General features: G+C 49.5%; 2 non-coding genes across 2 annotated transcripts; both read right to left on the reverse strand.

Annotated features, from left to right (window-relative positions):
* Positions 1-20116: 20116 nt before the first annotated feature.
* On the reverse strand, positions 20117-20257 carry LOC144171250 (U4 spliceosomal RNA). The gene has a single exon (XR_013322919.1). It is a non-coding gene; the product is annotated as a U4 spliceosomal RNA (small nuclear RNA).
* A 34908-nt stretch (positions 20258-55165) lies between these two features.
* On the reverse strand, positions 55166-55306 carry LOC144171253 (U4 spliceosomal RNA). Its single transcript, XR_013322923.1, has one exon. It is a non-coding gene; the product is annotated as a U4 spliceosomal RNA (small nuclear RNA).
* Positions 55307-72089: the final 16783 nt, after the last annotated feature.

Below are 72089 nucleotides of genomic sequence, written 5' to 3' on the forward strand. Positions count from 1 at the left end.
ATCGATTGTTGTACGCAGAACGAATTACCAAATCCCATTGCAAGTCAACAGCTAATAAAAAAAATGTTAAATGATTTTTTTGCTTAATTTATCCATTTCAACAGATGCAGGTATGAATGTGGCACTTTTGGAGCTATAATAGCGGCGTTGGTGTCAATCTTATAGCGTTTTTCACATAGTTATCTTCTTCGTAGAAGTATAAAAGATAATGTTATGCATGTTATCTATCTCGATCTTTGAACTGCATAACCATCTCGTGAAGTGTTACACTCATATTTCAAGCTTTGAGAAGTTATCACAGTGGAAAGTTCTGAGTTCCAACGTGCGCCTCAGACATTCAAAAACGAAACTTCATGTCACCATGCAGAGGGACGAGACAAAAGCTTTAATCGAATGAACGAGCCTGCCAAAGGCGCCACAGTGGTCTTAGAAGAGAAGTGCCGGGAAAGACGACAAAAAAAGAAAATGCGGGGAAACAAATGTTTTCAAGTTAAACTGCTCTATTATTTTATTCATTTCGGCAAGCCTTGCAGTGAAGTACTGGGAGAGCTCAACTGCCAACTCATGTAGCCTTGCCAATTTGGTTCCTCCGGGAAAGACATTTCACAGGCTTTGAAAATTTTAAATCTAAATTTTCGGGCTTACTTTTCCATCAACACATCTACGTGTGAAACTTGAAGCGGCATACAACCGAACCAATCAACTTCGTATCGTGAAACGCGAGATTTGAGCCATGAGGCCACAAGTAAAGCTTCCCTCCTCCCTTTCCCTCCCACCTACCCCTTTATGGCATTGAAAGTTCGGTAAGACATTTCTTTTTAGTTTATATTGACATGGTTTGTGAGCGCTGCGAAGGAGGAACAGCTAAGAAGATTTTCAGAATCTTATGTCCACCCGGCGCCAAAACTTTAGGCTGTTTAATGACGCTGACAGTACTTAACTTGTCACTAGAATGTACGTGAGGGGAAAACCGACTTAAAAGAATACAAGCAAAAAAAATTATTGCCCTTCCACTCTGTGAAGAAGGATGACCTGCGAAGCTGGACGCAGTCCACGGAGTGCACGAAACAAAACACATTTGTTTGTTTTGATTGAGCATAATTCCTAGTCAATTAGCGGAAGGAAACTTCGAAGGACCCGAGTAATTCTATCGGACAAACATGGAGCTGTCCGTATCCTTCCCGCTTCGTAGGCATCTTACTATTGTGTAACACACCGACCCAATTCGCTCGGCCACTGGACAGGTTGCATTGGGCCGTTTGACTCCCGCATTTAAACCTCCCGCCAGCACAACGGACATGTCATCAGTGAGGGCATGAATCCTATAACTGCGCGTGCACGCCCCCCTCCTTTCCCTCCACTGCCAACCCGTGCACGCATAAACCGGCACCCGGTTATGTGCGCGTGCATACAGGGGAAAGACACCGTCGAAGATATCGCTCTGAAAGCCCTTTAAGCTGAACAAGGCTCATACCGGCGTTCCAAGCGGGCAAATTGCTACTCATCCGGGAGGTATTCGCACCTGCTCGAAGAGCTGGAACTTGAGGCGGCAACGGCGGCAGCAGCGGCTTCCCATTGTTCCTGCGCCCATTCGCGCTTCTTTTCGAGCCGACGCTTCTTCGATTTCCGCTCTCCTTCCTCGAAGCGAATGACATGCGTCCGTTCCTTTGCGAGTTAAAGCCTGGAAGGCTTCGAGCTTTATTCTAGCGGACAAACATGGGGCTATCCGTTTCCCTCCCCCATCGTAGGCACCTTACTGTCTGTGTAACACACCAACACGGACAAACCGCTCGATTACGAAGGACAGCTTACAGGTTCCATGGAGCCATGAGACTTCCACGTTTAAAGCCCCACAACAGGCATGTAATCGGTAGCGGCATGCAGCCCAGCTGTGGCTACATGCCCCCTCATTCTACCCCCAACCCGTGCACGGATAAACCGGCAACCGGTGATGGGCGCGTGCTTAGGCGAATATACACCGGCGAAGATGTCGCTTGGAAAGTCTTTTAAGCTCAAGCAGAATTATAACCTCACGCCGGCGTTCCAACCGGGCAAGTTACTCTTCAACCGGGAGGGATTCGCAACTACACGGCGAAGTGGAATTGAAGCAGCAATGGCGGCGGCGGCCTTCCATCGTTTTTACGCCCATTTGCGTTTCTGTTTATTTTCCGCAATCATCTAATAACGGCATTACCGCATTAATCAGCCGATTGAGCGGCTTTTGAAAGATACATCGGTGGGGGCGAGGGGGAAATCATGCACCCCTCCGTCTAACGATGACGATAGCTTAACGCAAAGCTTTCTCGTGATTGATTCTTTGGTTGGCCAATTCCACACTGCAAACATGTGGTATACTCTGGAGGTGCGCACCACTTTCCTACAATACCCACAACAACTATCGAGTGTGTACTCCGTACGCCTAACGCTTGGGTTTGAGGTGTACGGCGCGAATCGGTACGTGCTGCTTGGCGTTTAGTGAACGATTTCTAACAGGGAAGCTGTTGAGCCAATCGCTTGCGTATATATGGTGTCAACAGTTTTAAAAATACAAAGAAAATGCGGAGCGCTCGTGCACGCATGCCTCGGGCGCACGTTCGTCAAGGCCAATATTTGCAAAAAGTATGTATGTATAAATCTTTATTTAAGAAAAGGGGTGGCCAGTGGCCTAAGAAGGAGGGGGGTGTTTGGAAGAAGGTGCAGGGCTCCTCCAGGCCCTAAATTCTTCGGCTACGCCTGACTCTTTGGCGAGGCTCCCAAAGGGAAAACAATCTCTCCTTGCAAGGAGAGATTGTTTGGAGAGATTGCAAGGAGAGAGACAATCCTAGTCATGCCATGGCATGACTAGGATTCATGGGCGTAGTCCACTCTTCGTATGATGGCACCCGTTGGGCGTGTCGGGCTCGGAGTTCACAGAGGCCCCCACAGTCCCTCAGGAGGTGTAGAATGTCCTGCTTGACTGTGCAGTCCTTGCAGTACGGGCAGGGGTACGGTGGGTCGATGAGAGCGGTGGAGCCGTTGCGTCTGTCTGGATTACTACGTGCCTCCACTTTAACGTAGGAGCGCCACTTGTGCAGCACATTCTCGGTAAGGGCGGCCCCTGTTCGGGCATTGTATTTCAGAACTTGAGACCCTCTGGGTAAGCCCTTTGGAAGAAGGTGCTCATTTTGGGGACTCATGTCTCTCAGGTTTGTCTTCCTTCGTTTTCTCTCTTGTTTGACGAGGCTGGCCGGGTCACCGTCAATCAGTGGTGGCACCGGGTGCTCGGGAAGCGAGTGGATTGTAGAGTTTTGCGCGCTCACCATCGCGTGAACAACCTCGTTTCCGAGTTTACCAGCGTGCCCCGGCACCCAGTCGATGCGTACCTGGATGTTGTGGTTGTCTTTTAGGGCTCTGCACTCCTTCTTAATAAGGTGGCACACTGAACCACCGATGCTTGGATATTTGTAGGCCTGTGACCTTCTGTATGACCCAAAGGGCGTGGCCACTCCAAGGGTGGCCTCCCGTATCTCCTCATTCCAAGCGGCATCTGTGTACACAGTAGTTGCCTGAAGCTCGGGGTCGTTGGTGTTGCGTGCACGAGCCTCCCGTTCCTTCGTGTGGCGCTCTTTGTTGCGTCTTCGTTTCAGTGGTTTTGGCCGAGTAACGAGCGTGTCCTCCCACGGTGGTGTCATAAGCGGTAGTGGGAGTAGCTCGGGACGGACCCATTCATCAGCAAGGCGCCTGCCAGCATTCGTTAAGGTTCACCTTGAGGCATTGCTGTCTCTTCTCGCAGCGAGCGTGGCCGCCAAGGAAGGCAGTCGGGAGTACTTATGTAGGTCCTGAAATTTTGCGTGACGTGGGAGGCCGGTGACCACCCGAAGGGAGTCTCGGTGTAAGACCTAGCATTTGTGCCTTGGTTAGGTCAATGGCCATGGCTTTGTAGCACGCTTTAGCTGTGAGGACCATGGTGACGAGCGTTTTCAGTACTTCGGTGCCGCCGAAGCTACTGCCGATCCTCCGTACTAGGTGTAGTATCGACTTCCACGACTTTCGGAGCTGCGATAGCCATTCGTTGGGAGTGTCATTCTCGTGGAAGGAAATGCCCAGTATTCCAGTCCAGCCTTCTGTCGGTCGCGATATGGCATTTCCATTCAGGGTAAGGTGGACCTGAGCACGCTCAGCTTCTGAGCCCCGAATGACCAGACCCTGCGCCTTGGTTGGAGACACTTGCATGCCCGTTGGTCTGAGGTACTCTGAGAGTGTGTCGAGGCCTGGTTGTACACTGCTGTGGAATGGCCAAGATGGTGACATCATCGGTGTAGACAGTCGAGCCGAGACCCGGTATCTTCCTAAGTGCCCGGGCGGTCTTAGCCATCGCAATGTTGATGAGGGTAGGCGATATAATGGCTCCTTGAGGTACTCCAACTGCGGCAGCACGAAATACCTTGGGCGACACCTGTTGTTGAAGCTGCAAAATCGAACATTCAACGTCTCAAGAAAGCTCGTGCGAAGTTCTGAATACAGGGACTCGCACCTGTCTCAGCCAGAGCCTCAAGCAGGTAGTCGTGTCTGACCGTATCGAAAGCTTTCTGAAGATCGACAGCCACCAAAGGCCCGGGAACCTGGCGAAACCGCCTGTGTCTACGCTTAAAGGGACCCAGAAAAGCTTTGTGAAGGTGGCAATCAAATGCATTCAGGTGTTAGAGCACATAACGGGGCATTTTTGAGCCAAGCGTGAGCCCCATACGTCGTACGGATAATTTGTAAACAATTTTTGAAGATCACCTTTCTCAGCCGATGAGCGCGCCGACGCAGCGAGCCGACCGCGGCTGACGCAACGCGACCGCGGCTGACGCAACGGCGATCGCGGCTGACGCAACGGCGAGGCGCCCCCCTGATTCGGCCGATCGTCGGTCGCCGGCAACGTCACTGCCATTGGCTTCCGGCTGCTCTTCCTCCTTCCTGCGTGATCCCGAGGCTAGGCGGGTCTGCAGCGATTGACGCGTGCCTAGGCGCAGGAATGTAGCTAGCGGAGAACGGAAGTCGAGCGTCGCGATGTCACAAGGCTATTCCCAGTGTTTCCAGCTGCTTTGAAAGAAGCAGAGAGGGAGGAGGAATCGATCGGCAAGGGGGAAGAGGTGCACTTAATTGCTTCTGGCGCAGCTAATACTGAATGTAGATCAATAATTCCAATGGCATTGCATCGCTATGTTGGTGCTACGCGACAATAAAGGCCTTTTGTAACTTTTACAAAAGGCTTTTCTGGGTCCCTTTAAAAGCTGCCTTTATCAGGTGTATGCTGTCATAGGTGCACAGTCCCTTGCGAAACCCAGTCTGGCCAGGGTCGAAGAAATCTGGTTTCACGTATTCCAAATGATGGTTGAGTCTACTAAGCACCATTCTTTCCAGCAGTTTGCACGGAGTAGACGTGAGTAAGATGGGTCGCAAGTTGCCTAGTCTGTCAGTAGGCTTCCTTGGTTTTGGAATAGCGTAGAGTGGCGCTAGTTGTCAGGCATGAGGCAGCTTGTCCAGACCATGTTGAGCTCGTCCAGCAATTTTTCTTTTTGTCGTTCGTCCAGGTTGTGAAGCATCGCCCAGGTGATTCCGTCCTTGCCTGGTGCACTTCTTGCATTGACTGACTCGAGTGCCACTGCGAGCTCTGCAAGGGTAAACAGCGAGTCTGGGCCTTCTTCGGAAGCAACGGGCATTGGGTCCTATATAGAGTCTTCGCCCTCTTCGCTGCCGTACGTGGCTTCGGGAAAAAAGGTGGTTGCCAGGTTCTGTTCATATGTCGCCGGGTCCATGTCGAGTTTCAGGCGAAGGTTGGGACTTGTGTTCTTGGCTTTGGACTTGCTACACAAAGTACGAAATGTTTGCCACAGTCGACGTGCACCCATCTTTTCACCGAAGGACGCACAGTGGTCTTGCCACCTATCACGAGCCAGGTGTTTGGCGTAGCGCCTAGCTTCGGCTGTTTTGCGTCTTAGACGTATAAGGTCTTTATGTCTCTTTCCATTCCGAATTAAAAATTTTTTTCAGACGTTTCCGTGCTGCCCACAGGTTGGCATGATGCTTATCCGGGGTAGGAAGCTTTGGGTCGATAACCAAGGTGCGTGTGGCAAGGGCTACTGCCGTCTGTAGTACCTTAGTGACAGGCCGGTTGTCTTCGTATTGACTGAGCAGCGTCCCAGTCCACACTCCTCGTCCTTCCCCGCAAGTCGCGCTTTCGACCATTTGGGTCAGCTCAATCCAGCTAGGATAGTGGTCAGAGCCTAGAGGGTCGGGGTTTGCCCTCCACTCTCTCACCAGCGAGCGGCTAGACGTCCATGTGAGGTCTGGGGTCGTACAGCGCTGCCCTCCGTGGAGGCCGTACCGGGTAGGATTGTCGAGGTCATTGGCCAACTCCATTCTGCAGCTTGCCATCATCTCTAAAAGTGCTGTTCCCCTGCTGTTCTTATAGGTGTAACCCCAGTCTGGGTGTTGTGCGTTAAAATCACCCGATACTAGAAATCCATCCTGTGGGTGTGCTGCCTGGAGTCGGCGAATGCTGCTCAGAGGGTCGTCTCCCTTGGCGGTAGCCACCAGTGGCTGGCCTTGCGTAGTAGGAAACCGCCACAAGCGGTCGTGAGCGAGACGGGATGAGGCACCTCATTGCCACAACCTCCTGCAGCGAGTCACAAAAGGCAGACGTGTCGATACGGGTGTGGATTATGTCTTTGCGGACGAACACCATGGTGCACGCACTGCGCCTGAACATCATGTGCGTCTTGTCCCGGGAGTTTATGGTGAATGCTGGGTTGGAAATATTCCTTATATCCACGGATTCCAGGGCTTTCCCCGCGTGTTTCGTGCAGGCGCAGGAGAGCTGGGCACCCAACAGTCTGGAAAAGTTCATTCAGCTCCGAAGTGCACATTTAGAGAGCGACAATTCCACTGAAGCACGTCGGGCGTTGGTGAGTCTGGCATAGGAAGCATTGGTGGAGGAGGCGACATACCATCGGCGATCGTGTCCTGCAAGCGGCTGTTACTGGCTGAGAACTTGGCCATGCTGTTGCATCGACTGGAAATGGGCTACCATTGGCTGTAGTTGCTGCAGTAGTTGTTGCTGCTGCATTAGCAGTTGCTGTGTTTGCTGGAGCTGTAACTGCTGCTGCTGAATCTGCTCGATGAAAGGTTTCATCCATGTCGGCACTGCGCTGTCATCACTAGACGAACCATCAGATAACGACGGTTTTTTTTGATCTTCCGGCGATGAGTGCCCCCCTGCTGGCTTTCCGGATGAGTGACCAAGAGATTGAGTCGTTCGAAGCCGCCCCACATGCTCTTGTTCCTTGATTCTTGTTTGTAACTCTCGTATTAGGCGTCGTTGCGTTTTGATGCGTTCTTGGTATTCGTTTTTGGTCGCCTGAATCTTCCGTTGAAGGTCCGCCTCCGCTTGTTCACACTCAAGCTCCAGCTGCGCAAGCTCGGCAGTTAGATCGAGTGGCGACTGTGTGTTCCTCCACGCACCAATACCACCTTGCCACGCTGCGGCGTGGTGCTTGGCTGTCACAGCTTCCTGAAGTTGCTGATGTTTGTGTTTTTTACGGAGGTTCTTGGGTCCCGGTCTGCGCCTGTTGTTTGAGCACCCTTTACCTCCCGCCTCACTGCAGGAGTCGCTGCTCTCGGACGACGCAGAGATGGCGGTCGTGTAGTCAGTGACGTCGTGAGTGGAGCTGGACTTCGTGGTGGCGGTGCTACGTCCACTGAGGACCAGGATTTCGAAACAGCCTCGAGCGACTCTGATGCTCGGAGCAACACGGGGAAATCCAAACCCCGCTCACCCGAAGAGATCACTGCACGCAAAAAGAAACGAGAAGAGAGAAGGCGACTTCGGACCGCATCACAAAAGAACCCGAGGCTGGTGAAGTTGTGCAGTGCCACCTTGCCGCCTTCCACCGCCACGACATCGAGGCAGACCGCAACGGAATCGACCCAGCAGTGGCCCCCCTTACAGCACGACCAGTCAGCTGTGGACGGGGAGACCTGCCTTTCCACGCCCAGTCAGGTACTTCAGACGAGCGACTTGGGGACTGCCATGGGTGCAACCAGTATGTTAGGGGGATACATCGCCCCAGCACGAGATCCCGACCCTGATGACGTCCTATATTGGGCCACCATGGCTAAAAAAGGGGCCAAGAAAAAGCTCGGCATTACCACACCCACAAGCCCCACAACTACAGAAAAGAGAAGTGTCACGTACAAGCAGGCTCGTGTCGCGCTCGGCGAAAGCGTCATCCGCCTCGAGCCTCGTGAGCTTGCAAGTTGACGTGACAAGGATACCACCCGCGGATCTCTACAGGGGAATAAGCGGTGCCGCCCAAGACAGGCAACTGCTCCCACTTCTCAATATCAAGACATGCTGGCGGTCCAACACCATTCTGGTGAGAAGAAGCGACAAGGCGCAGGCGCTACGACTACTGCGCATGTCGGCCATTCCGCTCAACACGCGACCGACCTTGCCGGTGAAAGCATACCAAGTTCCCAACAACCAAATCTCGAGAGGGGCCATCTTCAACTGCACGCCCGACGAGTCAAATGACGCGATTATGACAGCGTTGCAGTGTGAACTTGCTGACATCCTAGCAGCCCGAGCGATGGGACACCGCGGCACGGCACTTATCACCTTTGCCGCTCCAGTGCCACTCAGAACCGTCGTATACTGGGGGCAGACTCGACGGGTGGAACAGTATCAACCAAGAGCCCTCGTAGGCCGAAGGTGCCACATGCCCGGACACAAGAACATCACGTGCCCCACCCAGCACTCCGTCTGTTCTGGATGTGGAAATGCGTCGAACACCCAAGAAGGTGAGGAATGCCCACATAGCCACACCCCCGAGAAACAGTGCTGCAAGCAGTGCAAGGCCAATGGTCACCTCGCCGTCGATCCTATATGTATACCTGCCCCAAAAACAAGGCCTATAGAGAAAACAACTGCAGCTCAAAGAACGCCAGGGGCGCAGCCGTCGCCGCCTTTCGCAGTCACGGCTATTCGACGGACAAACCAGCGGACGCCGACTCGAAATTATCCCCAGTCCATTTCTTTTCCTCTTCAAACCGAACCACTCAGTCAGTCAGTCGAATTCTCTGACCCGTTCACTACCAAGGAAAAGATCGACGTCGTACGTCAGCTTCCGATCGGCATCAAGTGTAAAGAACAAACGTGTGGAAGAGAATTCGTGCAGCCGCCAGACGATTTGCAAAAAGAAAAAAGAAATTCCAGCGTTCGCCGCGTGCCTCGAGCGCAAGCCAAGTATACCCACTTACTTGCTCTGAACGAGAAAGACAGGTCATAGCGTACGCCCATCGTTCGTTCGTCCTCGTGTCGTCGGGCGCATGCGCTCTGTACCGATAGAAGAGCAGCGACTTGAATGTCGAAGCTGCTGTAGGTGATCATTGACTCCACATTGCCCGGCCGTGGATAGTTCGCACGGCCGAGGTAGAGGCCGCGCTTCGAAAGGCTAGGCGTGCAAAGCATCCGCTAGGGACGAAAAGTGGCGCTAGCAGAGTGTCGTATGAAAACTTGATTAAAATGGCGAGCTCACATAAGGTCATTGAAATGCCATGCCGCCGACGTCAACCACGACACAACAACGATATCAACTTTGTGTCCCTTAATGATCACTTACAACAGCTTCGCCATTCAAGTCTTGGGCGCGAGTGCAAATTGCCCTGAATTTTTTTTAGTTGGTACCGGTTTGAGGTGTTAAAACTCAAGACGTGACGTTAAGCCTGACGCTCTAAACATCAAAATGGGATGTCAGGCCGAACATCTTGTGGCTAACAGCCTTACGGCACGCAGAGCAACGCCATTCTTCTTGTGACGGATTGTTTGGTTGTCGTTTTCCAAACCACTTTGACCATGTCGAGATGGAGCAGTTGGATAGACGCGTCCTTCATAACGTGAAGGACACGGGTTATATTCCTTCCACCGGAAGCGTTTTTTTTTCTTTCACTTCACCCACGATCATTCATCATCATCGTCAGAGAAAGTTGGCTTTCCTGCAGGGATTATTGGCGTCCAGCGACATCAGTGAGGGCATTAAAACTTAGTTTTAATAACAGTCGTGGAAGAGGGGTAAGCGGTGGTGGGAGGAGTCCCGGAGCGGCGTCCAGTCAATCGGCTTCACCGGAATGAAAACTGAGGAAGAGGGGGGAGGGGGTTAGACATACCGCTTCGCAGTGAGAATTCGCGCAGCTTGCACTAGTGGTGCTTAGAGTTCGTCTATGCTATATAGAGGAACTCTAGTGGTGCTAGGCTGGAGAAACAGCAGAACTAGCGGCCGCTCTCCCTTCGTTGGAGAACCAGATGTTGCCCTTGGCATGGATTTCCGAAATTGCCGCTGAAAGGCCTCCATGACTAGCAGGCCCGGATCGTTTTGACCGCAGGGTTTGACACCTCTCACAAAGTGGACCGCGTTCGGCAAGCGGCTTCGTGAACTCGGTGTGAACTGGCGAAGAGAAGAGCACGGGAGAGATCACGCCACGAACGATGGACAGGGTGTTCTCGAAGGCGGAGTTGGACAATGCCGGGCGCTAGCCACGAGGCGCACACTCACGGGCGCTCGGTGTTTTAGGGGTGAAGGCCCTTAGGGGCTCGGGCTTTCGGCGTCTCGTGTCGTCGTCGTCGTTTCATGTATAATCACGGTAGTAAAACACCGGGACATTCGTTTTCTAACACCGGGACATTCGTTTTCTAACTCCTCGCGCTAGAACGTAACGGGTACTAAGAGAACACAACCAGAAACTCATTTGCCAACGCCTAGCGGTGTTTCATCTCCGTGGGCAAAAACACGTACTAAAAGAACGCACCGGGACACTAGTTTTCCAACGTCTCGCGGTAGAAGGCTTCGTGCTACAAAGACGCGAGACTTTTACAGCAAAGCTGTCCGTGGGCGAAAACGCCAAGGTGCCAAGAATACACTTTTACACTACATGGTTCGCCCCTCCCCAGCTTTCACGTTAGTGGAGATGGCCCGGGATTTTTCCTTTTCTTTTTGCCAGCCTCTCACGCGGCGCAAGCCCACGTGCAAGCCTGGACGATTTCTTTATGGACGGCGCAACTAAGAGCCTAAACAACTCGGCGGTTAAAAGGATGACGATGAGTACAATACCTATGTAACACATGCCCATGCATTTAGGTGAGAACCAGCCTTGCAGTTCATATGTATACGTGAGAAGAAGAGCTATCGTCCCACGTGACGCTCATTTAGTGTCCCTATCGATAGAAATGGCCCAGTTGACTGAAATCGCAAGCTATTTAGACACAGCCATCAGCGAAGGTATCATTGCAAGCACGTTCGGGGCAGTATTGGGTGCCCGCTCTAAATTGTTAGTGGATGGTGGTGACATCTACAGAAAGAACAGCCGTGAATAGCGAGTGGAGAAAACAGGAAGCGAGAAATGAAGGCAGTCTTTCACACGCTTCTGAGCGATGTGGCTGGCTGTGGTGGAAGCATTGCGTGAGGTTTCGACGGGGAACAAAAGGTGTCCTCTGGTGCGAGTGATACACCCCGTTCTTTTCACCAGCTTTCATTCCGTTTCTTACAAGTGCAAGGAGAAGAGGAAGGGTGAGGGGATCGTTATAGCCCTCCTCATTACAAACTGCTATTCGCTATTCACTATCCGCTATTCACTAACCTGAAGATAGGCGCAAAGACCGAAACAGTGATCCGGCTCTTCCTTCGGAAAAAAGACTCGCACGCAGGCGCACTTGCAAACGTAAAAAATATTCAACATGTATTGCTGTTGGGTTTAGTAGAAGGGCCACTGTGGGCAGAGTAAAAAATCACAAAGACTCTTAAGACTCTTTACGTGCGTTACAGACGACACAGCCTTATGTGTTTATTTCACACTATGAGTACGTCCATGTAAATCTGCCATGAGTTTCTGGTGTCAGGGGTCATCGGCCCTGGTCAATTTCCTCGAGTGTTTGTTCGAGGATTGTGGGGGGTATGTTGTCGCTGCAGCCAATGGGAAAGTGATGAGTCACCCATGAGCATCTGACAGCCGCTGTCGTCGTCATTGGCCAACCTCGTTCAGTGGGCATGTGGGCATCTCAGCCAACGGGATTTCCAGAATACCACCTTATGCACGTCCACAACGCCGACGGTGGGTTTTTGCAGAACAGGCCATGTAAATCTATCGCCTTAAAAAAGGCAAACACATGAAGGCTTCTAGACAGCACAAAAGCAGCGGCAGCAGATTCATACAACACCTGGTCTGGTTCGTATGAACTGCACGGACAAACCACCCCACCTTCGGCATCGAAACAGCTATAGTCGTCACCAAAACACGCAGTCGTACATTCTTCCTGTGCATATTAACATGCCGTCAAGCGAAAACGCCCGTGTTCGAGATTTCGGCGCACGTTAAATATCCCCAGGTCGTCAAAATTAACCCGGAGCCGCGTGCCTCATCGCCTGTATAGCGTCGGCGCGGTAAAACCCACAATCAATCAATCAATCAATCAATCAATCAATCAATCAATCAATCAATCAATCAATCAATCAATCAATCAATCAATCAATCAATCAATCAATCAATCAATCAATCAATCAATCAATCAATCAATGAATCAATCAATGAAATTAGCATGCCGTTCACAAGGAAGTCGCTTTCATAGATTTGGACACCACATCATAGAATCTGAATCCTGCTCTACTTTTATCCCCCTTAGACAAAAATTAAGAGGAAATGCTTGAATTTAAACAGCCTATCTATATGTATAACATATGGCGAACGTAATAAACCCAAATGTCTGCGCTTTCAGTTGGCCCCACCGCACATTATGTACTCGTTTTCTAAGGCGACTTGGTGCTACTAACGTATATGTATTTGTTCCGAATATTCTTTTAATGCCGCAAGCATTTCTCGGCTAGCTACTTTAAACTGCTTAGGATGGATCATGACAGGCCCTCCTTTAACGGGAAACGTCACCGCCCCTTTTTACGGAGTGGAATATTGATCCCTATCTTGACGCGGGAATCCATCGACGAAATGGCGTCCTTCGATCCCTGAAAAAGAATGGTACACAAATCCTCGAACTGTCGAGTAGTTCGTAAGTATTCTATCCAGCACCTCCGCTACCACCGAAATTCTTTAAAGTTGGCCTCACTGCTGTACACAAAGGCATTGCTAGGAAGACATGGAAACGTGGGCGATGTATGCAGTTCTGCATTAAAGTTTGAAGGGCCCACGTACTACACGTACTACACACCTAGTTCTTTTAAGGCGGCTTCACTACTACACACAACTACATTGCTGGAAAGTTATTTAATCATGAGCAATGCAAGCAACCTATAAGTGTCAAGGCCTCTTGTATGTCTAAGAAACGTTATAAAGTGAGCTCCTCTGAAGTCGGTTTCCCTTTTACACACAAATACATTGCTAGAGCATAATTGTCACGCGTTGTGTGTTTGTGTGAGTGCTTTTTTTTTATTTCTTCCTGATTGATTCTGAAGGTGCCAATTATTTAAATTTTTACTGTTATAACAATTACATGAGTTAAATTAAACGGTTACACATTTATTTCGCATATATAAGACGTCACTCTCTTTCGCGTCACACATTGCTGGGGTACTCGCTAAAAAATGTTTACGCATGAAAACACCGTAAACTCAGTGTAATAAAATATTATCATCATGATATGATATGATATGATATAGCACTGTTGTTTTATTACACTCATGTTTTATTATCAGCGCTATAACAGCATGTATATTTGTATACCCTACGATTGACTTCACCGGGTTATAGCGCACAGCTGATTTTTTTTCGTTTCTAAGCGCTTTATCTTCTCTGGGTATCAGATAAATTCACGTGTGTAGGTTGTCCGTAGTAATATTAATATCGTTGCGCTCCACCAGTTCGGCTACGTTGGCTTGGCTAAGTAGCTTACTCCCTCCCGCTTGGCTCAGCCGAAGAAAAGGAAGAGGACGCGGGAGCTGAACTCTCTGGGACCAGAGAGAAAGAAGGAGCCGGGATTCCACTCGCGTCGTGCTCATCGGTGCTTCACTCTTCCCTGCCTTCGGAACCTGCGCTCTTGCCTAAATAAATCCTTCCCGGACGTAGCAGTATTATTAATAATAATATAGTACTATATAACTATGCATGTAGCCGCCATTATATGACGCACGTACGCACACCACCTTTTCATACCTTGCATTATGGGAAATTCTTAAGCGACAGCTTCTCTGTGTAGCTTATGTCCGTGCATGAGCATCGCAGTTTTAGGTCAGCTTCTCCACGAAGTGCGCGTGTGCGAGTGATGTCACGTTCACAAAGCTTGCAGCATTGCAACGAAGGGTGCCATCGGCAGTTGGTTGCATTTTTACGTTAGTACATCTGCGACTAGGGCCAAACGTGGCAAACTCTTGTGTCGCACTGGCCACTCCAATTCACACCCTGTGTCCTTGCCAGACCTCACCCCCCTGAAAAAGCAATTGATCAGAGGAGCTACCTTTTAGATTTCAAGCTGTGCTATCGTTATTACGGTAAATATGCTTTTATAAAATAAGTTATCTTCTTATTTCACATAATCACACGAGTTACCCGGATGGGAGCAAGTCCGTCGCAAGCGCAGTGCACGGGATTATGACTTCGGATGCCTAAAATTTTCGCCACGCCATCGGACACGATCATTCAAGCTTATTTAGAGTAAAGTGTACGCACTAGACAAAAAGAACTGAGCAAACAATAAATGCCTCGCCTCAGCACCTAGGTTGAAGCTGGCCACAGGCAAATAAGTAACAATTCAGACGCTATCCAAACAGACCCAGACAGACAATATCCAAAACAATCCAAAACACACGCATGATGTGAATATGTAAAGAAGAATAGAAACACCAGCACTACATTCATGTATTCCTCCGTCTGCCTCAACCACTCTCCATTACTGCTTGGAAAAGGAAAAAAAAAAAAAAAAAAAAGAAGAGCGGTGAAAAAACGTTGCTGGGACCTGAATCAATACAATCAGGAAGCGGAGGCGCGCAAAGTACAGCGTAACGCGCTGCTTCATAAAAACGCAATCTTCGAGCACAAGAGGGGCCAGGGAGTGAAACTGAGCCTGCTTCCTTGCGATTCGTCCGTGCATGATTCACGCCGTGGCTTCAATGCGGATTGCGTAGCTAATGCGGATCTCTTGAAAGGCGACCCCTGTTTGTGGTCGAGACGCGATGAATGGAAACGTCCCGTTCAGAGGGGCCCAGCCAGCTGGAAAAATGCGTGTTTAGATGCTCGAAAGAAACAGGCTGGCAACAGAATGCGCGTCTGCAGCCAGCCCAGAGTGTTGCCGCGCGGTCGTCGGCACTTCTCACGCAAACGAAAACGAGTCGAACGCCTCCGCCCCGCGATTATTTATGGCACCGTCCCCTCCTTGCGCGCTGCCTTCGTGCGGCTGCATCTCTCCAAAGAGCGGACGGGTCCCATTGTTTCGAGCGAAACGAAACGCATTGTTTTGTGGGACGCCCGCCCGACGCTTTTGCGTCGTCAGCGCGGTCCTCCTTGGCTGCTGGCGGATGGGAACGGTCATTGCGTCTCACTCGCTCCTTTAGTTGCTATAAGGGGAGGGGCCGGCAATTTCGTGGCAATTGGAGCCGTCGTGTTTACAATTTGGCAGTGACAAAGCCGCCCCCTTCAATGCGACTGTCGAACCGTGCACGGTGACTGCGCCTCCAGCCTGTGTGCTTCCCCTTAGTTTGTTTTCGCTTTCTTCTCTCGAGCAGCGTGAAGGTCGCGCCTTCTCGGCTGTTTGGGTGGGAAGTCCTTTCAGAAGGTGCTTTTCATTTAAAACAATGGTTTTGGCGCTCTGTGTACCTCTAAAGTGGCCACACGGAGGGTTGGGCTATGGATACCGATTCTCAAGCAGGCTGAACGCACCTGATTGGTAAATGTATACGCATTGATATTAGCAGGACCCCGTCAAGCCACCTTTGCTGGATTTTGGCCGCGTTCCTGATATCTGCATTTCTGTGAGGTGTCGAATAAACTGATTAAGCAGTTGAGCGCGCAACGAAATCAATTCCTCGGGGAACTTAAGTCTGCTTACGCGCTTTGAACGCGAAAGCCTGGCGATACTTATCAGCGACTTGTTTCCTGCTACATCGTATTTGCATAACTTTCTACGCTAGCGTTTTTTTTTTTTTTTGTCTCTTGACGCGAATTACTTTGACCAGCTTATTTTCTGCTACACCGTGCATGCGCCTCCCTCTTCGCTCTTTCCTTTCTTCGTCTTACGGCGCGAATCACGTCAGCGAGAAAACGGGCACACCCCACAGCTCTCCTAGAATCAGTGTTGTGCGCAGCTTATGTGCACTTTTTCTACCCACGTGCCATCACGTTCATGTGTCACGCAGCAGCCCTATTCTACAGACGTTCCCAATTCATAGTTTTGTGAATTTTATAAAACGGGCACATTGCCCCTCGAAACTCCCGATTCCTGACCAATCCCCCCCCCGCCCCCCTAGCCGATCCCCCAAGCCACAGAGAAAGGAAAAGCAGCAGCAACAACAGCATCAGCAGCAGCGATAAACGCTGCCAACGTGCGGAGAAAGTACAGCTTTTTTTCTTTACTGCATGGGAAAAAGAAAAAAACAGAAAGCACAGCTGGTAAACCACAGGGTTGCTGCTGTGCAGACCCGGGTTCGAATCCCATTTGATTACACATGTCTTTTTTTATTTATATACTATTTACAAAGGCGCTCATTTTTCGACCGCACAACAACAACGGTACTTTTTCGCAAAGTGGGAACTTAAAGCTTTCGCCTTAAATATTAAAGGAGTGTTGACACGAAATTTAAAAGCTGGGATAACTATGTAAAATGTTTCCTTTGTATATGGAGATATCTCCCAGCAAGTTTCAACAGTAAGCGCTCAGTAAACATATTTTAAATTCAGTTTAATCTGCTCAGAATGGGTATACCTTTTCGCAGTAGGCGTCAGCATGACGCCAGCTGCTCCTCCTGACCCCAAACTGCCGACGTGAGGGTCCCCATGACGTGGCCAACGCGCTGCCTGCGGTTGTCGCGTGCTGCTCCTGCGTGTGTATCCCGTCAAGGTTTAGGGACTGACGCCATGCTGTCCACGCCCACGGCCGGACTCTACTCTCCGGCCGTGCCACTCCACAGAGTTTCATACTAGTATATACTAGAGGGAAATCTGGCGCTGCAATCGCGGGCCGTCGTGGGCGCCGTATCGCAGCCAGCAACGTTCCTCGACTACTTCACTTGGTTGGCCACATGGCTTCTTTGTCTCGAAGCCAAACTTAACAAAAAAGGGTAACATTATTTTTCTTTTTGAGCTTCTAAATAATCGCTGCAAATAAATTTTTTGTATCTTCATTTTTATAACAACAAAACAAAATTGTCTAATCTTTTACAGTAATATTGTTGCTTTTTTGTAGCCAGAGGCCGCTTTTCAGCCCGTTCATGAGCCGTGCCAAGGACTAGTGGAACGTGCCTGCCCGGTACATGATGGAACGCTCGCTGAAGCGCGGCTCCTCCAAACAGTGGCGCCAGAATTCCCTCTAGTAATATGTTAGGATGAAACTCTATGGCCCACGTTCGTGGATATGGTGGAGACGTTCGCGCACTCGTGCGCGTGTCCACACCGGCAGTGGTTTGACAAGAACGGTGACGTCAGGAGCGCCCTCCTGTCATGGCGGTGGCCTCGGTGATCATTTAGTCGAAACCGAAACTGACATGAATAAGCGAGGTTGAACATGGTATTCATGCTGCTATCTACCGTCAAATGTACAATTTTATGATTAGTGGGCTAGTAGGCACCCATATCAGCAAAAAAAAAAAAAACACGAAAATTTCGTGTCAGTAAAGTTGTGATTTAGCATCTGGTCCGGAACCTACAGGCAAAATTCAAGTAGTTCCATAACAAATGCATGTTTAATAAATGTGAGAAGCTGCACTCATAACGTTATATAGCACTGGTACAGGAAATTAACTGGAAGAAACGATGAAGAATATTGCCATTCGTCCACAGCGTTGCTTGTGACAGCCTTGTAAGGCAAGTAAGTCAAAACAAAGGAAGTGAAGGCAAGTTTCAGCGTCATAAATATTGCACACGAATACTTCGCCTGGAAGAAACCTCCAAGGAAGAAAACCGGTGTGTGCGTGTATCTGCGAACATTATTGGTACACTCGGCTACCAAAGGCCAATACACGATCTGTCTCGCCATGATGAAAATGCTCAGAAGGTGACATTTTTATACCTACCCATTTAGGACATCTATAAGCGTGGGTCTCCCTTAGGCACTGACACGTATTGATCCACTGCCCACAATGAGGTGATGCGGCGCTTTTGTTGCATGCTTTTCTGCCCCTCCCGAAAAAAGGGGTCCCCCATCACTTCCACAAGGGGGAATTGGTATTGGTCTCCCTAAGGTACTGGCAGCAAATGGATTTGCAAACTGTCATGTATCTCGCCGCACGTTGAGTGTAGCAGGTCGCTCCATGAAATGTCATCGCTTCCTGGATGTAGCCACATTCAAGAGGACAGTGCCAACACGACGGCGGAACAAAAAGCTAAGGCCGATTACTATTAATGCTATGATTTCTAGCTGGAGCTGCGCGCAAAGACCAAACCACTTACGACTCTACGCATGGGCTTTCTTCCTTTGAGCCCTATACAACATGGCCTCTAATGCGGAAGCATTAGTGCTTCCCCTGGCGATACTTTACTGGTCGATATATCTAGGTAATCAACGAAGACGGAGACAGGAAAGCGAATTAAGAGACGTTCACACGATGTAGCAGAAAGGATGCGGTGGCCTGAGGTCCACATTGGGTGTGCGACGGTCCGCCATTAAGCCTAACCGGGCATTCTAAAGTCCCGCATTTTGACGTTACTTGTAATGTTGCTAGCCCAAACCAGAGGTTCTACCCATGAAGCAGAATATAAGCCTAAATCATCCTGAATTGCCCACTCCGGGCGTTGGCCGACGACACCTGCCGTAAAATGCTCAAGGCCGTTTCGCTAATTCCCCTGCAACGTTAACGTGCCCATCCAAACGTTTTCCTTACCCATCACCCAAATGTGATTGGCCAGTGAAAAAGACAGCCGTGGCATGCTCACGGCTGATCGTACCCCTCGCGAGGGGGATGTTTAGTTTCCTGCCGCAGCAAAAACCAGGCGGCCTCCTGCGCAGTTTGTGGCGCATACCCACTTGGGGGATTGGCAAGGATCGTTTCACTCACTACATGCCGGTAACGGCAGGGTTTGATGAGACTAAGACTGGGCTGCCAACTGCAAGACTTGGCGTATAGATTTGGCGTCTCTCAATCAACAATTTTAAATCTAGAGCATTTCAGTAACTCACGATGTCACCCGCGTTGACGTCCGTCGTAGTCCGCACCGTCGTTGTCCGCACCCCTCCCCCTACACTATATAAAAAAAAATACTATCCGGCGCCTGGTTTCGATCCCTCGACCCTGCGGGCGGAACGCAATTGCATGGTGCATGCTCTACCCACTGCGCCACAAAGCCGACACAGAATGGGAGGCTACGAACGCGCCTTATATCCTTGACTCATTCAAACTACGTCAAGAAGCTGCTGATACAACGCATTCATTACCACCAACTCCCCAAAAACTAAACGTTAACGCAATACACCCACCCCCTATGCGACGCATTTACTCGAGTCCCCCTCGCGGGGAGATGGGACCGCCAAAAACAACGCGTTGTGGACTGCGCAGTAAGGTGCCGGCACGTGCGAGAACCGCTCGCGCTGTTCGTTCCAGGCAGTGGGCGCGCGAGCACTGCGAAGGCGGGAAATTTGAACTGCTTTGGACAAACCTCCGTTCAATTCATCAAGAGAGAAGTGAGACAGCGAGGCGAAGAGCGTGATGGGTAGTAGCAGTAAGCGGATAACGGTGCCACAGGCCGTTATGGCGAATCACTGCTCTGCATTTACGACAGCTTTCACGTTGAGTGGAACGGCTTTAATTTTGTCGTAATGTTTGGCGTGTATCTTAGTCGTCCTTCCTCGCCGCCAGCAGCATCGCGGAGGCCATGCTGCCACAATCAGTGTATGTAAACTTGCCGTGTGCTCAAACTGCATGAGTCTTACTTTGGTTTTTGAAATGAGGCCCCGTGGGGCCTTCCAAAAATTGCCTCGGCCGACGGTGTTGCACGTCGTCCAGGCGGGGTATTGGGAAAAGTTTTCAACTAGCAATAGTCGCTGCTCCGCTACACGTCATCGCATGCGACACTGCCTCTGCGCAAAGCTGACCGCCGTTGACAGCGTTCGGCGCGCCTCACCCGTCGCCTTGCTGTGTGCGCCGATGCACTGCGGCACATAAACGGTGACAAAAACTTTATTGCTTAGTCTATACAAACTATCCTTACCATGCGAGATTGGTAATAAAATGTTGCAGATATTTGTTATTCTAAATTACTCTTGAGTTGGTTTTATCCAGTCATATATGTCTTATTCCAAGGTATGTCATACTTTCTGCGCCCAGAAAGCCACGTGTCATTCGGCGGCGGCGTGCGCTCGTGCTGACTTGTAGAGTGCCTGAATGTTCCTCCTCGCCCGCGCCTCGGGCGAGGAGGAACATCGAGGCACCCTACCACGTGCACCCTACTGCCTGGCATTGGGAGAACTTCTTAGATTCCCCCCGCTTGTACCCTTCTCTCCCCGCGGTTCTAACGCACAAAGGCCGAGGTCTGATAAAAGCGGGCTTATCACTACCCAGTAAACTAGCATAGAAAGGAACACGTTCTAGCTGACTCATCCCCGAATAAAGATGGGCTGTGGAAGCCATAGCCACACCGCCAAACCGAATTCTGAGAGAAACGAAGGCTTTTTTTTTTTTTTTTTTTTGTGCAGTATTGGCCGAGAGGGCCACCACTGGAGAGACCGGCTCTGCGATCTTTTCGATGTCACACGTAGGATGCCCGATCCTCCCCAGCCAAGCCCGTTGTTGGCTTTTGACTGTACCCCTGACATCATTTGGCGTCGAAATAAAAAATGTATCTAGTATCTTGTACCTCGCTGAGGTGGATGGCTGATAGCAGTGATCTGGCCGTATCTGCGTATCCCCCCCCCCCCCCTTTTTTTTTTCGTGGTAGAGTTTACAAGTAACACGTCATTTTTGGTGGCCGAATAGGCTGGGTGCTTGTGTAGCTGCAGTTTTTTTTTCTTGTTAGTTTCCCAAAAACCGTGTTCAAGGTGTCAATATTTTTCCTGTCACTTGTTTCTTATTGGCCATATTATTACTATATTGTGAAAAGCTATTTCATATATATTTCAATCTTCAAGTGGCTCTTCTGTTCTTTTGCTGTTTGCATAGAAGGCCATTCCTGTTAAGGATTTTTTTTATTCTCACATCACCGTAATTGTCATCTCCGCTTACAGAGGAGGTTGGCCAAACAGGCCTACTGTGAACCGACAGAACTGCCGATGTCTCCTTCGTCGACTGTTCGCGCTTCTGTTGATACTTTCATAGCTTATACCTTGGGTGAGATGAACGCAACCCATGGGGTGTATCAGTGTGTATTTGTGTGTCCTTTTATTAAACCAATACAGTAAAATCTCTTTAATTTCAACTCGGTTAATTCGAACTGACGCCCTGTATATTTCAAAGGAAGAGAACTCCCGATAATTCGAACTCGGCGGTATCCAGAACCGTTAATTCGAACTGGGGTCCCTTGGTTTCCATCGCTCCTCGCAGAAGACGTCGGCCCAGAGTGATTACAATGTGTTGCAAATCCAAAACAAACCAAATTTACTAGAGATGCAACAGAACGAAACAAAAAACAACAGCGTAGAGCGCTGGCCACGGCGCATGCCGTTGCAGGTTTTATTTGTTCCGCGGTCGCTGGTTTGGGCCTGCGATCACGGAACGCGCACAGCAAACGTGTAGGAGCGCCAAATTGGTGATAACGAGTCCAGAGGTGGCTTCGCGGCGTTCTGCTCGCGCAATGTGGCGCGATGTCCATTCATTCTAGCGTCCGCCCGCTGCATGCTTCGAACTCCGCTTAATTCAAACAATTTTATGGTCTCCTTCGAGTTTGAATTAACGAGCTTTTACTTTAGTTGCGAGTTTCTTAGTCCCTGTGTTGTGAGCGCTTTGTTTCTTATTTAGCAGACAGGCTTTCTCCATGTCCTTCCAGCGAATCTCCGAGCCCTAAAATGGCAAAAAATAAAATCCCTGCTTATCTCTTCTATTACTCTGCTCTTTCTCGCAACGAGCTGCACAATATTGTCCATATTTTATTATCCCCCACTATGAACTGAGAGCTGCCAAGGGAGTATTTTTGGTGATTGTCTGAGTTACGCAACTGTCCGTAGCGCAATTTTTATTCTCAACATGGCGGTTATTGTCGCCACTTCTCACCGGATGACGACCGCACCGTTGACAGCTGGGCTAAGCTCTAATTGAGCGGTCTTTTTCATGTCCCTGTCAGATGTCACGGGATACTGCGGCGGAGGCGAGCCCCTGTTTCATAGTCGAGAACGCCCACGTGGAGAGAAGAGTGACAGGCTCGTCGGCGGAGTGAAAGGCGCAGCGCAGACGACGCGGTCGCCTTGGGATGTGCATAAGCGAGTTGTACACATCCGCCGCGGACGGCCGCAAAAACACAATCACGGCGAACGCGGCCACGTCAGGGAACAAACAAGACCGGCGCCGCGCCGTGCTCGGGCGAAACAATGCGACTCGAGACGGCGACAGCCGAGGAGGAAGGATGGAAGAAGGACGCGCAAAAAAAGAAGGCAGCGGAAATACGTAAGCAAAACAAGCGCGGGGGATGAGGCAAGAAAATGGACAGGCGCTCATGCAAGTCTCCCCGCGGCCGAACAAGACAAGAGAGACGGTCCCCATTTAGACAAGTGCTGGGGGCGTGCCCGCTAGGGACCATCATCCCGCAGCTCATTGGCCGGCCTCCCCCTCTCCTCCGGCTCACCTCCTCGCCACCACGCGGTTAATGTTTGGCCGAGCCACGCCTACCGTGACACAGTGTCGTCGTCTCCGCGGCATGTGCCTCCATTGTTTTATCTGGACCGCTGCCTTCCCCCACCCCCCCCCACCCCCACCCCCCGCGCCGCTTTTGTTACCTCTGTTTGAACTTCTAACCGCCCCCCCCCCCTTTTTTTTTACACTTAGTGATTGGGGCAACAACCACCAACTAATGCAACCGTCGTTGTTATCTCCACGTGCGCAGGTCGTGTGCAGTTTTGTTATAGTTAGCGCGCGCCATCTACCGCGATGAAAGCCCGTACGCTAAGTAAGCGAGACGCGTGACCCTTGACGACGATCCGCGAGCGCCGATCTATAATTGTCTGGCGGGCCGTCGCCAGAGGCTATGCCAACACTCTATCACGTTGTCGATAGATCGTTAGCTTCAGATTAACGAGGCCGAAAAATGGTACGCTCGCCGGACCCGAACGCAAGCTAATGGTGTCTGGCAAAAGCTGAGAGGTTATGCCGTCGTATATATAGGCCCATGGCTGCATCGCAATGCGTGCTCGGATCGGATTTCTCGAACGATCATTTGGCGGTATCGATCCGCGCGGTATATGTATAGCGCGAGGCGGTACCCGTTATGTGCAGCGGAATAGTTGCGCACACGAAAGCGGCGCAGATAATGCATTGCGCGTTGGAGCATTTCGAAGGAAAAAAAGAAACGATAGTTCGGCCCCGTAAATCTTCGGTAGAGGCGCTCGAACACGTCCTCTGTGCGATGACCCGGCTCGGTCTGAAATAGGAATTCGCCATTTGGCTCATTGTCTGCACGTTGAATCGGCACTCGTGGTCACGTGCTACTCTGTGACCTGTCACGCATCTTTCATGTTCCGTATTCACTCAAATTTAGTAATATATGATAAACCCCGTAGGAACATCAACAACAACAAACACGACAGAGCAGAAGCAGGTGGAAATGGCCGAGTCGCATGGAGAGTGGAAATGGAGAGTCGCATCCTGGGCATATGCGTCGCGTGGATGCGTTGTGCACCACGAATATTTGCATTGAAGAGAATATGACGTGATGTCCTGCGGACCACTCCAAACGCGCTATGCCTATACATATGCGTGTCCCGTTCTTGTCCAGAAAGATAAGATCGCTCTCACGCATGTTAGTGCGAGTTGACAAAGCGAAGGGATGATTGAGCTTTTGCGTTTTATACGTGCAATCTCAACGCCGTTGCCGTTGAATGTACAAACAGACCTTTGCAAGCAAAAAGCCCGCGGCATACACGGAAACGGCAGACGGTGGCCGACCATGCAGGCCTTATGCACGCGTCGTTATGCGTGAAACGTTATTAGAAAAAGTGCACGCGAAGTTTGTCTCCCCGTATTTTCACCCAGCAAAGTGTATGCAATTGCCCAGTTCGGTTTAGAAATTTTATGGTGAGTGGGCCTGTTATCTATAGGGTATATATCGAGCAACTACACTGAACTGACAAACTGAGATGTAGAGGTCATTTTCAGCAATTTTCAATCACTGGGATAACGGCCCGTATCGGACCCGTGAACTCGGGCTCAGCAGCGCAACGGCCGCTTATCCATCGCGTTGGAATAGCGGAGTGTTTTCTGGCTTTCTGTGTGTCGCTGTACACATAAAAGATCGTTCTTGCGCCTCTCTGCTTGTCTTATGTATTGCCACGAACTACGCGTGTACTTTTGCGTTATTTTGCCGTCGGCTGGCCGTGTCCGGTTGTAGTGTTAGAAGTGAAGTCCGGTTTCCTTCTCATTTTTTGTTTACCGCGCAGGGTATCTGATTTGATATGGAGAGTGTTCCGCTTTTTGGTCACAAAATGCTAGAACGTTCTTCTTCGATCGCCAGTGATCTCGATCAAATCCGACGGCTCTGGAAAGTACAGTGCGGAGAGATGAATGCTCGCAGAGCAAACGCCGCAGCGTTCCATTCGCCGACGATCGCCGCGGTACTGTATTGGCTGCCTCATCGCCACCTGTGTATTCTTTATGTTTATTGTGCAACACAAGTTCACTCTAACAAATCTTGTTTACTGGAAGAACCCTGCATCGTTGTGGCTTCGTGGAAATGCCAACCTGACTCTACGATTGATTTGATTTATTGTAAGGTTTAACGCGCCGACGCTACGCAGGCGATGAGGCGCACCGTGGAGGTCTCCGGATTGATTTTGACCACCTGGGAATCTTTAACGTGCGCCGAAATCTCGTACACACGGGCGTTTTTTGCTTTTCGCCTCCATCAAAACAGCTGCCGCTGCGGCCGGGAATCGAACCCGCGTCCTCAGCACAGTGGTGGTCCCAGGGGGGGGGGGGGGAGAGGCCCCGAAGAGGCCCTCAGCTTCTTATTTTTTTTTTTTAAGCATTCCACTTGCGCGAGGTTAAATTCCACTTGTGCGAGGTCGCCAACGTTTTGTGACCGTCAGAAATGCGGGCTCGAGCCAGCCGTTGTGCAGCCTAAGGGGGGCCGAAAACCACTGTGTCGCTAAGTGATTTGTGCGCAAGCGGGTCAGAACGCATACGCGCACACGCCTGCATGGTTTTCACCTCCTCTGCAGAACTGGCGCAAGGAGGGGAGCGGCTGTTTATTCGCCCCCCCCCCCCCCCAAAAGAAAAACAAAAAGAAAAAAAACATAAATACATAACTGATGCTAGCACTGTTCTTTTTAATTAGGAACAGACGGGAGACGTAATTTTTCAAACACAAGAAAACGCATTAAAAACAATTTTTCAACTTCTAAATGCTAACCGGGCTTCTGCTCAAGCTACGAAGCTCGTGTCTCTAGCGCCAAGCCAAGCAGTAACAAAAGGTCCCACAAATGGCGCGCAGTGGAAAGCGGGAAATTTGAATTGACTTGAGTCAACCTTCCCTGTGGTTATCATGGGAGGACAGAGACAGGAGGGGCACAGCGTGAGAGGGGAGCGGGGGAGGGAGGAGAGGCATTTACGTGGCAGGGGTGGCAGAGGACTATCGTCTGTGGGCGACATTTGCAGCGAAGCGAGCAGATACGCAGACAATTATTTTTTCGGATTTTAAATGTGTTTGAGTAAAATTCCATTTTTTTAAGAAGTAATGCAAACACGGCATATTTGATATCTCAGCAACACCACTGCAGGAATAATCGTATGCAGTGCTGTGTGCGCACCAGCCGCCTTGAGTACCTGCTTGCATGCGGGCCAAAGCGATCAGGCGCTGCTGCTGGACGAGTGCGCGCGAGGCGATTGCATTTGCATTGATGGGAGCATGCCGTGAGGAGGAAGATACACATCTGGGCTGCATACGGTCTACGCGTCGCTTCCGTTTTTCCACAACAAAAGCTGTTTCCTCTGTTTTGTCATTTTGGCAGCTAAATATTAGCCCGAGGATATGTATATATCAGGCTGCAGATGAAAGCCGCGCTGGAAACTCCCGTGACCAGTGAAACTTCAGCAACCGAGCTATAGTGAGGTTACTTTATATAGTAACCGCAGGCTAGATTAAGCGCGTGGTATACCGTAACTAACGAGCGGTTATTTTGACAAAGAAATTGGACGAGGAATGGCTGAAAACGTAACCTGTGTGCATATGGTATACTCTTGAATCGCGCGACTGGTCTTCTTTGTTTTGCCTCGTGCGACACCTACTAAAGCAAAATATAAAGACCAGAAAGCGAGGTTGACAGTAATTTTAGTCTCAACGTAAATCAATATAGAAGGAAATGATGATTGTGTATATTTCCGGCGGATATACGATGTCAGTCACAGGAGGCCGTCTCCAAAATGCGGCATGTAAGTTACGCAGAGCAAGCATGCGGCTCGTGCACATGGTCTTGCTTTTCGCGCGGTAAATTATTAAGTGCGAATGCACTTTATAAGCGACCCTGAATTCCGGCGACCGCCGTCCGTCCGCATAGCAACAGCTGCGGGTGCGCGCGCTCCTCGTCTTCCTTGGCAACGGGGGGAGATGGGCGCGCGCTGCCTGGCCGCTGACATGGCACATACCCACGTGGGGGATTGGCCAGGAATCTCCTCGTCTTCCTTGGCAACGGGGGGAGATGGGCGCGCGCTGCCTGGCCGCTGACATGGCACATACCCACGTGGGGGATTGGCCAGGAATCGGGCGTGAGAAGGGCTAATGCACCCGCTTAAAGGAGTACTGACACGAAATTTCAAAGCTGAGATCCGCTCTAGCAATCAAGTACAACGACAACACAAATAGGTGTCTGTGCATGGCACATACCCACGTGGGGGATTGGCCAGGAATCGGGCGTGAGAAGGGCTAATGCACCCGCTTAAAGGAGTACTGACACGAAATTTCAAAGCTGAGATCCGCTCTAGCAATCAAGTACAACGACAACACAAATAGGTGTCTGTGAATAAATGCATCTTTCTTTCTTTGTAGTTGTGTGTGTGTGTGTGATCTCTCTTTCGCGAACATCACCGAACCGCGCAAATTCAACTCGTGCATTCGCACTTTCACATTCTTCCCCTCGGGGAAATGCGGGGAAATTTTTTATACTACTCTCCGTGCCCGTGATCCTCACCTCTCTCAGTTTATATGGATAGACTTAGTTATCCAATTATTGGTATTCCATTATACGCATAGGCTTAGTTATCCCATCATGGATTCAAATAATGAAACCCGGGTGTACCCGGATTTGGCGATTTGAGCGTGAACCTGATTGCCAGGTTCACGCTCCGCGTCCAAGTTTTCCTTGATCCCGACTACACAGTTGTGTCCAACCACTTAAGTTCACCCCTTCTACAAATGGCTATGCCCACCACAAATCCACATGCTGCCAGTAGATACAGACACTTCCTTCAGGGCGACGGTGGTCTATTTACATTTTCCCCGTAGTTAGTAGCATTTAAGTGAAAAACCATGAACCCAAAAAGAAACGGTTACAAAACTCCCATTTAATGAACAGTGGTCCCCCAAACTTTTGTCAAGAGTGACAGTTAGTGGTCATGGACATATGCTGATGAATGAGTGAGTGTTGACGCCCTTTAACAGGAAATTTCATGAAAGGGTACTCTAATTGCTGACGACACTTATTTCCGCGATAAGTGCGCATTCTTTTTGCACTGGATGCACTGGAGGTTACAGGACGACAACAAAAATCTCCACCAAAAGCAATCATCTAATGTTTTCCGGGTAGAAGTCAACATGCTTCTCAGGACAAGGACCATCGAAATTTAGGATGTACCGGGTTCGAAAGTATTTGTACGATCCTGTCTTTATTGTTGTCGTAATCGGTCATAACCTGCTGAAACGGCGTGGGACCATATCAGGGACCCTGAAATATTGTTATAAGAACTCGAAAGCAAAAAAAAAAAAGCATAATACATATATATTAAGCTGATATTTTCAAGATGTCTGTATTTCCAACACCACCTATTTCTCACGCTTGCGCGAGAAGGTACGCGGAGCACGTGGGCACGAAAAGGGGCACATTGAATGCTCAACACAAGGCTCTTGTATATATATGCTATATACCCCTCAATGCAGGCCGATTGTATAGCGACTTGGAGGGAACAGCTGTAAGACTTCTCGCTGACAGCTCAATTGCTGCTTCCTCCGTACGTCTTCATCAAAGCCGCCTTCATTCATTCGGCACGCACTGAGCCCCCGAACAAACTCGCACAGACCCAGCAGAGGCGCCGGCTGGGAAAGCTCGCCGCGACCCAAGCCAGCCCGATGCAAGCGAAGTCGACCTGAGCAAATCGGCTCTTCAAAGCCAACACGAAAGGAGCGCTGGAAACGCCTTTTCTGTACGAGCCACATGGATGCCTGGAGTACATAGACACACTTCCCGGCAAAATACTGCGTCCTGCCGAGGGCTAATATATATATACACAGAGAGACAACCGACCCGGCCAATCTGTCCGAAGGTGACCGAAGACGCAAGGCTCCGGAACGCTGCTCGCAAATGCCGGCAGCGGCCCGCTCCCCCGACAGACGCGAGGACGGGGAAGGCGGAAAGTGCAGATAGCGCGGCATTCAAACCAACAGAAAGAATGGGCCGCTCAAGTATACACTATGGTCGGAAACGATATACGCCTGCAGGCGGGGTATATACCACACTGTATACGCGTGGATCGATTCCGTTCTTCTCGCGCGCAAGACATGAATAATCGCCGCCGGTGGGGGAAAGAGAGAAAGCAAGAGGAAGGAAAAGTAAAACCCGCGAGGGGAGATGAAGTTGATGTTCCTTCTCGAGTTTCACTGACATCGAGCAGCGGCGCCGGGGTGCTTTACGGAGCGCGAAGCCTCCCGCCCGCCCGTGCCCGTGTGTGGTCAACCGCGGGACGCGACCGCACGCCCCCTCCCTCCTCGCACGCCGCTGTATGTGCGGCCACGGCTCTGTATCCACCCCGGGGTTGACTTCATGAGCGAGGTTTAGCGACAATACGCGCTTTAATTGACAGCACAATGCTCGGGGGTCGCGCGGGGAAGCGCTCGACTGGAGCTAATCGGGAGTTCATTCCCCGTCACTCAACGGCGTTCCGAACCCTGCAGCGTGTTAAGGGCAAAGGGAGGTGATTGTAAAGCCCGCAACCACCGAACTCCTTTTCCAGAAACGAGAGGCGCGTTGTTGGCATGGATCGCTCGCAAATCGCGCTCCGAGCTGCTTCTTGCGCGCACTGGGCCACAGAATCGCGCGGGTGGCTGCGTCAAGCAAAAATGGGAACAGATGGGTACACGAGGCAAAATTATAGCGTTCCAGCATTGAGCGCGTTTTTATTTTCATCTTTTTTGTCTAGTTCATGTTACAGGCTGCGTAAGTGTGAACGAATGGACGGACAGAACGGCTGAGGCGCACTGTGATCGAAGACCGCCGGTCCCTTTAGGTGTCTTTAGTACACGCGTGTTCTTTCGCCCTTTCTCTAATTTTGCGCCCCGACATGATCCTCTTCCGAAAGTGACCACATGTCGTGGTGGAAACGCATCCGTCACCTGCGCGTGTTGGCCGCGCGTGGGCTTCCATTAAGGAGAGTCCCAACGGCGCGAAGCGTAATCAGCAATTCACTTAGCGCCCACCAAGGCCACCAAGACGCCGTAATTAGATCTTATGGCTGTTTCGTGTTCGCCGAGCGCACCCTCGTTGCGTGACGTCATGGCCTACACCTGTCGTTCCGCAGTTCTGAAAACAAGAGCGCGTGCGCCGAGTAGCGCTCGAGGGAGGCGACGGATGAGAGAGTGAGTGGGAGACCCAGCGAATATGCCAGAATCCGACGGGATGCTTCTGCAGTCTCTAGGCCGAAGAGTCGTGGTGGGGTCTGCGTGTGAGGCCATCTCATCAGTCCTTAAATAAGTGCCGAATCTACATGTGGGCGAGGAGGTGTGCAACAGTGGAAGGCTGCAAATTAATTTAGGCCCGACACCTGGTGTTCCTTTACGACCACTAACTTCTTGCACGCAGCCAGTTTTTCTTCCCGCTCCCGCACCCCCCCTCCCCCCCCCCCCCCCCTACACACACACACCTTCCCTTATACGCGTGCGGCCTGTATAATCATGGTTTCTTAAACCACTAAAAGCTTGACGGGAGCCGTGTATACCTAACCACGTCGGTTGTACGAAGTATGCGTCACAGGATCCCCAGATCATTTAGGGCTTACCGTTCTTTGTTTACCTTTTGCTCCCGAAAAAAAAAAGCAGGACTGCCAACGAAAAAAAAAAAAAAATACGAGGCGCCCTAAGTTTTTCTTGTAACACAGGGTGACAAGAAGACGGCGCCCTTCAAGGACAACAGGCGGCTTTATTGAGCGTCTGGATGACCACCCTCAGTCCGCGTCCATGACCGAACATGAAAAACTGAAGACGAAGTGCACGAGCCGGGCCCATACCCCAAGCATGCAGTGCATTTCCAGCGCCACCATTCAATGTCACTTCTTTTTCCTCCAACAACCAAGTTCCAACACAGAGAACGCGAATGGAGCGCGATTGCGGAACGTGTCCTCTGACTGCCATGCATGTTTCCATTCGTTGAAAGGCGGCCGAATGAATGAATGTGCCCTCTTATTATCATCATCATTACCGTCATTTTCCCTTGGCGTCCTCCTGTTTTTAGGTCATTACTATGACTTCGCACATGACCGCATTCACATCGCAAAAGAGGACATTTTAGTGGGATCGTACTTGCTTACTCGCTTAATTTGTCATTCTGTTTTATATTGCTCACATTACTCACGTTACTCACATTATACTCAGTACATGCTTCGAACACGCGCTTCTGAGTCGAAGGCCACAACGCGTTCATGAGTTCCATCTGCCCACGACTTGTCGACTTTTCCTCTAAATTAAAATTACTCTGTTCGCAGGAACTTTCTTCCACATCCGATCATGCGTTCACGTTTTTTATTCTTTCAGGCATCGGCTATTTTGTGTGCCATATCTTGCCACGACGACGCCGGCTTTACAACGTGTACCGAGTCAAATTTAACGCTTCCGCATCACTAGAGAGTCAGTAAAACTTGAGAGCTGCTGCATATTTATGTTCCTTCAGCATTCAACGTAGATGATGTACCCCATTTTCCCTTTTCATGTAGAACGGAAGGTGCCAAAAGAGCATAATAAAGCTGACAACGACTCCATCATTCGTTCTTCGACGTTCCTAAATCCATTATGCGTACATCGGGTACTCAGCATGCCAGAATGCTCTAAATGAAAGGCAAAATTAAGGGTTGTTTAAAAAACTATTTAAAACTAACAACTTTACCGACGTTTGAGGGGCTGCAGCGCGGTCTGCATAGCGCACCTATTATAAAGAGCGCACTGAGAATACATGAACAATAATCATCCCCTGCAATTGTGCCCTGCAATCGCACAAAACCAACTTAAAGGGAGTACGCAGTCGTCATTTGGGACCCTTTCACTAGGAATAATATAGAAAAACTAGAAAGAATACAAAATAAAGCAGTTCGATTTATATATAACTCATATGGTCGCTCCTCCGTTACAGAACTCCTAAACAGAAGTGGGTTGCAATCAGTTTCCGAGAGAAATCGCATCTGTCGCTTAAAATTTCTTTTTCAGTTAGTCACAGGGCACTACCGGGTAGATACGTCGCACATTTTATCCTATTCTTCAGGTTATGCTACCAGAAAACGACACTCCCTCATGATTACACCACTTGTTCCGCGAAATACCTGTTTTAAAATAAATAAATAAATTTGAAACCTTGTATCGCACCAACCAGCTAGAGCTGTAAGCGACGCACTACATGGCTTACTTTATGCCAAAAGTTAATTTGGGCAACACTACGTATCAGGGCACCTAGCTATACAATAGGAGGAATGTTCAGTTATAAGCCGAACGCTTTATAAGCGCGATACCATTCCTGTCTTCGCGGCACGACTGCCCGCTATATGGTTTCGTATTTACAACCACTACGCCTTAGCGTATTGCAGCCGGTTAATATACGCGGCTTCTATACAGGAAATTATAGAGGAAATGAGTGCATAGGTGTATGCAACTAACGTCGCAATAATATGAGAGAGAGAGAGAGAGAGAGAGAGAGAGAGAGAGAGAGAGAGAGAGAGAGAGAGAGAGAGAGAGAGAGAGAGAGAGAGAGAGAGAGAGAGAGAGAGAGAGAGAGAGAGAGAGAGAGAGAGAGAGAGAGCTTTTTATTGAAGAAGCAGAGAGGTTTTCCCGCGTTTACAGTCACCTGCATGCAGTATCGGGGATGGAAGAAGAAAAGACCCAAGAAGCTGGGTAGGGAAAAGGAAGAAACTGTTGTGGACTTGGCGCAATGGCGGACTTACACGTGTTTGGTTTGTGTTCTGCGTTTGGGGCACATAAGTTACAATTTTGAAATTAGGTCAATGTCATCCAACCAAGAAAACGAACTGCTCAGAATTTGGCGCTGCTTCGAAGGACAAGTCCATGCTCCTAAAATAATCATGAGAGTTACATGTTCCAGGCGTTCGACGTCTTCAAGGAAGTGTTGTCTCGGTGTTGTCTCGGCCGCACATTCTAATAAAATGTCTTCAACTGTTTCGACGCAAGAACAATTAGCGCAGTGCGGATTTGGCGTTGCTCCAAGGCGAAATTGGTAACTGTGTGTGCAGGCACAGTTCAGCCGTAGACGGTGAAATAATGTTTCCAGATTTCGAGGGAGCTGCCTTGGGAGTCTTGACTTGAATTTTGGGCCAATCTCGCGCAAAAAGCAGTGGGTGTTTTGCGAGTTCCTCCATAAACGATTCCTTTCTGCCACGGCAAAGCAATGAGCCATGACGAAAGCTTCTGTATTCGTAAAAAACGCCTTCAGATATTTTCGATGAAGTAGGCCTTTAAGGGCCGATTCGTCGGCTTTTTGGTTCTTTTAACTCCAGGTATCCACTGCAATTTAACGCTGCGTCCAGAAGAGCAGGCTAGGTGGCGAAGATATGAGATGTTACAGGCTGCGATTTGGTGGGGGAAAACCTACTTCTCGATAGAATTTCCAGAGCTGCTTTGAAGTCCGGGAGGATGCTCGACTATTGCGGCTCATGGCGTATAATGTAAACGATTGCTACATTCAGGGTATAGAGCCCAGCCGCTGCCGAAGGAGCTTGTAGCTCCAGACGAAATAAAAACATTTCACTGGTTACTGGTATGTACAATCCAGGGGATTAGCTTTGTTTTGATGGATGATGAACCATCAGTAAATATTAATGTTCTCGCTGAATGCGTTCTATACATGTGATGTTGACAAGCCAGGCGTTGAAGCAGTCATAATATAAATAGAACGCTTTTGGAAAGCATCAGGGGTGTTCATTTTTTTTTACAGAAGTTGCGGGTTCTGGTTTAGCATGCGGGCATGTGAAATAGGACACATCGGAGCTAAGGTACTATGGAGTGCCTCTGGGACATTTCAGGAATAGTCGCCCCTACTAGGCGACTGCATTTGCATTCACCCGGCAGAAAAACAACCGGCATGGAAAGGTCGTGGCCCGCCTATTTTTGCCACTCACAGGCCTGCAAAATCCTTATGGTTTCACGTTAATATATTTTGCAAGTTTTCACTCATGTCCAAATAGTATATCCGAACCGTCATCGCGCCTTCCTTGTTTATATGGCACTCTTCAAGGGATTCGATACGGAGAGACGATTGATTTTTGCCGTTTGGAGGCTCAGGTTTGATTCGCTTGTCGTGTTTGCTTACATAGTCGTTTGGCCTCTATCATTTCCACACGCGCGTGCTCCACTATTGTATTGTGAGCAGCTTGCCTATGCGTGTACTGTTTCATCTTGCCACAATGTTGCGAGGTCACTTTGGGGATTTGTAAAAAGGGATACCACTTTTTAAGAGCGCCCTTTTCTTTCGAATACTTGTTTGCTGACAGCCGCTCAGATATGAACGTCGCATTAGCTTATTTTCTGTTCTCTTTCCCCTTTTACAGCCTGATGTATCTGACACAGCCTTGTCGAATGTCTTACAACGCGTTCGCAGTATCTGTCTTCTTAAACACAAAACAGCGTCTCTTTAAACTTAATAGATCTACCCTATATACATACCAGTTAGAACATGGCTCCAACAAAAGGGTGTGCACATACAATAGCCCCTGTAAGTGACGATCATGTAACCAACCTGAAAACGTAGAAACTTGCTTCATTCTCTGTCGACGATGCCAATCAATTATGGGCTCTCCTCAGCGATGAACCATCGAAAAGTGCTAACTACATCACCTCACGGTATTCGATTCCCGCCTCTCTGGCTGCCCTTACAAATCCCATACAACATGTCCATGCTGATCAGACTCCGTTCATTCCGGAACTGCCGCATAAGTCGTTTTTTTTTTTTGAACAATCTGCGCAGTGTGTGTGGTCCCCACATCCTGAAACAGCCCCTGATGGGATTTACCTATTGGATTAAATGTTTGCCTCAGTTTTAGCTTCGAACATTATTTGTTTCGTGCGTTATCTTGTTAATGAGTGCTTAAAGTGATATTTTCTGCTTCGGGTTTTACTTTCATGCGATAAAAAAATACCCCCTCTGAAACACTCTGACACACTCTGGCACACAGCAACTGGCACACTCTTCTGCGTTGCATCAACCAAATACATTTTTCGTCCATAAATTCTATAATTTTACCCCTTTACCTAATTCTCTGACCCTCTTAGGTCCTTTTAGCACCCATAAATAACACAATTTGGGCTTGGGATAGTTGAAAGATCAGTCATTTTTTCTATACCAGCTCCTTGTCATATATCTTTCGTCAACAACGTGATTACTTGTTTAGCCGATCCACCTACTGCCTGTTCATATAGCATCACATGGCCTGCCGGACTCCACCATAGTGTTCTCTCCAATCCATGGTGCTAATTTGCAAAATCTAAGAGTGGCACCGACCTACTTCACTTCTATGGCTCTTCTTGGTTTGATCAAAGTGCACAATGAAAGGGCTTTGTGAGACTAGCGAGAACTGGAAACGCGTTATTGACTGCGTGCATATATATTGCAGCGACAACTGTCAGTAGATTATGATAGTGGATACTTTTTCTTGGTGTGATGTCTGTCGCCACGTGTAGGTTGCTCTGTGTCCGTTGCCGAGGGTCCATCGCCGTGTCGGCGTCATTATGTGTCGTCGCGGTTTCGCGGCGCATGCGGCGCGGCGAGCGCAAACAGCAAAACATCATCAACAACAACAACAACTTAGAAGCTCTAAGTACCAAACCCTGATCCCCCTCTCCCTCTCGCCCTTCCTCCCCCTCTCCCCCTCTCTCTCTGTCTCTCTCCTTATTACATGCGAAGATACGCGCCCGCTGCCCCATTACGGAGGACAAAATGCACACGACAAATGAACCCAAATCTGATTCACACTCCCAATACGTTAACCACTTGTAAATGCACATTATACGACTGGAAGGCACCCAAATTCCGCGAGACCGCGAATTCGATCTCGATCTGGGACCTACTTTGAGCAGCGCACAAACTACACGCACCACGCACGTTTCTTCCGAAAGAGTTCTATCCTTGACTGGAGGGGGTCAGAATTACGGTACATAATTTACGGAAAGTGAATGAAAACCCCATAAAAATTAGAAGATCATATGAGACCTCGCTGTCATTTGATGCCTATACAAATTTAATTACGGATCGGGTAATGTCATCTTTTTTTGGTGTCCGCAGCGGAGTATCCCAGAACACTGCGGCTCTAAACGGCACGAAAATGTGGTCCGCGGCCTTACGTTGTTAACACAACTGACAGTTTACAGACTATCTAACAATATGCCCATTTATTTATTTATTTATTTATTTATTTATTTATTTATTTATTTATTTATTTATTTATTTATTTAGATACCCTGAAGGCCCCGGCTCCGAAGGGAATTGCATAGGGGGGGATCAGGAAAGGAAAACTTGAATGTATAATATACGTAGGATCAGTGGTGTACGCAGGATTTTGCTCATGGGGGGGCACAGAAAAAATGGAGAAAATAATAACAAACAAATGTTAGGAAATAATAATAATAACAATCAAACATAATAAATAACAACAAAAATAACAAAAACAAACAAACCCAAGAACAAAAAAATGTCTCGTGGTTGATCCAGCCTTGAAAATCCCGCCCCTAAATCCCGACCCTAGGAAGAGGGGCGGCACCGCCACCCCTCCTCTTTTTGCGTACGCCAGGGCGTACGACCACAATGCGAACAAAAATATGGTTAGAAAATTTACATATACAAGGCAAACAATGAAATTTTTACACTAGGGAGTAGCCATCGGCAATAACAATGGACACAAAATGTGTTTTAACAGCGACAAGGCAGCATAAGAGCATCAACACTTGTTTTTGATAATTTACAAAGTCACAACATAGACAAGGCAATAAAGGAGCAATTAACGCTGCGCTTGATATTGGCAAAGTCAAGTTCCATCTATTTGCGGAAGGTACTTATTCTGGCCTCGCGGTACGCGATTCGACGGGGTCGATGCGTCCGCTATCCATAAAGATAACGGGTAAACATTAGAAGGATTAAAAGGCAAAACTTTAATTAAGAATAAATGAAAAACAAGAAAAGGTTACAAGTGGAAAAAAATAAAGGTTCCTTCTTCTGCTCAGCTCCGTAAAAAAAGTGGTGCTGTCTCGAGGGCTGGCAGCGGCAGACTGGTGGTCGTGGCGTCTGTGCACCAAGGCGCGGCACGGTTCTGCGAAACGTCACTTAACACCTCGCCGGGGTCGCAGGACAGCGGGAGAAACGGGCCGAATTCCTTTTCCGGCCGTCTCCGGCTCGAGGAGGGAAGGAGAAGCGCGCACACACAAGCAGAAGAACAAACACAAAACACACGTTTCCCCCTCAGAGGGACACCGGCGGCTCGGAGTTCAGTTTGTGGCCCCTCGCTGCTCGTCGATGAATGCGAGCAGAACACTCCCCGTCTGGTGTCAAGGCTGTTCGACACCACCGCTACTTGCAGGGCGAAAACAAGTGCACAACTTGCGTGATGGGTCTGGAGAAAATGGTTGGGGTTCCGTTTCTTGTTGTTTTGACCTCAACCTTGCGTACTCTGCCGTCGGAACTGCGGAGGGTTCGGACGATGATCCCGACTGGCCATTGAGAGCGGGCTGCTTGCTCGTCTTTAAGCAGCACGAAATCGCCCTCCATGAGATCTGGCTTCGTCATCTGCCACTTGCGGCGTTGTTGCAAGGTGCACAGGTACGTGGTGCGCCAGCGTGTCCAAAATTCGTTAGCCAAACCCTGCACCTGGTTCCATTGACGCTTATACAGGCTGGCCGTGTCCACCTCTCCGGGCGAAGAAATTGCTTTGCCGTACTTCTGGGTAAGCAGTGTCGCCGGAGTTAGAATTATGGGATCTTCAGGGTCAGAAGACACAGGTATCAGGGGTCTTGCGTTCATGATTGCGGACACCTCTGCCAGAAATGTGACCAGCACTTCATGTGTCAATCGTTGGTGGCGAGACTGCAGAAACATTGATTCCAGGATGCGGCGGGCGATGCCAATCATGCGTTCCCATGCTCCACCCATGTGTGAAGCATGCGGTGGGTTGAAAACCCATGTGCAGCCATTGTCAGAAAGAAAATTTCCCACTTCCGAACGGTCGACGTTGTGGGCAGTGATGCCGAGCTCCCTGCACGCTCCGACGAAATTGGTTCCGCAGTCAGAACGGATCAACTTGACCGGTCCTCGGATCGCCAAAAATCTTCTGAAAGCGTTTATAAAGCTTGATGTGTCCATTGATTCGATCACTTCGATGTGCACAGCGCGAATGCTCAAGCAGGTAAAAATTACCGCCCAGCGCTTGCTGTTGGCGACGCCACCCCTTGTTCGGCGGGCAGTCACCGTCCAAGGTCCGAAAACATCAATCCCAACGTTGGTAAATGGAGGGTCCACGCGCAGTCGGTCAGCGGGAAGATCTGCCATCTTTTGGTCCTGTAGTTGTCCTCGGAGCTTCCTGCACAAGACGCACTTTTCTATGACTGAAGAGATGCACCTTTTGCTTCCGACAATCCATAGACCTGCCAATCTGACCGCTCCTTCAGTGAAGTGTCGGCCCTGATGTTGCACCTGCTCATGGTAGTGGCGTGCAAGGAGTGTAGCAACGTGGTGACGACCAGGAATTACGAGAGGGTTTTTCTCATCGTCGGGCAGGTCAGCCCTGCTCAAGCGGCCGCCGACTCGCAGAAGTCCATTTGCGTCGAGAAATGGGTCCAGTTTGCGGAGGGAGCTTGTTTTCGGGACTTGCTGGTTTGCCTGAAGGCACTGTACGTCCTCGGGGAAGGTGTCTCGCTGAACTGCACGCATTACGATGTTCTTTGCTCTTGAAGAAACCTCAACTGTGCTGATCGGAGGCTCTGAGGGGCAGCGTCGGCGAAGCACAACCTGAATTAGAGACGCCACACCACGGAGAAGTGCCTTCCAAGTCGAAAATCGACTGAAGCGGTCAGATCCAAGTCGCTTTCTGTCAACTCCGGTAGCAAGTGTGCTCACTTCTGGGCGAACCTCCTTGTCTCCCTCCGGACTCAGTAGAGCAAATGAATCTTGTGACGACGGAGCCTCTTCGTCGCGCCCCCACAGAAAGTCAGGACCTGTCAACCAGGATGTATGGGCCAGCCGTGTCGCAGACACCATTCTTGTGGCGTGATCAGCTGGGTTCTGGTCCGTGGGAACATAGTTCCACTGCTTTGGACTCGTGGATCGTCTTATGCGCTGAACTCTGTTTGCCACGTAAACGTAAAACCTTCGGGTCTCATTAAAAATGTATCCCAAGACCACCTTGCTATCAGTGTAGAACTTGACGCTGTCTGGCTTGAAGTCTATCTCACCCTGTATTAGTTCGGCCAACTCCACAGCAAGCACAGCTCCACAAAGCTCGAGTCTAGGAATGGTGTTTTCTGGTTGTGGTGCTAACCTTGCCTTTCCCATGATGAATCCAACGTGATGATTTCCATTCTTGTCGGTGACCCTTAAGTATGCGACGGCGGCCACAGCCTTCGTGGACGCATCTGCGAAGATGTGGAGATCTTTCCTGTCGGCTTCCCGCAGCGAGGCTGATGCGTAGGATCGTCGCACTCGCAGGTCCTCTAAAGCGCGAAGAGAATTCCTCCATTCTTCCCATTCTTGCTGCCTGCTGGGAGTGAGGGGTGTATCCCATTCGGACTCATCGGACGTTATTTCACGCAGGAGGAGCTTTGCCTGTGCGGTAACTGGAGCCACAAAACCCAGGGGATCGTAAAGGCTGTTTACGGTCGACAGAACTCCTCGTCGGGTGCATGGTCTGTCTTCAAGGGGTGCGCGAAAAACGAATGTGTCTTCACGTACGTCCCACAAAAGCCCGAGGCTGCGCTGCGTAGGCACTGTGTCTGAGTCAAAATCGAGATTCTTCAGCTCCTTCGCATGGTCCTCTGGAGGAAATGCCTTCAGAACACCTTCTCTGTTTGAGGTTATTTTATGTAGCCTCATGTTGCGGGATGCTAGCATTTGCTGCGATTTCCTTAGCAAGCAGATCGCGTCTCCTTCCGTAGGAAGGGACTTGAGCCCGTCATCTACGTAGAAGTCCCTTCGAACGAATTTCGCTGCTGCACCGCCGAACTCCTGCAGGCCCTCATCAGCCGTTCTTTGCAGCCCGTAGGTGGCAACCGCAGGTGAGGGGCTGTTGCCGAATACGTGCACCCTCATGCGGCACTCCATAATCTCGCTTGAGATGTTGTTGTCTTTGAACCACAAGAATCTCAGGTAGTTGCGATGCTCCCTGTGAACCATGAAACTGTAGAACATCTGTTGTATGTCCGCAGTCACCGCCACCGGTTCCTTCCGAAAGCGGATCAAAACGCCAACAAGGCTGTTCGTCAGGTTTGGGCCGGTCAACAGCACGTTGTTCAGGGATACGCCTTCGTGTTGCGCGCTGGAGTCGAATACTACCCGTATCTTGTCTGGTTTTTGCGGATGGTACACGCCGAAGATTGGCAAGTACCAGCATTCTTCGCCCTGGTGAAGTGGTGGGGCTTCCTCTGCATGGCCATTTTCGAACATTCCTTTCATGAAGTTCACGAAGTGCTCCCTCGTCTCAGGATTTTTCTTCAGGGTGCGACGTAATGACAGAAGGCGAGACAAAGCTTGCTGCCTGTTGTTTGGAAGGCGACACCTTGGTGTACGAAAAGGAAGAGGAGCAACCCAACCACCTGACTCGTCAAGAGTGAGCTCTCTGTCCATTATTTCAAGGAACTGCCGGTCTTCTATGGACAGACCAGGTTGGTCGTCTTCCTCAGTTGTCTGAAAAAGCGTGTGAGCCTGGCTGTCTTCGAAGGGCACTTCCGGTGATGTCTTGAGTGGAACTCGACCTTGAACTGGCGTCTTGGTGATTGGTCTTTCTTTGACTGTGAAATGGCTTTCGCAGGGCTCGAACAGAGATGGGCGTCCATTCTCCAGGACGTGGGTCCTGAGAACGCTGACAGCGTTCGTCTTCCGCGAGCGTCCGATGCAAACACCTCCCACGATCACCCAACCAAGGTCAAGCTTCTGGGCGTAAGGAGCGTCATGTGGCCCATTCCGCGTCTGCCGGACCTTGTGGACCCTTACGACGTCCCTGCCCAGGAGAAGCAATATTTTTGCCTCGGGGTCAACAGGCGGAATGCAAGCGGAAATGGGTCTTAGGTGAGGATAGCTTCGGGCAGCATCAGGGGTTGGAATTTCGCCTCTGTTATCCGGAATTTCACTGCATTCAAGCAGAGCAGGGAGCGAAATCGTCACTTCGTCTTTGGCTCCCTGCACAGTGAATCCATGGGCTGTCCTTCCAGCCACCTCAGCACTGCCAGCGCAGGTGCGGAGCATGTAATGAGTGGGAGTTCCGTTAACTCCAAAGAAATCGAAAAGTTCTGATCTGGCCAGTGATCGGTTGCTTTGATCGTCCAGTATTGCGTAGGCCTTCAACACCTTGTGTGGCTGGGATTCATGCCTCACTTCAACAAGACATATTTTGGCGCAAGACTTTTCGTCGTCCTCGTTGTTTACTTGAGTGCGTGTAGAGCAGACTTGTTTCGGAAAGGTCTGAGAGTTTCTGTCTTCCAAGGCTGCATCTGAGAGTTGGCTTGTCGGTGGATGAAATGCTGTAGCATGGTCTCCCCCTCCACATAGCACGCACTTCACAACTGCCTGGCACTGCTTCGCTGAGTGATCTGTCGACTTACAACAATGGAGGCAGATTCCTCGTTGTCTGAGAAATTCCGCTCGTTCAGCCAAGCCTTTCATGCGGAAGGTGCGGCACCCCGCGAGGGGGTGAGGTCTCCTATGCAGGGGACACCACGCGTCCAGATTACGTTCATCATGCAGTTCGGTGCGGGTTCCCGGTTTCTGTTGGTCCGTTGAGGAAGCCGAATCAACGTCTGTCTTCCGGGCAGAGATGAAACGGGTTCCGTGAGGGGGCTTCGAGTCTTGCTTCCCTCTTCGCGGGTTGGATGCAGCAGGAGCATCATTGCGGTTGAGCATGAAGCTAGGGTCGCTTCTCATGCTAGCCTCGTCCATGATGAAGCTTGCGAAGAAAGAAAAGGGCGGAAATGCGGTGTTGTTTTCCCTTTTGTATTTGGAGCCCACGGACATCCACTTTTCCTGAAGCCCAGGGTGCAGCTTTGAGACGATCGAGTTAACTCCACGGGCGGAATCAAGGTATTTGAGTCCCGCAAGATATGGATCTCTCTTTGCCACTTCAAGCTCGTGGAGCAAGTCCGAGAGTTCTTGCAGCTTCACGTTGTCTCGGTGCGAAAGCTTTGGAAACTCCTCCAGCCTACTTAGCAACGCGTCTTCAACCACCTCAGGGCGCCCGTAGTTGTCGTCCAGACGCTTCCAAACGACGTTCAATCCTGCTGAGAAGTTGTCAACGTGCACCGATCTAAGCCTCTTGGCTTGCGCTGATGAGTTCGGACCCAGCCACTTGATTAGAAGGTCAAGCTCTTCCTGCGGAGATAGATCGAGGTCCCAGATCACCCCTTTAAATGACGATTTCCAAGCACGATAGCTGTCAGGTTTGTCGTCAAATACGGTGAGGCCACTGGAAACCAGATCCCTGCGACACAGATACCGCATAACGCCAGCCAACTCTACGCCTGCGTTGGGCGGTTCCGGATTTGGCGGCGGTGGCCGCTGGTGGGCCTGTGAAGCCGACAAGTACTGGGATTCTGAGTGGCTGCTACAACGGCGACCGTCGCCAGGTGCGAGGGGCGCGGGTACGAGATCCATGGCATGCAGACTTGCTTGTTCTGCGACATAACTCTCCGTGCGCTGCGCAGCGTTTAGTGGAGGGAGCGAGCGGGAACACTCCCCGCCATCGTGCTCCGCCGCTGCCTCCAAAACCACCGCCTGTGCCTCAGCAGCCGCAGCCTCCTTGTCGTGCTGAAGGAGTTCAAGCTCAGCGTCCAACTTAGCTCTCTCAAGTTTCATGGCTGCCTCCTTTCGAACGAAAGAGGCTCTCGCTAGGGCGGCCTGTGCCTGTGCGCGTGCCTGCGCAGCAACCGTGATTATCGTAGACGAGTTCGTTCGCCGCGATCTCGAAGAAGTAACCGAGCGAGCTGATGATACCCGGGACATTGTCTCCTCTTTTCGGTCGTTCTCCCTCTCGCCGTCGCGTTCGTCTTCGCTCTCGCGTAACTTTTCCCGGACGGTACCAACTCGGTCTGCGTCGACGGCCCTGTGAAGCTCCAGTTCGCTAAGGCTTTCAGCAGTGCCTGTCTTTGATAGGAACGCGGCGTACGTGTCACTGGCCTCTTGATATTGAAGGAATGTGTCACGAAGCCTTGTTGTAGTCGCCCCGCTGTCAGCTACACTACCCCGTGGAAACGTACTTAAAGCACTTTCCACATTTCTCCATGACGCGTCGACTGTACGACAATGCCGGTCGCGGCTAGTCTCGTAATTTGCTTGAGCCTTGAGGGACAGCGTAGTGGCTCGTCGTGGTCTAGAGCTAGCTTCCCGTGGCTCGTCTTCTGTGGCGGAGCTCGTTTTTTCACGCTGACTGGTCAGCTTGTGTGGATCCATTAAGGCTTGCCGCCTTTTTCGCAGAGTACCCTCCGTTCAATGGAAAATCACTTGCGTTGGATGCGAAGCTGACTAGTAGGTATCAAGGTGAGCCTACCTTGCCGTTGGTTGCCCTTGCTTCGTGGTGGCCGCTGAACGTCGGGCTGTCCTTGCAGAAGGTGCTGTCATAGGCGAGCCGTCGACGGAAGGCTTCCCGTGGTGACGTAATCCTTTGCGTTGGCGCACCTGACGGTAACGGCCGAAGCGGTAGACTTCACTTTTTTTACTATTCTGGCCTCGCGGTACGCGATTCGACGGGGTCGATGCGTCCGCTATCCATAAAGATAACGGGTAAACATTAGAAGGATTAAAAGGCAAAACTTTAATTAAGAATAAATGAAAAACAAGAAAAGGTTACAAGTGGAAAAAAATAAAGGTTCCTTCTTCTGCTCAGCTCCGTAAAAAAAGTGGTGCTGTCTCGAGGGCTGGCAGCGGCAGACTGGTGGTCGTGGCGTCTGTGCACCAAGGCGCGGCACGGTTCTGCGAAACGTCACTTAACACCTCGCCGGGGTCGCAGGACAGCGGGAGAAACGGGCCGAATTCCTTTTCCGGCCGTCTCCGGCTCGAGGAGGGAAGGAGAAGCGCGCACACACAAGCAGAAGAACAAACACAAAACACACGTTTCCCCCTCAGAGGGACACCGGCGGCTCGGAGTTCAGTTTGTGGCCCCTCGCTGCTCGTCGATGAATGCGAGCAGAACAGTACTCATTTTTAACATATGCTAATAGCGCTGTTTCAAAAGATAGTAAGTTCGTTGCAGAGACTATGTGTTCGGGCAATGTGTTCCACTCTGTTATGCTCAGGACAAGAGGTGAGTTCTGGTATTTCTTTGTTCTTGCAAAAATTGCTTCGATTTTACGGGAGCGGTCTAGTATTATTTATTTATGGAGGAAACATAACTAGCAGTTCGAAGGTGAAGGTGGAACTGGGGAAAAGACGAAGCGCGGCGGAATACGGAGCAGAAAAAAAAAAAAAAAAAAAAAAAAAAAAACCAGTTGGCTATATTTTCTGCGCAGGGTGAGCGGCGTAAGGTTCAAGGAATGTTTTAGGGCAGACACTCTCTGACGACGTCTGATGGCGAGGTAAACTTTTCCACCAGGTTCTGCACATATTCGAGTAAATTTGTTAGGTAATCGTAATGATGGTGCCAGATAATTGACGCATATTGTAACGGTGGTCTGGTAAGTTAAGTATATGCCAGGAGCTCAGTACTCAAGGTCGCAGAGTGTAAGCGGCGTTTCGAGAGGCGCAGTTCTTTGAAACATTTATTCATTACGTACTCAATGTGTGTTTTCCAGCTCAGGTCAGAGGTTATATGAATTCCAAGATATTGATACGAGGAAGCAGATTGTACTTCGATGTAATTTATTGTGCAGCGATAAAAGGGCCGGTCAAGCGCACAAGCAAACCTTAGGTGTTTTCTTTTTTCTAAATTCATGTCCACCTGCCATGTGTCACATCATTTCGACAGTTACGTTACATCAGACTGAAGATCCCATTAAAACATAGCCACATGTTTACGCGAAGAAAAATATCTTCGAAGCGGGCTGAATGCACACATGTTTGATAAATAATGAAGCACTCCCATGCATAACATGCAGGAATGGTAGATTATACATTGGTGCAGGGAACGCTTCGAATGATTTTCTCTTTCTAGAGATTAAGGTAATATTCGAGTGAGAAACTCGTTTCAAAAAAGTTTAGTCTGTCTACAACCTCCATAAAGGCCCGTTCAGCCTGCAGAAACAGTTGAGTAACTTTGTTCCTCAAGGCGAGCGAAACATGCGGAACATACGAGCGAAACACGTAGTTATGTAAGTTAATCCCCTAAAGTAATACATCAGTCCCCCTCCCCCCTCCACACACACAGACACACACACACACACAAGCAAACGTGTCGAGCAGTGTCAAAAAAGCCTTTGCAGCTGTGCAGTGCCACCGCTATAGGCAGCTCCATTTCTAAGGCCCACATTGTAATATTCAACGTGCAATATAAATATTGGTATAAATTATACACTCATGAACGCCTCTAGTTCGGTAAGTTCCAATTAAGCTGCCACGCTGCGACAAGCTACAGACTACGCTTTTCCCGCTATTTCTGCAGCCTATAGAACTTCTTCTGCTACGCCGGTCGCCTCTCATCACTTAATCAAGAAATTTTGGAGTGTCTCCCTAAAAATCGGACGCATAATTACCTAAAGTACCGCGATATTTGTGAGTGTCATGTGCTGCTCTATTTGGGCTTTCAAATTACTAATGTCAACAATTTGTTCGGCCATGCAAAAATTCCGCTTAGATCGCCGAAGTGGTGATGTTTTAAGAATGCCACCAGAGCCTGAGCTTCTACCTTAACGCAAGAAAAAAATCCAACTTTAGAAAAATAGACAAATCGGCGCACTTTAGGGCACTATATGCAAGCAATCAGAAACACTTGCTGAAAATGTTCATGTAGACTATACCATTAATTTTCCATAATTGCTACTCAAAGCGATGAACGCGTCCTTTTTTCTTACAGCGAAACTATTTAGCAAATCGTTATTTTGCGTGTCGCAGTTAAAAATGCCAAGAAAATTTCGAGTGCACGTGGGCGCGTGCCTCTCGGCGAACGCCCAGTGTCCTCAGCGCATGTTTGTCAAGCTAAGCATACCCACTTATGGAGATTGGCCAAGATTAGCAAAAAACAATTCCATGTATCAACATACATTGCTTGGACGTTTGGCATTACTGAATAGCACGCCGGTCAGCTAGAAATTGTCCTTGTTCTTGGTCAGCTAGACAAATTACCTGCCTTGGCCTTTGAAAACTCTGGAGTGGCAGTCGCCGGAGGTGCCTGCTTGCGCCTCTCCCTTAGTGCCTCCAGGCTGTTTCTGCCTCTCGCCGCCTCTCAGGTGCCTGCCGAATCTCCTCGGAACTGCGGGCCTGCATAGATCTGGCTGCCTAAGGCCAGCCTGAAAATACGTACAGATGAGTGAACTTTCAAGTTGCAACTGACGATTGTCGGTCGGCTACCAAAGTAGATATTGTAGTTCTTCTACGCCCGAATTAGTATGTACGAGCTTCGAATGAAACATGCAATGATTAAAATTAATTCATAGCATTTGAATACGGAAAGTAAGCGAATGAAAAGGAACAACAAAAGGACAGCAGCACAGCTGCATGCTAATCTCTCGCGCATGCCTATTAGCATACGCCAATACGGCTCGCTCGGAACGTTCATGTTTGAATTTCATTACTTGGCCCCCGCATACATAAGCACCTGGCCCAGGCTGGAGGAACGCTCCAGCGCGCACGTACAGAACAAACTAGAGGGAAAACCCACTCCACCACTGTTGACAAAGGCTGTTGCCAGGGCAACGCGCATTCAGCCAATGGCCACGGGCGTCTGTGTACGCGAAGAGATCGCGACCAGCGACCAAGCTCAGGCGCTGGGCTTGGCGGGGGAGCCTGTGTGTACAAAAAGGGCCAGTGTCGGGTGGCGCGCAATCCAAAGCCGCCGGCGCCGCAATTACGGAGATGGTTGTGCCGAGGACGTCACCGAACGGCCGACGCGCATCCAATATTTACGCGCGTCCCGCGTGCTATAGCAAAGAGAGCGCTTGCTGGTCGATCAGTTCGGCGCCGCGTTGGGTTCGGCTACCGGACTGGCTTTTGTAGCGCGTAAGCATGCACAGCGTGCCCGCTGCAGCCGCAGGTTATGTATACTTGGCCTTTCGAAAATAGCCCTGTTTGCTCTCTCGCACACGCCCGCGTGTGTTTGTCTGCGTGTTGCGTGTGTGTGCGGGTGTTTGTGCACATGCGTCTGGTAAAACAAATTTCTTCTTGTTAGATTGGTCGTATACAAATTCCTAAGCTTACCACAAAAACAAGGCAGTATTTTCCGTAAATTCGGACATGTTCGATGCAATGCAAGGAATAACAACAAAGAAATCCGGCAATAAACACCTAGTCCGTACTAATAACTGTTTGTTAGTAAGCTGAGCCTCGCTCACGTGCGACTCAACAGTCTCGTTCAGGCAGGGACTTTCAGTTGGTACAGACAGGGGTAGACGGCGATCTAACATTACATTCCAACTTGGGCTGAAGAGAACCAAAGAGGGCTTCTTCCAACGGTAACGGGCCTCGTTGGGGAAAACAGGAGCCGAAGCTTTGAACGAACATCATCTTGTCAAATCATCATCATCTTGCCATCTTGCGCAACATGCGTTGCCTCTTTGGAGGCAACGCATGTTGCCGCACTTCTGAAGCCCACGTTCAGAAAGCACGCGGGAAATGGCAGTAGTTACTCCCTTTTAAGCACGCGTTTTCTTGCGTCCCCGCAGTTTTGTTTGTGTCTATAGTGAGCGCGTTATTTGGTTACAGAAAGTAAGCTGATCGAACAATGGCAGCAAAAATTCGAAGCTTATAGCAGGCGCTCACTGAGTCCCCTTTGCAAGAGCCGATGTGGCGGAATGAAAGCAGTGTGCGTGCTGGGGCCTATAATGACGTGTTTTTCTGAGCATCAGAGTAAAAGTGAGTAGAAAACTTCTGCGGCTCTGCTCCAAAAAAGTACACGTGTACTTGGGTAGTTTTTATGAGCACTGGCTCTTCCTCTCGTCCTTGTGTTTATGCAGCAGCAATGTGCGCGTGGTATGTTGGCGGAGTGTCAGGAAAACAGAACTTACTGTTTTATGCCTATTTTGTTTGGATATGTTTTTCTTTTGAAATGTCATTCGTTGCTGTAAAATTTAGTAAAAGTAGGACGGCATGAGGCCTGCTGTGGTGCACGGGGATGGGGATTACGAGCGTCGTATTACGAAAACGCTACATGCAAAGCTCCATATTGAGAGTATAATTCGCTTGTGATAGCTAGTTGGCCGGTACCTCTCCTCGCGTGTGAATATAGAAGGGCGGGCGATGTTTATCACGTGGTGCACCCTTCTATCCTTCACGGGCGAGCACCAGGTGACGCACATCGACCGGATGGTCATCCAAGCCCGCACTTGATGGTGGCAGTGGGAGAGGAGGTGGGTTCTGCCGTTTAGGCTATGTTTGGGTGTGGTTACACATTTCCATCACGTCCTCCGTGACGGCAAAGCCGATTCGTGTCGTCGCCGCGAACACGTTAGCGCACCGGGGAGGACCGTTAGATCCTCAAGGCGTAGTACGTTGGTCAGGGATCTTTGATACCTTTGGTGCTTGTAAGACGTTATTTCTTTCGTACCATTCTGCGCATGACTCTCTTCTCTCCTCCTTCCTGCACCGTTTAAGAACAACCGACCGACGTTATATAGCACGGCTTGCTCACCTCTAAATTCGGCCTTCCAACGAGCATTACAGCTATGCAGCAAAGCTACTCATAAAACCACTCGCAGAGTTTGTTTACGAATCATAGTGGTTTCCCAACGCTGCTGCACTGTAGGTTTTTGTGAATCGCCTAATAGTCATAAAATAGCGCTTCATTGGAGTGAAGTTCGCGTCAAAATAGGTATGGGTGTTCTTCTGACGAGGCAATCATTCGACTGGAGCGAAGTTTCATTGTTGTCCTTATGAATGGCACTTTTAGGTGTTTCATATTGTCATGGGACAATATGACGCCTATAGGTAGATTGTTGTATTGTTACTTTGTATTCTGGAACAGCTGCTTTATGGCTTTATCAATTTGTGATTTGTGTCCACTTGGACCGAATAGATTGTGTGTTCATACTATGGCTCTGTACTTGGACTGCTTTAGCTGTGTAACGTGCATGCTGACGCTCCTGCACGATTGTTGCATTTTAGATGCGACTGCATCTCATTCACTCGCCTTGTCCCTCCATACGGCGTTGTCCGCACCTCCCCCTACACTATAAAAAAATAATAGTTAGCGGCGCCCGGTTTCGATCCCACGACCCTGTGGGCGAAACGCGAGGTACACGGTGCTCTTCCCACTGCGCCACAAAACCGAGACAGAATCAAATGCTACGAACGCGCCTTATATCCTTGACTCATTAAAACTACGTCAAGATGCTACTGATACAACGCATGATGGGGCAATGATTAACACTTGCAATAAAAGAAAAGAAGCTCCCACTTACAGCAACAATGATGAAGTAAAGGTCGTTGCGACAGCGAAGCCCCAAGCATACCACTTAGAGAGATTGACCAAGATTGGCCAATAAAACATAATAATAATCATAAAACATAATAATCATACGCGCTACCGACACGTTTCACGCGATTTCAGAATCAATCCAACGGAAACACCAAGTGAACCCCACGATGCGTCACATCTAGACATGGTTCCCCTCGCGGGGAGGTGGGCGCAATTTTTCTTTGTATCTGCAACAAAATAATATCAGATCGGGTTAACCCGCACGGACATCTCCTTATGCTGTATGGGTTAACTTAAAATGTCAGAATATAAAATGTCACCATTTCACAGACAAAAAAAAAAATCAATGTCACTGCAAATAATGGTCACCAAAGGCCTGCCATAATAGCGCTAAAATCAAATGCCCGTCTGTCAAAATGATAACGATGGAAAACACGAAGCTACCCAAAATAAGGTTAAAGTCAAACATCAAACGAACGAACGCAGAAGCAAGCCGACCCTATTTATTTATGATGATTAGTATTGTGGTAACGCGTTTGATACCTTATGTGTTTGGTAAGGTGGTGTAATGTGGGTCCGCTCGCTTCTGGTTTAGTTCATTTGGTGTTGGATTTGATTTTGAAAGCCTTCGCGTTCCCCCATCGTTGTCGTTTCGACAGAGGGGCAGTGGATTTGTTCCGTCTAATTTTGCACGTCCATGCACCCCTCTCCAAATCCAGACTGCTTCGACCGTGCCGGAAGGGCGCAATCGGATAGACGTCGGCTTTATAACACGGTAGACCCATGCAGGTACGATTCCGACGAGGGGAAGCGCTTTAATTTTTTTCCACTTCACCCACGATCATCATCATCGGGAAAGAAAGTTGGCTTTCTGGCAGTGCGTTCTGGGTGGACTACAGGCGACGTCAGTGAGAAGCTGAAAGCTCAGCTTTAAAACTGGGGTTTAAGACTTGCACAATTTTTGTAGATTTCTGAATCATGTCACTGCTTTCGTCATGTTTCTGCTGGTAGCAACACAAATTTTGCCATTACGAATAACGTGAGGGGAGCATTTTTTGCCGGCTGGCAGCAAGGCGCCCAGTATTCTGCCCAGAGCTCCGCGTGCGTGTATTTTTGCAATCAACCCTTCCCATGGGACCAAAGGGCGCATATGCAGCTCCCCTCACTCCCCACTGTCTGGGAGAAAACGCGGCGCTTATAAGACAATTTCGTGCAAATGACCCAGTGCGATGAGTTCCGTAGCTGCGCGTACAGTGCACGAGAATCAACGCCGACTCGACGTGCAAAGGCAAAGAAAGCCCAGATATTAAAATTCAGTGCCATTCCACTCTGTGGAGGTGGATGACCAGCGGAGCTGTTTGTGGCCTCTTGGTTGGCCACCAACTCCAGCTCAAACAGCGCGGTCGCGCAGGAGAGGCGTTCCGCGGGAAGGTAGCCACACCGACGTCTTGCGTTTTCCGTCTCGCGGTATTCGGGGTCCCAAGGGGCACCGCGCTTACGGCCGCGTCTCGATCGTCGTCCGTGGTCTCCTTCCGCCGCGTTCCCCGCCTAATCTTTTTTTTTTAAATTGGTAGGCTTCACTGTGCAACTTCGGATGTGGAAAAAACAGCTTACAAAGACAAAGCTCACACCGATCCGCTTAAGGTTGGCTTTACCTAGAAACACAAATGTATTTCTTGGAAGACATTGTTTTAGGGGCAATATAAGTCCTCTTGTAGCAAAATACTATGTAGCGCCAGGGGCGAACAGGTAACCCAAGGGAGAAAAGTGTGCTGAAGTGATGAGGAGAGAAAGGGCTTTTCGCGATTTCTTCATGCAAAAAAAAAAAAGAAAGAACGAAGAAAGAACGAAGGAGTTATTCTACGTTAATGCAATCGTCAAAGTAGCCGACACCGCGAATGTCCGTTTTTCTCCTAACTCTGTCTAGTAGGCGTCAATTTGGGCGGCAAGGTTGGAGCAGAGCTCTTTGATGTATCAAGTAACTCTGGTGGGGAGTGCCATTTTAGATTAGCAATGTCTATTCTCCTCACAGACCCCGTGCGTTAAAGTTCACGCGCGCGTTGAAGAAGCCCGGGTGGTTTAAACTGAGACGCAGCCATCCATCTCCACTACGGCGCGTCATAGTTCAGGTGTAGCTTCAGTGCCCAAAACCTCTAGAATTTACCCCCCCCCCTTCCCTCCCCCCAGCCATGCATTACTGAAACTCGATCGTGTTGAAATTATTGTAGTCTGCCAGTGAAGTGCCATCAAAAAACGCTTAATGTTGTATAGTTTGGTTCTCAAGCTTTGTGTATTCATCAAATTTCCTTTGGTAGGATAACTGCTGTTTAGGCTACAGACAAGACGTTTATAGAATCTTACGATACAAATTGGAAGTGTCCACTGCCCAGCATGGCTGATCAGTGCGAAACGCGTCTTCAAGGTATACAGCCTGTTCAAGAAGCGTCGAAAAGAAAATACGCCGAGATGGCTCTCCTGACGTTTCCTGCGTGTGATGTCCACACCCACCACCTTGTGGCTGCCATATTTATGCTCGCAAACCGAGCCGCGAATGCACAGCGAGCAATTTTCTGGGCATTAGTGCAGACCCTCCTTCCCGACGGCCATCCCAGAACAATGGCAGCACAGCCGGTGCAGGTGCCGGCCTGCGCAGTCAAATCTGCTTCACTTTGACACCGCGGCCGTCACCCCACGTCAAAGCAACCGCCGCGCCGCAGAGCCGACAACTGAGACCGAGCAATTCTCGCAAACGGCGAGCGAGGCCAGGCTTGACGGCCGAGACACTAGAAACGACCGCGGTCCGGCGGTGGCACTCAGCGGCCCCCCGGTAGACAGGTGTTCTTCCGCAGGACGTTTCGGCTCTGCTCTCCTCCCGCGGCCAAGAAAAGTCGCCTCGCGGACGGTCAGCTGCGGCGGCTGCCAGCCCAAGTCGTTAGGGGGGCACGGAGACAGCGGGACCATAATGACAGGGTTAGCGTTTCCTTAACGAGCGCACCAATTTGTGCGGGCGCGAGAGTCGGCGCCTCGCGACCTATCATTATGTACACGGGCCGGAGTCAAATTAATGGTGGCTCCGACAACACCGGTAGCCGACATTTGCACCTCGAGGTGGCGCGAGCGGCGTTATTCAATAGGAGCAGCCCCTGTGATGGGCCATTGGTCGCCGGCGGCAGTCGCCGCTGCAGTGGACCTCTTCACACCCCATGCACGAGGCCAATGTTCTGTCTGTTCAGGACCCCGCGCGCCTTCGCGGCCGCTGTTTGACTTCTCCTCTCTGTCTTTTCTCCTTCCTCTCTCCATCGTCTGTGTACTCGAATCCGCGGGCGAGATCAAAGGAAAAGAAACGCGTCGTGCCTTTTTTTTTTTTCTTTCTTCAACGTGAGAAATTATTTGGGATAATGATGAAGATGCCCGCTCTAGATTGACCTTGTAGAGCAATCGAAACAGAGTTGCTGCCTATAATATCCGGCGAAAGATCTCGGATGATTGCAGGGTACGCGCTCAGTGTTTGCGTAGGCCCGATCAACGTATCCGACTGATAATCATCATCTATTCCTGAACTCGAATTCCTTGCACTGCCCAGGGGTATTTCTCCGCGCACCCCGAAGATCACTGCGACCGCGAAATAACGCCCAACAAACTGTCCGCTAAACCATATAAAAGACGGGAAGAAAAACGACGTTCACACTTTTTAATTCGCTTTTTCGGCTCACGCCATGCGTGTTTACTGCAGCGATCCAACTTGTAGATGCCAGAGAATTTTCTTTGTGAAGTGCTCCCTCTCCATGCTTTCGTCCATACATTCCTTAAATTGCGCGCTCGCAGCAGACACCATCTTGCTTTCTTTGCGTGGTGCTTTTAGTTGCGCCAACTAAATGGTATTGCGGCCTAACGACCGTTATCGAAATTAAGGCAGAAATGTCGCTGTACGCGAGATCGCGAGAGTGAGCGAGTGGAAAGCATCTAGTGACCTGGAGAGGACAGTCTTGTGATGAGCTTGACTTGCTTTTGCGGATGGTAGTAGAGAGATTTCAACGCACCCGCACAAGCGGGCACAAGCATCCAACCACTTAGTAACATGAACCGACGCGCATATAGGAGCGTATACCTGCACCGTATACAGTTGCAGTATTTATAGCGTATACCACTGTCCGAAATTTTCGAATTTCGAAACAATTTCGAATACGTGAAACGTATCCAACCCAAACCGAACATGAGAGCGGACAGGGTTTAACCATTGGCAACGTTCAGTTTATTTTTAACGTCATACCACCCGCTAGACCAAAATGAAGTAACACCGTGAGTCGGCCTAGTTGGAATCTATCCATGGCTTTACCGATGCGCAAACAAACGAGGACAAAGAAAGAACCAACACGGACAAGCGCACGAGTGCGCTTGGTGCGCTCGTTAAGGAAACGCTAACCCTGTCATTATGGTCCCGCAACAAGCGCACAAGTGCGCTTGTCCGTGTTGGTTCTTTCTTCGTCCTCGTTTGTTTGCGCATCGGTAAAGCCGCTAGACCAATTCAATTGAATTCCTTCGAAACAAATTACGAGTCCACGCGCCAGCATGCGTTGCGGTATACCAAGCACTGCGTCCACAGCAACGCACCACTTTTGTTCCAGACATTTATGGCAGTAAGTGGCGTCCCATCAGCTGCGTGTCTCTCGCGCTCGCCCATCGTCTTTTGCACCGCCGCCCCACTTCGGCTGTCTTGTTCCATAGTCAGTGGGAAAGCGAGCACGTACCTCAGAGGTGTTGGGCTAGTACACCAAGAACGGTCCGCATGAAAGCAACACGAAGCTATGCATCGCACCCGCAGCAAGCAGTCACAGGAGGTCCGAAATAAAAGAACCAGCCTCTTATACGCTAAAAAATTCGCCAGTAAAGGTGCTGTCGTCATTCGACGAGCACAAACAGGCACCATAGCACACATCCTACGTTACATGAGCGGATTTCCAGGCTCTCCAAATCACTCATGTTTTGAATAACACCAGAACAGTAGCAGTAGTAGTAGTAGTAATAGCAGCACCAGAAGCAGCTATACAGTAGTAGTTGTGCTAGTAGTAGTTGTATAGCAGTAGTAGTAGTAGCAGTACATTTAGTGAGTTTTCTAGGCGCTCTTTACCCCTGGATGCCCTTGTGCGTATAAAACCCATTAACTGCATACAAAAGGAGCCCCCTTGATGCGAGTTGGGGGAATGGATCAGTTGGAAAGGGGGATGAGCATAAATACAGGAAGTGAAGCTTGAGCTTCACTTCCTGTATGCCACGGTAGTTTTCTTCAAATACCACCTGGGACATGCAGGATAAGGCTAAAAGTACGAAAGTAGGCAGGTATGTAGCACCCTGTATATCTCGAAACACAACAACCCAGCTGAAAAGCAAGGCAGGCCGCTGACTCCGATGCGGTCGGCCGAGCTCTTGCAAGAAGGAAGACGTAAGTCTTGTCTTCTCGCCTTCGTGTTCGAAGCTGAAGCCACACACGTGCGTAGACGTTACCTTCTTTTACGACGTACTTCTGGCAGCTAACTTGCACACCTCAACCACCGTGTGAAAAGATTTACACACGGTGGAAAGATTCCACCCTGTAACCACCGTGTGTAATCGGTGAGCCTTACTTTGGATTTCGAAATGAGGCCCCGTAGAGCCTTCCAAAAATTGCCTCGGCCGTCGGTATTGCACGTCGTCCAGGCGGGGTATTGGGAAAAGTTTTCAACTAGCAATAGTCGCTGCTCCGCTAAACGTCATCGCATGCGACACTGCCTCTGCGCAAAGCTGCCTGTACATGGAAGGGTTCGGTGGGCCTCGCCCGCAGCCTTGCTATGTGCGCCGGTGCACTGTGGCACATAAACAACGACGAAAACTTTATTACTTGGCCTAGACAAACCATCTTTACCACGTGAGATTTGTAACTAGATTTTGCAGGTATTTTTTTATTTGAAATATGCTTTCCACTCGTTTTATCCCGCCATTCTTTCTAAGCATTCCAACCGATATATTCTTTCATTTTTTTTCGAGCCTAAAAAGTCACGTGGCATCTGGTGACGGCGCGCGTTCGTGCTGCTCGGCGTTGGTGAGAATTCTCGGGACATCCCTTCCTGGCGCCCTTCCTTCCTTCTGTTCAAAACGCCCGCCAAGGCTGAGGTCTGACAAAAGGGGGCTTATCGCTACCGAGTCCCCTAAACTTAGTGATGCTTGTGGGCCTCTAAAGCATCTGGCGTGCGCACATGGCCTAGCTCAATGGCGACGCGGACGCTCGCTCGGCGCGGCAGTTACTGCGGAAAAGCGTTACACAATTTGTTCAGGGGCAAAGAACGCTACAGCCAGTTGCTGAGTGGCTGGATTTTGTTGAAACACTGACTGCTATTAAGTAATGAATCAATGACACAGCTAAGTCGGAGTCACGACTGACTGCTTTTTGTTTGTGCCTGTTGTCTGTGGTGTGTTGAATGACTTGCGTTATGTCGAAGACCGGCCGTAAAGAAAAAAAAAAAAGAACTACAGAGTCCATTAAAGAAAGGAACGAGCTGCTCTCACCGCCAACTAAAGATTGGCTGCGGCCCCGCTGTATTCATAGAAAAAAAGAACACACGTTACTTCTCTGTGCTGTAGCCGAGAGGACCACCCCTGATTAGATTCTGCCCTGGGATCGTCTTGTTCTAAAAATTAGAGCGCGATATACACAACCACCCAGAATAAGCGGGACGGGACCATTAGGCGCTTGTTCCCTCCCGCCTATTCTGCGTTTTTGCGTTTAGCGCCTTTTGATTTTTAGAACAACTGTGCCCCAACTTGTCCAACAATGTGTTTCACGCAAGGTCGTCTTGACGTCTCTGGTACAGTTCAGTTCAGTTCAGTAAAACTTTATTGAGGTAGGGGAAAAGGTTAAAGGGAGAAACTTGGGTGGAGTCCTCTTTCCAGGGCCCCAGAAGCTTGTGCCCCAGCCCAGGCCCTGTCGATCAGCTGGCGCTGGTCTTCCAAGGCCTCGCTGGCCAGGGTCGCCTCCCACGTTTCTCGTGAATGAGGTGTATTGTTCTCTGTTTGCCATATAACTGGGCAATTCCATATGGTGGGGAAAAGGGTGGCTTTTTCATTGCATTGATAACAGTCCTCACTAAATCTGTCTGGGAACATAAGCGCCAGCTTTGATTTTTGTGGGAATGTGTTAGTTTGTATTCTACGCCCGATTTTACAGCGCTGCTGTGCTAGCTATTGGCACACTAAATTCGGTTGTAATTGGCCTCAACCTGCGTGTATTTTAAGGCACAGCTTTCAGCCTCTCACTGATTTCGTCGGTAGTCCACACAAAACGCACTGCAGGAAAGCCAACTTTCTCTGACTATGATGATGATCGTGGGGGGGAATCAAGAAACATTAAAACGTTTTCCGTGGTCGTAATCGAACCTTGGTCCCTCGCGTTATGAAGCCGACGTCTGTCCGACTGCGCTACCTTAACGGACATTATTTTTGGTAACAGTAGTTTGATTTACAAAAAAAAAAAAAGGCAGCATCTCCACTCCGTGGATGATGCCGAGGGTGCGGAGAAGGGGGACTTGAAATTACATCCAAGTTGCGCCCCCAGTGACATGCCATTTGCGCCCCGACCGTCATTCGATATGAGGCGTGAGTTTCACTTTGATTATTACCAAAATGAAACTGCAACTCACGGCTCAAATCGAATTTCGCTTGATTTTCGCTTGATGGTGGTGTGCGCACGGATGGACGCGGACGGACATTGCGAGGTCCTAAGGTACTCCGCACTGTTACAGGCAAAGGAGTGAGTCGTTTGACTCTGGGGTACTAACTCACGGTCGTAGCTCAAGGCGTAAGACGACTGACACTAACTCTGTCTGCAGTCTACCGGATGGAGGCTCGGATCCTACCGGTGCCTGTCGGGTTTTTTTTTTTTTTTTTGCGAATGCAAATGCTATGCGCACGGATGCGGACGGACATGTGCGGTCCTAAGGTGTTCCGCACCTAATATAGATACAGAGCCACATGGGGCTATTGCAGATGTTTCAAAGAACGAGAACAAAGCTTTGGACTGAAAGAAAAATATACGCGTTCGGGAATTGTGCGAGCCAAGAGTCGCACATGCTTTGCCGGGGAAGTGAAAGCAGACGAGGGGTAATGCTACTAAAGCCGCAGAGTGCGGGCTCACGTCACACCACCTCACCATACTCATAAGGTGGGAACCGCGTTACCACCCACTGCATTGAAAACGGCAAGAAACGAATCGGTGAACGCAGACAAAAAACAACGGCTAAATTTATCAAGGACATAAGAAATTACGGAAAACAAGCAACAAATATATAAAAGAGAGAAATAACTAAAATGTGAAGCACCGCTATGAAATAGCTAAAGGAATAAACAGAAGAAAATGTTCAAGAGGGGCAAGTTCAACTCAAGAAAAAAAATGAAGTCCAAGAATTAACGTTATCGAAGAATGTTCAACCAGAAAAAGTAAAAAAAGTCAGCAAAAAACGCCGCACGGCTTTGTAGAGAAAGGCTGTGTCTAGAGTGCCGTCCGACTGCACTATAAGCACTCCACTAAAGCGCCGTCCACCAGCGTTCTGATGAAAAAATGCTGCGTCTGGCACTACTTCGCTCTCTATTAACGTAACTTAACGTAAACCAACTGATCTAACGAACAGAAAAAAAATCATCTAAAATACCGAAAACTCACCTGACATAAAACTTTTCATTAAAATTGAAGCTGTGAAAATAAATAAAAGATGGCAAGAGCCGGACTCGAACCACCGCCCTACGAAACAAGCTTATTCGGAACCTACACCACAATTGAAGCCGCTCTGGCTTGTGCCAGCTCAGTCTTAAAAATTCTAATGTCGTCGTACGGCACACTAGCCAGGCCGGTAACGCTGAGCTGGAGTGCCATCGGACGGCACTTTATACACTGCGGTAGAGATAAGCAAGGTGCAGGTAAATTAGCTAGCTCAGGGTGACTGGTTCGGCTGCAGACGATGCACCTACGAGGAAGGCGGCAGGGACAAGTAATGATGACCACGGCACGGCGTAGCTGTCGGCGATGTCGTATCTCGACGTCCTACGACGACCTCGAATCACCTCGATTTCGGGCCATGGCACGGCGTTGTCGGTGGTGAGGTGGTACTCGGGCGTCCTCACAACGGCCGCAGGGCACCAGGGCTCTGGCCATCCTGATGACAGGCTGCAGAAGCCCAAAGGATCGCCACAAAACATCCCCTTCCTCCTCGTGCCACCTCTCATTCCCATCGGTTTCTTCTTCTTCCCATGCTCGTGGAACATAGCACCCTATAAGGTGAACTCAACAGGGCTGCCCGCTAATTCTTCTTTCTCTCCTTCAAGTCCTCTCTCGAATGTCAACCCTTATGGTACCTCATCCCACCATACTAATCATTATAAATAAATATGACCCGCTCTTTTCTGGGTCGCTTTGGTGTTGAGAGTTGATCTTGGAAAGCTTCGCGCATGGTTATCGTTTCGACAGAGGAGTAGTTGATTTCTGGGGCTCATTCTCGGTTCGTGCAGCATAATTCAGGCCAGTAGGACCTTTCTGGCCTCGTGCATGGTGAAGCGTACATCGCGAAAAAGAAAAAGAATTTAGGGATGCTTCCACTCATGCGCAAGACTTGAATGGCGAAGCTGTTGTAGGTGAGCATTTCCAGGCGCATAGTTAAGTTTCAGACACATTGTTTACATGCATAGTTGCGGTGGTAGTAATCGTCGTCATATGCATTGAAGACGGCGCCATCTTCTTCGAGGCGAGCGGTGGATGCAAAGTCATCCTCGGCATTGTACACTTCCACCAGATTAGCTGGCGAAGCTTGCACAAAGTCGCGCAAGACTGGAACCATAGCGAAGCTGCAAGGCCTGAAGTACACATCACCACGCATTTGTACAAGTTTGAAATCCTTTATTTACATTTTCCGTCGTCGCTTTGCACTGTGCCAGTACTAGTCATGCATCGTCATATGCATCGATATCGTCGTGTTCCTCATGTCAAGCATTGCGTGCGCGGTACCACTTAACGATAGCGCAGGACTTTTTTTCTTTTCGGTTTTGCTAAAGCCACTGCGCGAGCCGTATTTCTTCCTGCAACACCGGACTTACGGCTTGTACAACGGCTCCGCTGTTAAATAGTGCCGAGTAAAGCTTACACCGACTTTAATGTTCGGGGGATTCGACTTCTCCCCGTTCCGTCGTACTTTTTTCCGGGCCGCGTGTGAGTGCTGCAGGTGTTCCTACATTCACATTTCCACCCCCTCCCTTTTCAAAATATATATTTATGGTGCTGGCTGGACCACTTGGCACCCTTCTTGGTAACTTAGAACTTTGTGTTAACTCTTGCTTATATCTGTGGAAACTATGTAACAGGACAGTCGAACATTAATTAGGCGCGCACAATTGTGAGCTAAAAATATTTTTGCCGTAATATGTCGGGGAATATTTCGTGCAGCCTACGCCAGAAGTACTTTACGTGGTTAAAATGAAAAAAAAAGACGTAAAAAACCGCCGGCGTTCAAAATCTAAAATTTTGTACCGTGTGGGTGCAAACAAAACGTAATAAGTCTTTTGTTATGTCAGAACATACCACAAACTACATCGTTCGTACGCGACTGACAAATTAAAAAGCCAGCGGGAGAAGTAATCATAGTGTCAAGAGTAAACACAACGGTGGTTATCGCTATTTGTATCAGAGTATAAAAAGAACACTATAGGTACCCTAGGCCGGACTCGAGAGGCGGGCGTTGCGCTTTCTATAGCATCACGTCTTGGCAAGTGGACTGTACAGTCCGCTCACCGCTTGTGTACGCGTTTGCTACTTCGGACACCATGCGTGTTGCACTCGCAGCAAGGGTCAGTGGCATGCTACACTTCCAGTTGCAAGAACGCCCCTTTACTAGACACACGCATACACGCACGCAAGTATTATGATGAATAAGCGCCGATCGTCGTATAGCCCTTCAGTCGTATACTTCGTGGCCTCGAGGACATACCGTGGCGCCACCTACGAGTGACGTCACTTGTAGGACGCCGAATCGTGTTGTCGTCTGCTACAACACATCTCCCGTGCGTATGCGGAAGCGTGTTTTTTTGTTGTGGCCACCGTCTCGCGGCTCCTTGTGGATTTGATGCAAATTACCAAAAATGTTGTCTGTAAACCAAATAATTCGGGCAAGCAATCAGCGACTCGCTTGTTCCCGGCGACACCGCCGCGTTTAGGTAGTTGCTATAGCATCGCGGCCCACAGCTCTTTCATACGCAGCCAGCTAACGCCAAGGACGATGCAACTGATGCCGAGAAAAGTACGCTGTAAATTCATTATGAAATACTTGTGACGGGACATGTGTGTGCAAGCAAACACCTTGTAATAGCGACGGAAACGCGTCGCTCACTTATGATCTCACCTCGCGAACTGCTCGTATTGCCTGGTAAATGAATGACGCGAGAACGGTGATGTGATTGCTTCGCCGCACATGCTTAAAAGTATTGTTATGGTCTGCAGTTTGGCTTAATCAGTGTCTATTTCCCCTACGATGTTTTTATAGTCATGCCCGGATTTGATTAATGATCACTGCCGTAGCCTGTACTCTGCACGGCTGATGTTTACTTTTCGCGACTTGTCCGCAATGTATGAACGGTATGAACGCGAGTTTTTAACGCCTTCGAGCGGGTTCGGACAAGGCTATATTCAGTTTTCATTATGTGCTCGGCGGGGTAATTTATAATTGCAGCGTGTTTTGTATGTTTACAGTAAGCCGGGATTTCTCAAGCATCAATTTCGAAACTCACGACTGCTCACAGAAGGCGAGGCTGCGTACGAGGCGAAACACGTCGTTAATGATTTCGGGTAATGTGGATATTAAGAATAGGAGAACCGAGCGTTGGAGGCCTCCAAGAAGTAGAGGAACCCAAACGCAACACGCGCGTGCGCGACGGGAGGGCCTTCGCCAACAGCTTGCAGCCGGCTTCGGATGCACGTAATCGGATGTTGGGAACTTTAGGCTTGGCGTCGCAGCAGTAGGCTTGGCGTCGCAGCAGATATTTCATCGCCGTTAGAGTTGCGAGTGACAGTCCCTAACAGAACGTTTCACCGCGCTGGGAACTCTGTAAGCGCGGTGATTTCCGTTGAAGCGATCGACAACCAAGATACCTGCACGGCCTCTCGCCGTACCGTGCGTGAACGGGCCGGCGCTGCCGGGACCGACCTCTGCGGCCGGTCGGCGTAAATCGCGGCAGATATTTGAGCATCGCTTTGAAAACCACAGCTGATGACACTACCTATCAGAATTTTTCATCACACTAACATCCACTTTCACCAATCTGGAACTTCTTTTCCACGACTTGTGTGTTTTTAAAAAGCGGCGACAAGTTGTTGCTGCCGCGACCTGCGTCGGTTCGAGCCGCACCGTCGGCTGTGCGGGCAGGCACGGCGGGTGCGTGTGCTTCTGCGAGCAGTTAACACTTCACGATTTCCTGCTTTATACATTTCTTGCAAACAAGGGAAATCTAGAAACTTCACTCGGCGATCGTCGTAGTCCACATTGTTATCGGGGAAACAAGCCGCTGCTTACGCTTCGGTCGTATGCGTAATACACCACCACGCCCATGATGTTTGCGGATAATCTACCACAGTTGATACGGTTATACAGTCACCATTACGTCGAACTGCGCTTGAAGCACTGAGAATTAACTTCAAATGAAGGAAATTAACACGAAAATACTTTTAGAACGCGCTTCCTAAGCGAAGTGTGACGCGCTGCAAGCCGACTACGCTGCAAGATAGGAACGGTGATCCTACAAGTGACGTCAAAACAATCGCAGCGCCGGCCTCTCCAGTGGTGGCCCTCGCGGCCAATACTGGCTGCGCTCGCAAAAGTACGCCGTGTTGCTATCTGTTGCAAATATGTTCATTCTTTTTTCGCATTTTCTACCGCCAAAAGTTATTGTGAGATTTGTACCTTTCATTTGATGTGGTTTGTGTGCTTTGAACATTGTAGTACTTTTTGCGTTATTTCCCTGCAATGTACTTATCCGTTATTTTCCCTTGTTTTTCTCTGATTTTGCCTTGTGTGTACTGAAGTTTTTGGTTCTTTACAATCTTTTCTGCCGAGTGTTCGCTGCTTGTACATTCTGTAATTTTCATGTAACCCCCTTACTCAATGCCCCCGGGCCTGTAAGGTATTTTAAATAAATAAATAAATAAATAAATAAATAAATAAATAAATAAATAAATAAATAAATAAATAAATGAACGCCGCCGGGGCATAGCGAGCTGTTGTGTGCTTGTACGGCAGATATTACTATGTTGAGCCGGTTGATTTTAATGCTATAGCGTTACTAGGCTCATTCAAGAGTCCGCAGAAAGACGTCATCACCGTCAACCGGGAACTACGACGACGGTAGCCGGAAGTGCGCGCACTTAAGTTGGAATACGTAGAAGCGACAATTGGAGTTGGGAAATGACAATGAGTGAACGGCGGTGACGAAATAAAGGGTACGTGGTTTCGCAAGAGCTACGACTCCGCAGTATCTGCCCTTCAGTGGTTTCCCCTGCACCCCCCCCCCCCCTCCCCCCGACTCGTGGCTGTGTGCCCCCGCGCGCCCGGACGCCCACTCCCAGTGCGCCCTGGTCAACAGGGCTCGGGCCCATAAAGACGCGCTTCCGCGGCTCAGCCGTGCCTACTAAGCCTGGCCAAAAATGTTACTATTATTATATAATTCTTTATTCGGAATGGGGAAGGCGGTAAAGGAGCTGAGAGCGTCTACATCCCCTTGTGTATCTCCCTCTCTCTCTCTCTCTCTCTCGCCTTCGGTGGTAGCACGGTGCTTGGCAGCACATGTCGCTAGTCGTGCCCGCAAGTGAAGCCAAAGTCACGCCGGCGCCGACACTGTGTCGCGTAACTGCAAAAAAAAAAAAAAAAAAGAGAGCAAAAGTAAACGCTATACTCTTAAAAGCCAATTGAACGCCGAGATTATGAACAGAAACGGAATAAAACGTGTTCTCATTAAAAATTCAACCCAGTAAATTGCGCGTAAGTTCCCGAGCTTAGAATTTCCTTTTCGGACTAGCCGCGGTCCGATCGCCGCCCCAAGTTTTGTCTGGCGAACAATGGATGGCGCCACGCAGCCAAGCGTCAGCGAAAAGGCAGAGCGCTCAGTCCCACCACGACCCTGTAGAACGAGCACTTTGAAACACTTTCCACATTGTCTTTTCTCTCGAACTTGCCCGCAGTCACAGCAGTTCACAAGCGTAGATGCCTGAGCCTTTCCTGTGCAGTGGCGATTAAAAACTATTGCGGTTAGTCTCGCTCTCTCAACTGACCTCCAGCGCTTGGCGGGTATAAATGGTGATAGCAGCAGCCCGGATCAACACTCCTACGACAAAGTAACGCCATTGCGCAGAACATTTTAACAATTAAACTCTGCAACATTTTTTTTAAAAGCGAAGCTTTATTGTCCTCACTGATGCCATTGTATGCCAACGTGGCCTGCAGGAGAGCCAACTTTCTCTGACGATGATGATGAATGATTGTGGGTGAAGTGAAACAAAAAAAATTGGCGGGTGATTACGATACTCCCTAATGCAATATTTGGGTGTAGCTGTTAAGCTGTTCTGACTGCGCAAAATATGTTTAGGCAAAGAATTTCAGACGGACATATTTGTATGGTTACAGAAAACTTGTATTTGCCGTGGCTGACGAAGCACATGCACCGGTTGCCTCGCTCATCGTTCAGCACTCGCTCGGGGTTCTGGCGTCAGTGGTGCTGAGCTTCCACTCTGGTAGCTCGTTTAGCTGCAGCAGCTGACGAAGCACGTGACCGGGTGCTTAACTCGCAGTTCAGCACTCATTCCTGACGGCAGTGCGGTGAGGCAGCACTCACTCGTGGGTTCTCTTGACGGCAGCTATGGTGAGCCTCTGCATCGGCGGCGCGAAGTGCGTCTCAGAAAGGCACCACGAACTGCGTCCTAAGAAGCGAACGCTCATCATCGTCACGTGCACGCCCCCCTCACGTTTTCGCCAAGTGTCGCGCAGTCGGGTGTCTCGTGCGGGCACAGCATACTGCCCCAACCCCTCCGCACACTTTCGGAAAAGCGTCTCGCGCCGCCATGGCGAACCACCCTCCACACTCAATTTAGCGACTGTCTCCTCCTTTGTTTTCTTTCACTCTTCGGTCTTGCCATCGTTCGCTGGGTTACAACGACGGTGGCGACACCGCTCAGCCCAGGAACGGGCGCCCAAGGGCTTCGCGCTAAAAACGCTTCCTATGGCCGGATTCGAACCTGGGTCTTTCACGTTATGAAGCTGGCATCTATCCAACTGGTCCATTTCGACATGATCGAAGCGAACGCCAAGCAGCAGGTACCTATTCGCGCCGTACACCCAAAACCCAAACCTTAGGCCTACGGAGTGCACACCCGCGAGTTGCTGCGAGTATTCTAGAAGCCTGGCGCCTTACCTCCAGAATAGCACATATTCGCAGTTTGGGGTTGGCCAACCGAAGAATCCATCACGAGAAAGCTTCGCGTTCAACCATTGTCGTCGTTGGCCGGAGGGGTGCATGATTTTTACTTGCTTGCATTGCAACCACGCGGAGAGCACACTTGAAGGCACCAGACCGAAGCTCGTGATCACCCAGGCACAGGAAGTGCAGTGTGCTAGCAGACGACATAACCTGGCATTCTACCGATGACGTCACACAGGTAGCTTTACGGTATGTTCTGCAAGCCAGTATTTTCTTTGAAGCGTTTGCTGTTTAAACAAACATCAGGGTGACATCGGCGGCGGGAAAAGGGTTGTCGCCGTGTGAAGGTGGATGGATTGTGCATTTCGAAAGACTCTATATCGCTGTCAACACGGCAGAACTAATCGAACATGGCGCTTGAATACCACGTGACGCCGTGATAGCAGACACGTCGGGGAGCATCAGCAGCGGTGCGCTATGGGGTGGTATGCGCCCACAGAATACTTTAGCCTCAGTTGCGGTATTCTGTATCACACAAAACTTTCTTACACCCTTTTTTTTTTGCCGAAAAGGCTGTAAGAATCTTGTCCCATGGCGAACACCTTCAATAGGTGTTGTGGCTAAAAAAGGGTGTAACTATGAAAAAAAGAGTGTTCATGTGAACACCCTAAAAAAGGGTGTATGGTTGCTCAACACCCTAAAATAAGGGTGTGGGTGGTTACTCAACACACTAAAATAAGGGTGTGGGTGGTTGCTCAACACCCTAAAATAAGGGTGTGGGCAGCGGAGCTACACGTGACGGTGTGAATGGGCCGAGAGCGCAGCATCCCATACAGGCATATTCTACATGCACAAGTCACACTTTACCATCAAATGTATTGATTTGAGCAAGAAAACCAACTGAATGCATGGTGACAGCGAGTACATACTTAGAAATACATGTGCTCTTCATGCTTTTATAGCAAGCAGAGGAAAGTCATCCAATAGAGCCGTTGGGCTTGCCGCAAAAATAAGGTATTTTAGCGCTTATTTCTGAACTATGCATTTTAATGCAAGCATATACAAATCAGCATGCGGATTAGTAAGAAATTTTTAATCGAAAAGTAGTTATTATGTTTAATAAGTCATAAAATTTTATTAATGACCAGACAAATATTCGTCGCCATCTCAACACCCTTCAACAAGGGTGTTCAATATTTTAACACCCTTTTTCTCAAGAGGGTGTAAAGCTACAAATTAGGGTGTTGGAAACTAAGAAAAAGGGTATAAAGGAAAATGGTGTAAGAAAAAGGGTGTAAGAGAATATTTTCTACAAGCGGAGTATGTTTTGTACCTCGCGCTGTTTCACACAACATAAATTGGCATAATTTATTACAAGTGAAGCTGTTTAATCATGAACTAGGTTCGGTGGCGTTAGCAAAAAAATAGAGGGAAAATGAACTGCGCCCCCTGTAAAGGGTGCACCACCGCAGATAAGGTATTATACCAGTGAAGCCGGCTTTGTAGCCTGTTCGAGTGTTATCACAGAAGGCGCAAGCGTATACGCACCTCTTACTACACCATTTCGAAGGTACTAGTCTTTTTTTTTTTTATTCTAAAACGCAAAAAGAATTGGCGCAGCCTGCAATGGTGGTGCAAGGCTGCAGAAACGGCATAGTTGGGGGTAGGCCTAGCTTGATTCATTCTTGCATCCGCTGTCACTGTGGGGGACATACTGGAACAGCCTTGTAAAATCGAACATCGCAAAGCCTAGAAAGCGCAGCAAAACTTAGCGACACCGGAAGAAACTATAGGTGGACCCACAGCTGCGCTGCTCTTTTTTTGCACCTGAACATCTTTTTTCAACTCCCTACAGAAAGCCAAGCGTGTTGCCGTCGTTCAACACCCCTTTTGCCACGAAACTATAGTAGTTTTTTTTTAATTTTAAATGTTGAAATCGATATTTCACGTGCCAAAGCCAGCTGAACTTGGGGCATGGGACATACCGTATATGGAAACGATGGATCATTGCAGATGAACAGTCTTTTTTGCTTTTGAATATTTCTTACGAGTAGACGAGGGTATGAGGGGATGTCTTGTTCTTTACAGCGCAATTATACATGTATGCATGGCCTTATTCAATGAACAGCTGAACACCTTTTCCACACCCTTTCAACATTCTAAGAAAAACGAAGGGTGTTGAAGTTTATCAACACCCTTTTTTTCGCACAAAAATGGTGTAGAGCTAGGAAAAGGGTGTTTAGATTCAAGAAAAAAGGTGTAATGGGCTCCCAACACTCTTTTTCCACTTATGCTACACCCTTTCTGGCCAAAAATGGTTCAAAAAGTTTAGTGTGAAGGTGGTCGTCCGATTTTGTACTGTGGTTCACTCATTGAGCGTGTCTTGAATCATCCGGTTACATTCTTGAACAGCGTGGAATAGGACGTGGATGAAAGTCCTAGATGGTTACTACCACAGAAAACGAAAAAAAAAAAAGAAATGACAGTTTCCAAGAAAAAGCCCATGGACTATATAATTGCTGGCCCCACATCCTCTTTGTAGTTGGTTGTCCTTTTTTCGACATTAGGTCCTCTGTTGTCGACATTAGTTCCTCTGGGTTGGCATAAGTTCCCGGGCAAAATGATGGCGCACTGAGGAATTAAACCTGAACGCCCAACCACATGCACGCTTAAAATCGACGTACTCGCGCAACGACGTACGCCTGCGGCGACATACGCTGCTGAGGGCGATCAACAACGTTCAAAGGCGCCGCAACACGCGCGTAAACCAGTGTTGCTAGACTACTCCGGACTCAGCTTTGCGGCGACCACTTCAACTACAGTTTAACTGAAATAAAACCAATAATGCCGGTTCAGACAAAAGTACGTATGCTTATTACAGAAACAACTAAAACAGTTCTTAAGACATTGCAAAACGTTAAGAATGCTCTCTTGGCAGGCACAAAACTCTCCGCTACATTTGGCGTAAACTCCCTTGCTCCCATAGTTGCTCGTTGCTCCGCGTGTTTTCTTCTGATGTCTGCTCTCGGAATTTTTAAATTACTTCGTTCTATCACATTATTAATACTAATGTTAGCTTATTTATCAATTGGCTCTCTTGTTATGCAACCTGGCCGCCAGATAACATCACAGCCAGATGTCGGCGTCAACATCGTGCGCCGGAAAGTTTGCGCCGTTGTCTGGCTGGCCCTGACTTGGGCGTCGCCGGCACGTAGCAATGTATTCGGTGTACGCCGGAGGACGGCGGTTCCTTGCTCGCTTCCGCCGGCTTACGTCGTTGCGCGAGTACGTCGGTTTTACGCGCGCATGTGGTTGGGCCTTTATGTCTTAAGTGCTGGGCGCTTTAGGGGCCCCCGCTTGTCGTCGTAGCTCGTCCGGGGTCACAGGGTCACACACCCAAACACAGGCCTTGTTACGAATCAGCTCACGCCGCAATACTCCTCGGCTGTGCGGCGAAGCCTCCACTACGTGCGCCTTTCAAGCAGGCCCCCCTTGTCGGTGACTCACGCTTGCAGCCGGCAATTCAAACGCGTCACTACACGTCTGGATCGGAGGCACCTCGCTATCGGCGCGATTCAAACCGGCGTTGGCAGACGAGGCAGGCTTCAACTTGCCCGAAGGACGCAGAAGCTGTTGCGGAGACCTCCTCTCTCCCCTCTCTCGGACTCAGCGTGCGCCGCTACTACCGACCGCTTACGAACTCTGGAAAGAGTGTTTTGTGTGTCTGTGACGTTCGTGTCGTGTGCACAATCTAGAAGGAACGCTTGTTTCGACCGTTGGCGCTTTGGGTATAAATAAGACCCCCCCCAAGCGCTGTAGTTCATTCCTGTTTAAGCAGTGAATCAATGCTGTCACTCTGCTCGAGTCGTGTACTGTAACCTCGCCCGTCGGGGCATTGTTCTTCGGCTTCGGCTCATCTCTTGCTATGAAGTAAACAAGTTACGTTTGCCTTCGGGTTCTGGTCTTCTTCGAGGCAGCAACATTGGCTGGCCGCTCGCTTCACCACGCTACCACACGTATGTCGGAGGCGACAGAGTTCGGCTTGGGTCAGCCTTCCCGTACGCAACAGCTTCGAACAGATCTCGTATCTCTTGGTCGGGATCGAGCCAGGGTCCCTCGCGTTACGAAGCCGATGAAAATCCCATTGCGCTTCACAGGCACACGTTGGGGGTGATCTTTGCGCTGCGCTGTTGCCATGGGCGCTGCCGTTGCTAGGCCGCAAATTTGCACACATTAATATGTGTCAACGACGGATGGACGTCAAGCGTCAACGACGGATGGACGTAGACACAAGGTAGACACAAAAATAACACAAGGGAAACACTGGCGAATCACTGCTCCTCACTTTCGACGGCTTTCACGTTGAATGGAACTGCAGTTATTATTATTTTTTTTTGCAGCCATATTTCGTTGGCTTCGAGACGAAGGCGTGGATCATATCGGAGATGGTGTTTGAGCGAAAGTCGCTTATATGGTTTACATTTTCAGCATGCGCTCAAAATTGTGGCGACAGAGAAGCATTAATGTTCGCAGTTCAAAAGTGGGGTAGGTTCGTGTTTGTTGTGATCTTACCTTTGGGAGAAGACAGCGCTGCCCAGCACACACCTCGCCGACCAGGTCATGCTGATGGAGAGGGCGGAACGTGCGAAGACCACGCTTGGACTTCTGGACTAAGAAGCCATCCCCACGCATATAACTGCTCAATAAAGTTTTGCTCTATCTCTCTCTCTCTCTCTCTCTCTCTCTCTCTCTCTCTCTCTCTCTCTCTCTCTCTCTCTCTCTCTCTCTCTCTCTCTCTCTCTCCTTTGGGAGGATCGAGAGGGCTAGGCACTTCGCTTTTTTTTTACATATGCTACGGAGCAAAGTAAGCGACGCTCTTTATATGGCTCCCTTGCTTATTTGCGAGTGCGCAGAATTGCCCTCCTAACTCTCCTCCCTCCCCAAACCCACACCATTTGATTCTCTTCCCCAGAGCAGTAGGAGTGAGATACGATCAGCTCACGGCTTGAGGATCAGGAATTCCTGGTCAATTGGGCCCAAGCAGCAGCAGTTAGCCCGCGCCCTTCTGAAATGAAAAGATGCCACCGCTTTTCTTCTCCTTCCATTTATTTTCTTTTTTTATCTTCTTTTTCCTTTCCTTTTCGTTTGTTTCCATTGCCATCGATTCTAATAAACGTTCTTTCATCTTCCTCCTTCTTTGCCGGGTATATACTTTATCGGTCTGCAATTTTCACCTGTGGTTTCGTTCGTCGATTATCTACTGGCAGGCGCTCCTTTCTCCCCGAGCGGTAAGCGTCACTCTAGCGGGCACTCTCTGAGGTTTCCGTTCGTCCGTGTGCTACTGTCATTTGAAACAGCTGTCAAGGAGGAAAGGCAAAGGGGAGGGGGGTGCACTGAACTAACAAATCCACGCAGCCAGCAATTAAATTTCGAAGTATAGCGCGCTGAGATTACGATTTGACCCAAAAGTTCAGGCTGTGGGGCGGCATTAATGCAAGGACGCATGACTTTACTAAGCACTGCGTGGTGCCACAGCGCAGATCACATTCTTGAGTCAAGTATGCACGCTGCGGGATTCGCTGAATCCGCTTTGCTGATAGCATGAATCGACCAATCGAGAGCATCGCGGTGAAGCTGAGCCACGAGATTTTCTTACAGTGTATGCGAGCGTGACGTTTATCATTGTGTGCAGCAGCCTTTTATCTAGTTGCCGTGGCACGTATGCGCTTGACGCCATGGCAGCTGCCAAACAGAGACGTCGCGGGAAACGCGCGACGTTCGCCGTCACCGAAGCTCGTTATCATTATGTCCTGCTCTTTTCGGCGGCGCGAGAAAAAAGAAGTGGACGCGGGGGCGAGGCGAACGGCCACTGATCAACATAATGAAATGCGCAAACAGAGCCATTGTCCGAGGACTAATTTATGCGCGACAGAGGACGGACACGCTTGACCCGTCACCATGATTGCCGCAGCCGCGGGAACGACGGGACAGAGTCGCCGCCGGCGTCTCTTTCGCGGCCTGAGCGAGGATGGCTCGCATGCTAATGGCCGGCTCCTTTGTGCGCCGCGGCCCGCTAGGCGTATAGACACAGCGTTTGCGCACACATACTTAGCATTGGCCGGCCGACCGACCGCGTGGCGACGTCGCAGTGACGACCGCGCCCCCTCTGGCGACCGCTGATGCCGTGCTCAGTCGTAAACCTCATTCGAAGGCTATTCGTACAACGCCGCTCTTATGAGGAGTGCCTCATGAGCAGAACGCGCAGCGGTGTTTCCGTGTCCTTTTTTTCTCTTCAGACAGCGTCTCTCTCTCTCTCTCTCTCTCTCTCTCTCTCTCTCTCTCTCTCTCTCTCTCTCTCTCTCTCTCTCTCTCTCTCTCTCTCTCTCTCTCTCTCTCTCTCTTGCCTTACAGACTCTCTATGAAACGGGCGAGAACACGTCATTGGAGAAGAAGAACACTGCTGGCAGCATGCACGTCAGGAATTCTAGCGGAATGTCCAAAAATTCCTAGGGGCACCTAAGTCTGATTACAGTCTTTGAAGGCGAAAGAATGGTGATGCTTACCTTCTTTAGTGCCGCATCGTATGTTTCTTCCTTCGCTTTCATTTCTTCGTTTTCTGGAGCGAGTTACTTAAACAAGGCCTGCCGCAGCGTCCACCCCAGAATCAGTTAAGCGAAGCTGTGGTGCCCCCTTTCTACGCACGTGCCGTCACCTTCCCGTGTCACGACTCACGCGGTGCGCATTATTGTAACTTTTTTTCCCCCTTGCTAACGTTCGGAGACCGCGCAGTGGCATCTCTTAAGCTTCTGCTGTGGAGACGCTAGTTCAGATCCCAGACTGACTGAATTATGTTTTTACAGAGGTGCTGTTTCAAATGAACTCCCCCGTTTTATTGCGACTGTAGGACGAGAAAAGGCACCTCCTCCTTTTAGACACCCGTTCTGCTCCGGCGCTTCCTATTTTGTTAGGAAGCACCGGAGAAAAATCCCCCCGAAATGTCTTCCAAGCAATGCAATTGTGTTTAAAGGTGAAGCCGACTTTAAAAAGATCGGTGTAGGCTACGGAATTGTAAGCTGGCTTTTTCACGTGGTA

Source organism: Haemaphysalis longicornis, unplaced genomic scaffold (genome assembly GCF_048455015.1).
Source record: "Haemaphysalis longicornis isolate Haplotype H1 unplaced genomic scaffold, Haemaphysalis longicornis Haplotype H1 scaffold_2, whole genome shotgun sequence".
Lineage (NCBI taxonomy): Eukaryota > Metazoa > Arthropoda > Arachnida > Ixodida > Ixodidae > Haemaphysalis > Haemaphysalis longicornis.